Source organism: Drosophila miranda (assembly GCF_003369915.1).
Source record: "Drosophila miranda strain MSH22 chromosome Y unlocalized genomic scaffold, D.miranda_PacBio2.1 Contig_Y1_pilon, whole genome shotgun sequence".
Classification (NCBI taxonomy): domain Eukaryota; kingdom Metazoa; phylum Arthropoda; class Insecta; order Diptera; family Drosophilidae; genus Drosophila; species Drosophila miranda.
The window spans coordinates 14,033,308-14,105,396 of NW_022881603.1; the positions used below are offsets into that span (position 1 = coordinate 14,033,308).

General features: G+C 47.5%; 3 protein-coding genes and 2 pseudogenes across 3 annotated transcripts; 3 read left to right on the top strand and 2 right to left on the bottom strand.

The window, feature by feature from the left end:
- Positions 1-23,225: 23,225 nt before the first annotated feature.
- On the top strand, positions 23,226-39,432 carry LOC117190560. Its single transcript, XM_033395615.1, has 2 exons — positions 23,226-23,783; positions 39,276-39,432. Exon 1 carries the CDS (start codon positions 23,343-23,345, stop codon positions 23,676-23,678), a length of 336 nt encoding a protein of 111 aa, XP_033251506.1. The 5' UTR covers positions 23,226-23,342; the 3' UTR covers positions 23,679-23,783; positions 39,276-39,432.
- Positions 33,755-35,821, top strand: LOC117191438. Its single transcript, XM_033396305.1, has 4 exons — positions 33,755-33,769; positions 34,012-34,504; positions 34,567-35,436; positions 35,500-35,821. Exons 1-4 carry the CDS (start codon positions 33,755-33,757, stop codon positions 35,727-35,729), a joined length of 1,608 nt encoding a protein of 535 aa, XP_033252196.1. The 3' UTR covers positions 35,730-35,821.
- On the bottom strand, positions 35,760-36,762 carry LOC117191439 (annotated as a pseudogene).
- A 9,990-nt stretch (positions 39,433-49,422) lies between the features above and the next one.
- On the top strand, positions 49,423-51,419 carry LOC117190826. Its single transcript, XM_033395864.1, has 3 exons — positions 49,423-50,102; positions 50,165-51,034; positions 51,098-51,419. The coding sequence occupies exons 1-3, from the start codon at positions 49,643-49,645 to the stop codon at positions 51,325-51,327; spliced, it is 1,560 nt and encodes a 519-aa protein (XP_033251755.1). The 5' UTR covers positions 49,423-49,642; the 3' UTR covers positions 51,328-51,419.
- Positions 51,358-52,380, bottom strand: LOC117190827 (annotated as a pseudogene).
- Positions 52,381-72,089: the final 19,709 nt, after the last annotated feature.

Here is a 72,089-nt window from a genome sequence, read left to right on the forward strand (position 1 = left end):
CGACAAGGGAACCTTTCAATAATAGATTTCTATAACGAGGTTAACAAGAAAATGACCTTGTTAATAAATAAGACAATAATGACTCACGGAAAGGACAGTGAAATCACGAAAGAATCAAATAAGAAAACTAGAGACAATGCCTTACGCATTTTTGTCACTGGCCTAAACGGCGGCATTGCAGAAATCCTATTTTCATTGAATCCCCCAGATTTACCGAATGCCTTGGCAAAGGTACAGGAATTGCAATCAAATAACATTCGGGCCCAATTTGCCTACCAATTCAGTGGCCCCAGAAATTCAGGGAATAATAACTACAATACATTAAGATTCAACCAACGACAACCAAGGACTAATAGTTCACCATTCGACCAAAAAAAGGATCTTCAGAGGAATAACATGTCATGGGGACAACCCTATTTCTTGGGTAATAGACAACAAAATCAGGCCCGAGAACCAATGGATGTAGACGAATCGATACAAATCAAGAACCGACAGAACAGCAATCAATTCAGGGGAAATAATAATAATAGAAATTATAGGAGAAATAATAACAATTATAACCAAGCTCAGCATTTTAGGGCAAACGTAGTACCGAATAATCAGTCTAACGAAAATCAGGCGCAGAAACGAAAGCCAAACGAAATGTCGGAACAACCGGCTAATAAAGCAATGCGGATAAATAACATTGAGGAGGACCATTTTTTATATCAGCCCCCGAAGTAGGTCTGCCCTACTTTAAAAGAGTGGATAAAAAAATAAACAGAGAATTAAAAGTTTTGATAGATACGGGAGCAACTTCCTGTTATATAAAAAAGGGAATTTACGAAAATAAAAAAGAATTATCAATTTATAAGAAAGTTACTACAGTGAATGGGTTTTCAATAATTAAATATTTCCATAATATTACTATTTTGAACACAAAACAAGTGTTTTATGAAATAGATGGAATGAGGCAGATTTACTAATAGGATTTAACCTATTAAAGAAAATCGGAGTTGTTATTGATACAGGAAAGGGGACTTTAAGTTATAAAGACAATGAGGAGAAACTAATATATGACGAGGTCCTTTCTTTAAACAAATTAACCTTTATAGAAGGAAAAACCATCCTTCCGTTGAAGGAATATATAAAAAAAAAATATTTTGAAGAAGAAAAAGAAATGAAAAGTGATTCAGTAAAAGTAGAAGGAAGTTTATATAGCTTGGGATCAAATAATCCTGAGCACGCCGACGAAGAATTATCCGTCAATAGTTTGGGATTCAAATATCCTGAACCCGCCGTCGTTGAATTATCCGACATCCAAAGTTTTAATAGTTTGGGATTAAAATATCCTGAGCACGCCGTCGTTGAATTATCCGACACTAAAAGTTCGAATAGTTTGGGATTAAAGAATCCTGAACACGCCGTCGTTGAATTATCCGACAATGAACAATTTAAAAGTTTGGGATGCAAAAATCCTGAACGCGCCGTCGTAGAAATATCCGACATTCAAAATTATGCAAATTTTGAATTGAAAAAAATGAAATTGTATAACACAATAACCTACAAAGAAGTCAATTTAGAAAATCTCAGAGAGAAAATGGTATCTATCATCGAAGAAGACCATGCCAATATAAATTTACAGTTACCGTTCAGAACGGATATAAAAGGAGAGATTAACACTGAACATGATAGACCGGTATATGGCAAGCAGTATCCATACGCTTCTTCGGTTAACGATTTCGTTAATAACGAAATAAGTAAAATGTTAGATGAAGGTATAATCAGACCTAGTAAAAGCCCATATAATTCACCGGTAATAGTAGTACCAAAGAAGGGAGTAAATGAGGACGGAACTCCTAAACATAGATTAGTAATAGACTTTAAGAAACTTAATGAAAACACCATACCGGATAGATACCCTATGCAAGATCCTTCAGTAATCCTTGCCAATTTAGGTAAGGCAAAGTATTTCTCGGCCATTGATTTAGAGTCAGGTTTCTATCAGATTTTAATGAGGGAATCAGATATTGAAAAAACATCTTTTTCCATAAATAACGGCAAATATGAATTTCTAAGAATGCCTATGGGATTGACGAACGCTCCCAGAATTTTCCAAAGGGCAATGGACGATATACTAAGAGAACAAGTTGGGAAAACTTGTCACGTCTATATGGACGATATAATAATATTTTCAAAAACTATAGAACAACATTATAAAGATTTAATTCATATAATACAGATATTGCAAAACGCTAACATGAAAATTTCCCTAGAAAAGTCTAAATTCTTTCAATTGGAAACCAAGTTTCTGGGATACATTGTTTCCCAAAATATCATTAAAACAGATCCAGACAAAATCTCCACAATACAAAACTATCCAATTCCTAAAAATATCAGAGAGCTACGTAGCTTCTTAGGACTAACAGGGTATTACAGAAAATTTGTCCGAAATTATGCTACAATTGCCAAACCATTAACAAAATATCTGAGTGGAGTAAATGGGAAAGTTTCACGAAGGGCATCCAAGAAAACATGAATACAGCTGGATGAACCAGCAATGGGAGCATTTAATAATTTAAAGGACAGTTTAATAGCACATATTGAATTAGTACAACCAGATTACAATAAAAAATTCACATTAACCACAGATGCATCGGACATAGCAATAGGTGCAGTTTTGTCGCAAGATGGGAATCCCATAACATTTATTTCTAAAACTTTAAGTAAAACCGAGCAATTATATGCTACTAATAAAAAGGAATTATTAGCTATTGTATGGGCATTAAAAAATTTGCGAAATTATTTATACGGAGTGAGTGGAATTGAAATACATACAGATCACCAACCTTTGTCCTTTGCAATGTCGCAAAAAAATCCAAACGTTGAAATGAAACGTTGGTATTACTTCATAGAAAGTTTCACACCAAAAATCATTTATAAGCCAGGCTCAACTAACGTAGTAGCGGACGCTTTATCTCGGATTAAAATAAATCATATGACAGATAGTGATGTCGACCAGACAGAATCAGAATCAGACATAAATACTCAGCATTCAGCAGAGAGTAGTTTTGAAAACGTCATTCAAGAGACTAGCAAGCCTCTAAACCAATTTAAACAGCAGCTACTATTAGCGCAAGGGAGATTCACAGTTCATGAGTTAGTAAGAGTCTATGAAAATACCCGACATATTATTGAATTTGGTACGGTAGACAATCTGCTAATCATTTTAAAAGAATTTATTCAGCCTCACTTAACCACAGGAATACACTGCACTTTAGAAGATTTATACCTTATCCAAAATAAGCTAAAGGAAAACTTCATAAATAAATTTCTCTTCACGAGAAAGTTCCTCCAAGATGTAGTAAATTCAGAAGATAAAGCTATAATTATAGAATAACACATTGCAGAGCCCATAGAGGACTAGACGAAAATTACAAACAAATAACTAAGCTGTATTATTGGCCAAACCTGCACAAAAAATTAAAAGAATATATAAAAAATTGTGAGATCTGTAACAAAAACAAATATCACAGACACCCTGTAAAAATTCCAATTGGGGAAGCTCCCATTCCAGCAAAAGAAGGAGATCAATTACACTTAGACATATACTATGCCCAAAACCTAACATTCATAACTTGTATAGATTCTTATTCCAAATACTTGGTGGTCAAGGAATTTCAAAGTAAATTAAACATTGAAAATAAGGTAATGGAAATTTTACAACACTTTCCGTTAGCAACATCTTTAATGACTGACAACGAACAAGCTTTACTTCAGCACAATTTAGATCATTCATACAAAGAAGTAACTTAACTATTTATTATGCTGATCCCAGACACAGCACCTCAAATGGTCAGGTAGAAAGGGTACATTCCACACTAACAGAAATAGCGCGGTGCATCAAGGATGAACTAAATCTAACAGATTATTCAGAAATAATAATACGGGCGGCACTGAAATATAACCTGACGATACATTCAACGACCAATCAAATGCCATATGACATATTGTATAACAAAATAGAACACAAGCATAATCCAATATTACTTAAGGAAGCTCAGACCAAAATGCTTAAGCTACATAACAAAGATAGAAGAGAAAAAGATTATAAAATAGGAGAAGTAGTTTATGAAAAGAAATTCGGGGAAAGAAATAAACTTCAATCCCGATACAAAAAGCAGGTAGTTAAGGAAAATCGACCGAATAAAAATATAATCAACAATAGAAACAGAATTATACATAAAGATAACATCAAATATTAAATGTTTTTTTTCCAGAAAATGTATGCGAATATACTAATACTGACTTTTGTTATATTGACGACTTCGGAAGTAATTGACTATACGCATAGTGACTATCTATTGCTCAAAGACGACAGAGACGTTTACACTTATGAAACATACGCTGAACTTTTCCATATTACTAATTTGAGTTTTTATAGAGAGATAATTGATAAAGAATCCAAATATGTCAGCAAATCAATTAATTCAGACGATGAGTGGGAAATATCAATGGACTTAAGTCTATTAAAATTAATGATTTCAGAATTAGTTCCAAAACGGAATGAAAGGGGAATAAATGAATTAGGTACCATTTGGAAATGGATAGCAGGCAGCCCTGATCATGACGACTTTTTGAAAATACAAAATAAAGTAAATGAATTAACTGAAAATAATAATAAACAATTTGTAATAAATTCCAAATTTTTCAAAGAAATTGAATTGCTATCAAATTCATTAAAAAATGTCATCTTCAATGAAGAAACGATACTGAGAAAGCATCGTTTAAAATTAATAACTTTTGACCTACTAAATTTAGTTGATACCATAACCCTCTTAAAAGTAAACATTTTCAATACAAAAATTTTAAATAAAAACGAAATAGAGGACATTTATAAGCATGAAAAACATCCTGTTGAACTGTCTGATCTACTGGACATTGCAACGGTTAAAATAATTCGAAATGCTGATTTAATAATCATTTACATAAAATATCCTCAAATTAAAGATATTTGCAAGTTTTACCATGCAAGAGCCATCTCACAAAATGATGGAATGTTAGTTATAAGTGAAAAAGTTTGTGAATGTAAGGAGAAATACTATTTAATGAATAATTTTAAAAGTGAAACTTTTAACAATTACGCACAAATAAATTTAAAGAAGACCTGTTTCACCAATTTACTTAATGGCTTTAAAGCCAACTGCACTAAAAAAAGGGAAAAAAACAAAGAAATAGACATCATTCAGGATGGTGCCATATTGGTTTCAGGCAAAAATATCGTAGACAATACTACTTTGTTAGGATCGTATCTCCTTATATTCAACAACACAATTGTAATAAATAGTATAACCCACATAAATGATAAGGGTAAAATTCTAAGATATATATCGCATCATAGATATAGCGATTTTGAATTAGTTGATTATATACAATCGAATGATAAGCAATTTTCTTTTGATAATGTTAATATTTTAAATCCCCTTATAACATTAGGTAATACGGCCTTACCATTAACAACATTATTCTTAATCATTTTGATTTTGATAATGTTATTTTACTTCGGCTATAAATTAACCAAATTTGTACTTATTAAATCAATAAGAATACCGTCAGAAGAAATAGTGGAAAGCAACATTCAAATACTGTCAGAAGAAATTAGAGCTCTATCAGAACTTCAAAATGTATCGGGACGAAACATTTAAGAATGGGGGAGTTAACGTACCCAATTCTATTGAGCTCTTATACGAGTTGTAAACAATCTTTGGCTTTCCAAAACGAAAACAATTTCAATCTTGGGCCTCCGCCTAATTGATTTCTAAGATGTACAATCTCAAGGGCTCCCGCCGCAATCCCAATCTTTGACACTCGCCTAAATGGAAAACCAATGTTTGCCCACACCCGGCTTCTCATAAACAATCTCACTCCCGGCTTTCTGCAGATCCTGCACTTTAGGCATTTTACAGTTCTCTCTTTGGATGACGAAATCCAATACTCGGGATGGCGAAATCAATTGAAATGTTTATAGAAAAACTATTCCCGAAAGGGATCAACGATGCAAAGATCAGAAAGTTCAAGTCAGTCTTGATCCAGAAGCGACACCGCAAAGTCGAGCTAAAAATTAAGATCGCGCAAACCCTTTGCCCGGAATCCTTTGTGACCCTCTACTTAAATCTATATCAGTGAAGTTAGAAGTAAAATAAAAACTTTTTAAAAACACAATCCGCTACCGCAGTTATTTAATTCGCATGCACCCCAAGCAAATGCGTCAGAACGTGTGAATCGTTCGGTCATTGCCGCGATAAAGGCCTATATAAAACCAGACCAATCCAATTGGGATGATCTGATCTGATCCAGATTCAGCAATCTGATAGATATGGTCATTATCTATGATTCTGCGTTTTTAGTTTTCTCGAATGTGCAATATTGTGGATGCAACAGATTTTCGTCCTTTGTGTGGGCGGAAGGGGATGGGGCGAAATTTTGAGATACACGTTTTATAGTAAGATCTAACAGGAGTGCGGATACCAAATTTGGTTACTCTAGCCTTAATAGTCTCTGAGATTTTTGAATATCCCCAGATTTTCGTCCTTTGCGGGACGGAAGGGGGGGTGGCGAAATTTTGAAACAAACTCGTCTCGGTCCGATATATTAGGAGTGTGGATACCAAATTTGGTTGCTCTAGCTTTTGTAGTCTCTGAGATCTAGGCGCTAATGTTTTACTCTAAGCGAAGCCGCCTATGCTACGTGTGTGTTAGAGAGAGACAGGGCGAGAAAAAATGAAATTGTTTTCTTGATGCTGGCTATAATAATGATACGATCCAATTCAGATTGGATATTGTCATTAAAGATATGGTCATTCTCTACAATTCTACGTTTTTGGTTTTCTCATATCTTTAAAATTGTGAATGCCACAGATTTTTGTCCTTTGTGGGGGCGGAAGTGGGCGGGGCGAAGTTTTGAAATATTTTTGTAGCAGTGACATATCACAGAAGTCTGGATCCAAAACATCGTTGCTCTAGCTCTTATAGTCGTTGAGCACTAGGCGCTGAAGGGGACGGACAGACGGACAGATGGACGGACGGACAGACAGACAGGGCTCAATCGACTCGGCTATTGATGCTGATCAAGAATATATATACTTTATGGGGTCGGAAACGATTCCTTCTGGGCGTTACACACATCCACTTTTACCACAAATCTAATATACCCCAATACTCATTTTGAGTATCGGGTATAACAAAAAACTTGGCTGCTCGTGCACCGTTGATCAGTGCACGCAGACAGATGGTATCGAAAGCCACCAATACGGAGTAACGAGTTCAAAAACAAACTCGCTACCACTTCAACCGGCCATGTCACAAATACCAGACTTACCAACCAGGACAGAGATAGAGAATGGTAGCCAACGCTCCCTACGAATGAAGTTGCGTAGATGTGCGTATAATGTAGCACGAAAGCAAGAACGAAAAGTTTTGTTATCCGCCGTAGTTGGGAATGCGCAGGACATAAGACCGTATGCAGAGGTCCAACTATTGGGGAGAACAGTCACTGGTCTTTTGGATACAGGAGCAACAATCAGTTGTATAGGAGGGGAGTTAGCGTTGAAAGTTAGTCATGCGACCGTCAAAACCGTTAATGCATCTGTGCGAACTGCTGATGGAGCTGCGCAGAAAATTGTAGGCAAGATCTCCACTCCCGTGCTGTTTCGAAATGAAACTAAACCCATAATATTGTATTTAGTACCATCACTCCCTCAAGAATTATACCTTGGCATGGACTTTTGGGCTGCATTTAAATTGTTACCTCCAGGTGTAGTAACCCAGAATGCCAAGCCCGAAGTTGCTGCCTTAGCCAAGGATGACCATATGCATATAAGCCTAACGGATTCGCCACAGGCCATATTGTCAGAGGCTATCCAAAAGTTCCCGTCATTCGCCAAAGAAGGTCTAGGTCGAACCAGCTGGATAAGTCACGATATCGATATAGGGGATGCAAAGCCAATTAAACAGCGGCACTATTCGGTATCTCCTGCCTTCGAAAAGGTCATGTTTGAGGAAGTAGATAGAATGATAGCGCTTGGCGTCATTGAAGAGTCCGATAGTCCATGGTCGTCACCAGTCGTTATCGTTAGGAAACCTGGAAAGGTGAGAATTTGTCTCGATAGCCGTAAGGTCAACGAAGTCACAGTAAAGAGCGCATATCCCATGCCTTTGATCGATGGAATATTAAGCCGACTACCAAAAGCTGAATATATTTCCAGCATCGACCTGAAGGATGCCTATTGGCAGATCCCATTGACTTCAGACGCTCGCGAAAAGACCGCGTTCACCGTCCCGGGGAGACCCCTGTATCAATACACAGTGATGCCATTTGGACTAACCAACGCTCCACAAACCATGTGTAAATTAATGGATAAAGTTATACCCTCTCAGTTACGACATGAAGTGTTCGTCTATCTAGATGATTTGCTCGTTGTATCTTCTACTTTCGAAATCCATGTGCGTGTGTTATCCGAGTTAGCATCTCGGTTAAAACAAGCTGGGTTAACAATTAATGTCGAAAAAAGTCAATTTTGTTTGAAGGAAGTAAGATACCTTGGCCATGTCATTGGGGATGGAACTATTAAAACCGATCCAGAAAAAGCTTCAGCCATTCGGGAATTCCCAACACCTCGTTCAGTCATACAGGTACGAAGGTTTTTAGGAGTAACTGGCTGGTATCATAAATTCATTCGAAATTATGCCGGTCTGGCCGCTCCATTGTCGGACACGTTGAAACAGAAACGTAAGTTTGAATGGACGAATGAGGCCCAACTTTCATTTGAAGACCTGAAAAGTAAACTTTGCAGTGCTCCCGTTTTGCATAGTCCAAATTTTCGGATTCCATTCGCTATTCACTGCGATGCGAGTCATACTGGCGTGGGCGGAGTACTTATGCAAAAAGGTGTAGAAGGTAACGAGGTTCCGATCGCATATATGTCTAGAAAGCTAAATCAATGCCAACGAAATTACTCGGTTACTCGGGCATGAATTTGTCATTATTACCGATCATGCTTCGTTAAAATGGCTTATGAGTCAATCGGATTTGAGCTCTAGACTCGCCAGATGGTCGTTAAAATTACAAGGTTTTGACTTCCAAATTCATCACCGAAAAGGAGACAACAACAAAGTGCCAGACGCCCTGTCCCGAGCCTATACTGAAGACCTGTCCGAGCTGCAAATGGACAGTCTGCTAGATCTCAGTTTACCACAGTTTCACTCAGTTGAGTATGAGGATCTAAAAACCAAAATAACCGCCAACCAGACGAAAATGCCTGATGTCAAAGTAATTGATGGTTTCATTTATCGTCGTGCTGAACATGCAGTAGGAGAAAAGTATCCGATGACCTCTGCTAGAAGTTATGGGTACCATCCGCCCTAACGTCCGTTGTGCTGAGGCAAGCACACGAACATCCTCTCTCCTCACACGGTGGTATCCACAAAACGCTGGAGCGAATACGGCGATACTACTATTGGCCGAATTTGGTCACCGATGTGAAGGCATATGTTAATCAGTGCGAGGTATGCAAATGTTCGAAACATCCAAGGTATTGTTTACGACCTCCCATGGGAAAAACGCAGGGAACTAACAGAACATAGAAATCTTTATAGTCCTGGATCAATTCGCCAAATTCCCATTTCTCAAACCCGTAAAGAAGTTTACAGCGGATTCGATCATCCGATTTATCGAGGAAGAGTTGTTTCACTGCTTCGGCGTATCCGAGACGGTAGTATCGGATAATGGAGTTCAGTTTAAATCACAGGTATTCCAGAGCTTGCTGCAAGACTACGATGTCAAACATATGTTTACAGCTGTGCATGCACCCCAAGCAAATGCGTCAGAACGTGTGAATCGTTCGGTCATTGCCGCGATAAAGGTTATATAAAACCAGACCAATCCAATTGGGATGAAAAGTTGAGCCATATTGCCTGTGCACTACGTTCGAGCACACATACCGCCATTAATTCAACCCCGTACAGAATAGCGTTTGGTCAACATATGGTTACCAATGGCTCTAGCTATCAGCTATTAAGACAGTTAGAAATGCTGGAGGATCGAACAGTACAGTTTTCGCGAGACGATTCGTTCAATATCACTCGGCAAAAAGCTATGCACTCAGCTCAACAGCAGCATAGTCGCAACGAAAAAGTATATAATTTGCGTAGTCGAGACGTCTCGTTTGTCGTTGGTCAGGAAGTGTATAAAAGAAACTTCCAGCAAAGTAACTTTAGCAGAGGCTTTAATGCCAAGCTGGCACCTACTTTCGTGAAAGCCCGGGTGAGAAAAAGACTTGGTAATAGTTACTACGAACTCGAGGACCTACATGGACGAAGCCTAGGAATATTCCATGCTAAAGATATAAAACAATGAGGTTTCAGGCGTGGATCACTCTTTTCAGTGTATCACTGCCAAGTGTGATCTTGGTAGGGGGGTGTTGTAGTGGCGCCTGTCCAACCAAAAATATCGGATAACCGTCCCACGGTTTCCCCTTCCCTTAGACATGCACCATGCACCTTTTGGGCAGTTACGCGCAAGAAAAAATGACATAAGTTAACAGCGGCTACTGTCAAGGTGTGGTGAGAAAAGGGGAATGAGAGAACCAAGGGCTCAAGCGGCAGGAGAGTGGCTTGGGGATGTTCTTTCCAATTTTACTCGCGATCCCAGACGGAAGTCTGAGGAAAATACTCAAGTAGTGCAGTGAAAGGAAAAATTCTAACCTCGACCGTAAATACCGCGTGTCCATCGTGGCTAAGATCTAGTCAAAAGATCAGCCGACCATTCCTACGTTTATTAAGCGAAGGCCAACAGAAAATTAAAGATCGTTTTTTTCTTAAAAACCTAACCATAGGTTTGGCCGTACGTAATACCGTACGAAACGCCGGTCGTAGTGCCGTAAGCCGTACTCACTACAGTCTCGTCACTTTACCACACATATAAATACCCAGCGTCCCCAGCGATCGACTACAGTATGGGTTAGCCGTCTTCGACCCCAAATCTTCTTTCGGCGTGGCGTCTGCATACATGTGAGCATCACTGTATTTACCGCAACGTGTACCGGCGTGGGTCCACACACATACAAGCCCTTCTCGGCCTACCCCAGTGAAAAACGTTCGATGGGTTTTTATCTACGCGTGCAGTGACATACATATGTACATATGTGTGAAATTGACTATTCCAGCTTCAGTGACTTTCGTCATTGCTACGTCGCTTACGCCGCCCGCATACGAACAGTAACGCTAAAGGAGAAGACATTTACCGGTGCCGAAATACTGTTTGCGTTGCTAATGAAGTCATTCGGTGTCTCGATCATGATGGCTATGCCCATGCATTTCTTCATATTAGAATAATTCTTTGGAACCCCACTATTGTACTGACCCTAGGATTAACATTAAAAGTTAATTTCGTGTGATTCGGTTTGTTTGGTTTATCATAAAGAAATGTGCAGCTAGAAGGAAAGGAACTATTCTATGCCTCGACCGTAAACTTCCCAGCCGTACTGTAACGCTGACCAATCCAAGTGTTCACGTGTTTGTTTTGTTCTGCTCTTTCGCAAGCCATGTAACTTTCTGCAATTCCGAAGCTATCGACAACCGAACTTATGATTGGTTTGCTGTGCACTTTAAAGATCCATCCATCCGCCCCTTGTTTTTGCATTTAAACTGAAAACCATTCGAATATATTTATATTTGTGTAACGTAATTACCTTTATTCCTGAATATACTCTTTATAATTAGTTGACCCTAGTCTAATAAGATCTTTCATCATGATATTTTTATACCCGATACTCAAAATGAGTATTGGGGTATATTAGATTTGTGGTAAAAGTGGATGTGTGTAACGTCCAGAAGGAATCGGTTCCGACCCCATAAAGTATATATATTCTTGATCAGCATCAATAGCCGAGTCGATTGAGCCCTGTCTGTCTGTCCGTCCGTCCGTCTGTCCGTCTGTCCGTCCCCTTCAGCGCCTAGTGCTCAAAGACTAGAAGAGCTAGAGCAACGATGTTTTGGATCCAGACTTCTGTGATATGTCACTGCTACAAAAATATTTCAAAACTTCGCCCCGCACACTTCCGCCCCCACAAAGGACGAAAATCTGTGGCATCCACAATTTTAAAGATATGAGAAAACCAAAAACGTAGAATTGTAGAGAATGACGATATCTTTAAGACTGCGGAATCTGAATTGGATCGTATCATTATTATAGCCAGCATCAAGAAAACAATTTCATTTTTTCTCGCCCTGTCTCTCTCTAACACACACGTAGCATAGGCGGCTTTGCTTAGAGTAAAACATTAGCGCCTAGATCTCAGAGACTACAAAAGCTAGAGCAACCAAATTTGGTATCCACACTCCTAATATATCGGACCGAGACGAGTTTGTTTCAAAATAACCAAATTTGGTATCCGCACTCCTGTTAGATCTTACTATAAAACGTGAATCTCAAAATTTCGCCCCACCCCCTTCCGCCCACACAAAGGACGAAAATCTGTTGCATCCACAATATTGCACATTCGAGAAAACTAAAAACGCAGAATCATAGATAATGACCATATCTATTAGATTGCTGAATCTGAATCAGATCAGATCATTTTTATAGCCAATAGGAACAAATCAATTTGCAGTGGCAACGCAGCGCCCGACGTCACGCTCAGACTGATTTTCTGTCTCTCTCGCACGCACTCTTTGTCGTGTCGTTTAATATTAGCGGCGTCTGCCGGAGGAGAGCCATACTGACTTAGTATCGGGTATAACCGTAGAGTTGCGGTGTCCGCAGCAACTCACAACGTTCCCCCTCGTTATATATAATTAATCTTAATTGCAGCTTATTTGAACATATTATCCTTATTACTTTAGTAGCCTTTATACCTATAGTTAAATATCCGCAACTCGATTTTAAGTTTTTTAAAAAAGACTTTTATTTTACAACTTAAATATCTTTATGTCACAAGATTTAAATGAATTTTTCTCGCCCTGTCTCTCTCTAACACACACGTAGCATAGGCGGCTTTGCTTAGAGTAAAACATTAGCGCCTAGATCTCAGAGACTACAAAAGCTAGAGCAACCAAATTTGGTATCCACACTCCTAATATATCGGACCGAGACGAGTTTGTTTCAAAATTTCGCCACACCCCCTTCCGCCCCCGCAAAGGACGAAAATCTGGGGATATTCAAAAATCTCAGAGACTATTAAGGCTAGAGTAACCAAATTTGGTATCCGCACTCCTGTTAGATCTTACTATAAAACGTGTATCTCAAAATTTCGCCCCATTCCCTTCCGCCCACACAAAGTACGAAAATCTGTTGCATCCACAATATTGCACATTCGAGAAAACTAAAAACGCAGAATCATAGATAATGACCATATCTATCAGATATTATATTATATATTATAGCCAATAGGAACAAATCAATTTGCAGTGACAACGCAGCGCCCGACGTCACGCTCAGACTGATTTTCTGTCTCTCTCGCACGCACTCTTTGTCGTGTCGTTTAATATTAGCGGCGTCTGCCGGAGGAGAGCCATACTGACTTAGTATCGGGTATAACCGTAGAGTTGCGGTGTCCGCAGCAACTCACAACGTTCCCCCTCGTTTAGTTATGTTGTTGTTGACATAAACATTCTGGACAAAATCTAACATTGTGTTTGATATTGTAAATTCATTTAATTGGATCGAACAGTTGTAGATTTTTATAATGGTATTTCCTTCCGCTTTGATTTCTTGGTTTACACAATTCTGGTTTAGCGTTGTTATTGGAAGATTGCGTGTGATTAGTATATTGGGTTCAATAAAGTTTATTTGAAAGTTTTGAAAAGTTTTGGAATATGGACATTTAGTGGGAATTTGCATTAAAATTCCTTTTATACAATTGTCATTGGTTTTCAATCTAGTTTCTTTAACAAATACTTCTTCATTTTTTATGTAGTACTTGTCGTATGTCATATCTGTTAACATGTTATTTAATTCGTCTGGATACGGAACGATTTTATAGATTGGTGTTTTTGAAATGTCTTTGGGAATGTTGGAAATTATTAGAATTTCGTTGGTATCGGATTTTAGCCATGTGGAGGTTTTTATATTTAGTATTTTCTCAGAATTTATTTGTTCCAGGTAGTCTTGTTTTAATAATTTTGGATTAAATATACCGAGCCTAGTTAATTGCATACCTAGTTCTATATCTTCGATATATTCTGTGAAATGTTGTAGATTGAATATCAAAATTTCTATTTGTTGATTCCTGTCTTTTTCTTCATTTAGTTTGTTTATAACGTTTATTCCGCTATTAACTGCATCTATTACCAAATTTAGTTCATTCATTTGAATGCTATGGCGACTTTATCTTCCTGATCTAGTGTTCCAAAGAGATATTTGTAGGCTGTTCCTACTATATTGATTAGGCCTCTTTTATTTCTTTTGGTTATTTTTAGCCCGTTCATTTCTCTTTGCAATTTGTCTACTAGATATTTTATTTGGATTATGTCCTGGAATTTAGTGGCTTGCATTAATAAATTTTGGTATAGTTCTTCGGTTTTAGTTACATTAACAGTTAATAATGGTATTCGTAATTGATAGGTATGTTAATCGATCCTGTTTTGAATATCATATATCTGTTTTGGGATTTTATAGGATTTATTTCTATGTTTTGGCCCTGTGCCATTACGATGGTAATTATGAGGAAGATGAGGATTTTAATTGTGTTGAAGTTCGCCGATTCCATTAACTTCCTCGGTTTCTCTGGAATTATTATATTTGCTTCTATTAGATTTCTTCTTTTTCTTGAATTTTGATTTATAATGAGTTATTTTCCTACCCCTATTCTTTTCTTCATAATGTTTTTCGTCTACCTGTCTAATTTCGCCCGTCCTTTTGAAAGGATTTGTTACCTTTGACTTAACTAGAGGTGATAGTTTATAGCGGGTATCTACTTCATACTCTATGCGGTTTTTATTTAATTGAGTGATTTTATTCACTTTATTTAGTTGGGTGTCATAATCAGGTGAGCCTGCATAAATGAATATATCAGCTGGTGTCCTATTTGTGGTATTATGTTTGGTTTTATGATTATAAGTATAAAGAATTAATTCAAACTTCGTGAATCTATCTTCTGGGTTATCCTCGCTAGATATTATTCTAAATTTTTCATTTACTGTTTTATGAAATCTTTCTACGTCAGATATTCCATTTTTGCTGGAAGTGATCTCTATTTTGACGTTTTCCGCATTCAGCCATGCTTGCAATGCTGTGCACATAAAAGCTGAATCTTTATCGGCTTTGATTTCAATTGGTTTGCCCATCTCGTTAAAAACTTTCATGATGGCTCTTTTTGCTTCTAACCAGTCACGACTTTTTACTTCTACAAGAGTGGCAAACTTCGAGTATACGTCAATACATGATAGGAACTGTTGGTTACCAACCATATAGAAATCTATGACGTATTTCTCTCTGATGTTCAGTATTTCCGGTGTAGTTTCGAATGCCAACTTCGTATTTCTATGCTCTGTTTTGGCAATATTACAAGTAGGACATTCGTTTATGATGTTTTGGATTAGTTTTTGATAATCCGGGTAATAGTATTTTCCTCTAAACTAATTGACGGTTTTCTCTATCCCTGGATGGAGTAAGCCTTTATGATTCTTTAATATGGTTTCTTTAAATTCAGCGTAATTCTGAATATCTAGGAGTTTCGTGCTTGATTTAATAGCTTTGGTTATATTGTTAGAATTAATGATTTCTAAATAGGCTTTTTGGAATGGAGGAAAATCTATTTCGTTATGGAAATATAATGCGCTCTTTTTGGTGCATAGATATTCCTTTATTATATCCTTCGATAAGGTGTTAGTCATTTCCTTATATGTGATCTTGATGATTAGCTTGTGAAAATAACGAATTGTTTCTACCTTATCTTCATTGCCTTTTATTAGCTCAATTTGCCGATTGTAATAGTTAATTGGTCTTTCCGTGATAGCAATGTGATTTAGATTGTCTTCCTGTGCGCTATGTACAGTTGCACCAACGCTATTGGAAGCTTCTCCAAGAAGATTTTCATTAATCTTTACCCTTGATAAGGCATCAGCTACATGATTTTCTTTGCCTGGTAAATATTTCATTTTAAAATCAAACTCATTCAGTTTTATTTTCCACCTTTGTAATTTCATATTTGGCTCCTTGAGGTTGTTCAACCAAATCAAGGGTTTATGATCGCTTTGTATCTCGAATGTTCTACCGAACAGGTATGAACGGAAATACTTGGTTGCCCATACGATCGCTAATAATTCCTTTTCGATGGCTGAATAGTTTATTTCATGTTCATTTAGGGTTCTACTAGCGTAGCAGATCGGTTTGTGTTCTTGTGACAAAACCGCTCCCAATGCTATGTTACTAGCGTCGGTTGTTACCGTGAACATTTTGTCAAAGTCTGGGAACGCAAGGATAGGATCTGAGGTGATGAGTACTTTTAGTCTCTCAAATGCCTCGACGTACTTTTCTTCCTTGGGTTCTATGACAGCTCCTTTCTTTAGTTTGTGTGTCATGGGTTTTGCTATGTTTGCAAAATTAGGAATGAATTTCCTGTAGAACCCGCACAGACCTAAGAATGACTTTATTTGTTTAGTCGTTTCTGGTATTGGAAATTTGACAATGGCAGAGATTTTGCCTGGATTTGGTACTATTCCTTCAGTAGTGACTACATGACCTAGGAATTCAGTTTCCTTTTTCATGAATTCACATTTATCCATTTGTAGCTTGTCTCTCAACTTTCCAAATACTCTCTTTAGTGACAACAAGTGTTCTTCCAATGAAGTGGAAAATATAATGATGTCATCTAAGTATACAAAGCAATCTTTGAAGATTAACTCTTCTAGCAGATTGTTCATACATCTTTGGAAGGTAGCTGGGGCAGTGGTTAGCCCAAAGGGCATACGAGTGAACTCGTAATGTCCATGCTTAGTGGAGAACGCAGTTTTGGGGATTGAGCTAGGTTCCATGGGTATTTGATGGAAACCTTTTGCTAAATCGATTGTCGTAAAATACTGACATTTACCTAGTTTGTCTAGGATTTCATCCATTCGTGGAGTTGGGAATTTGTCCTTAACTGTTATTTCATTTAGACTTCTATAGTCTACTACCATTCGATATTTTTGCTTTCCTGAAGCATCTATCTTCTTCGGAATCATAGATATGGGCGAGCTGTAAGGAGAATTCGACTTTCGAATTATTCCCTGCCTGATCATATCTTTGATTTGCTGGTTTACCTCCTGATCATGTATCTGGGCATATTTGTATGGTCGTCTGTAGACCGGGTCTTCATGTTGAGTTTTGATTTCGTGCTTGATTGTACTTGTGAAAGTCAAATTGTTACCTTCTCTGTACTGCACATCCTTAAACTCATATAAGACCTTCTTTAACTCTTCCCTCTCTTCGTCGTTTAAGTGTTCCAATCTTAATTGATTACCTTCCCTTAATTCACTGTCTAGAGCGGAAGCGAAGTATTGATCTCCTTCTGGAGATGGGTCAAGGCACTTAGGTGCGATCTTCTCTTCTTTTGTCGAGGGATCAGTGCACTTCTGTGCGGTCTTGCCGGCTTCAATAGCTTCTCCACTCTGAATGATTGGGTACGACCTAGCTCCTAGTGTTACAGTGTCATTTCTGTAATCGATGACGGCTTTACTTGCCATCAAGTATTCTCTTCCTAATAAAATATCATAATTTTCGGAAAAGTTATTTATGTAGAAGTTTTGTTCGGACGGACATGTTTTTTTCGCATTCCTCATTATACTCTTAGTTAAACGGACAGGTCCATTGATGGTATGGACCGTAAGGTTATCGTCTTTTATCTCGGAATCTGTATAATTTTCTTTCATGATGTTGATCGATGATCCCGAGTCAGCGATACACCTTAATATTCTTTTATTAATGGTAATTATTAGGGTCCTCCTCGGTTTCTTCCGAGGCGGCTTGATGAAAATTTACGTCCATCTTCGTTTGGTCACTCTGGCTCTCCCTCCCTCTTTTAGTAGGTTGGTTGGGTCCACTCCCACTAGCTTGGTTTTGAGATATTTGCTGATTGAATGGATTCTGAGCCCTACCTTGATTCAAGGAATTTTTGAACTCATTGTATAATCCAGGATTTTGGGAATTTTGATTTTGATTTGTTCGATTAGTCTGACCTGTTCCAGATGAACTCTGAGTTTGATTGTGATAGTAGTATTATAATTTGGATAATAGTTTACAACATTCTTTCGATTTGATTGAGACGATTTCGATTGATCTTTATTTGACCTGAATCTGTTGTACTAGCTTCGTACAATCCTTCTTCTTGTGCTGCCTTCTTAAGATTAGACAATGTGGTAATATCTTTTCTTGCTAAGGTCATGAACATTCTGTCAGGAAGTTTTCGAGTAATGACATCTTTAATTGTGTTGTTCAAAGCGTTTTTATAAATGACATTATTTTCTGGTATGTTTTCTAAGTTTAGCTTATTGTTTATTAATAATGCTTTTATCTCTAATTCTTCTATAAACTTACGAAGACTGCCGTTGAATCTGGTGGTGTATAGTTGTCGTAAGAGTTCTTCATATGGTGTGTGATTTTTGAACTCGTTGATCAGCGCCGTCTTCAGTTCGAGCCACGTGTTGGGTTGTATCATTTGCGATATGCGTTGTGCCTCTCCTGACAGTTGGATCTCGGTCGCTCCAAATAGGATCCTTTGTTGGCGAAGATCTTCAGTTGGATATAATCCGCATACATATTCGATTCGTTTGATAAATGAGCTTAGCTGTCCAGATGAACCGTCATAGGCAGGTATTTGTCTGATCGACAGCAGTGCCTGGTTCAAGTGGATTTCGCTCAATGATAGTGGTGGTAACGCCATGTTGTTGGTGTTGATTGGGTTTTGTTTTGTTTTCAGTAGTTTTTAACTTTATTTTGGTTCACTTGTAATTTTTTTGATTTTGTATTTAGTGTTTCACTGTTCTTGGTGGATCACTATCTCCGCTTACTTCAGTTCACTTAATTTTAGTTTTGCAAATCGTATGTGCTCGTAACACATAGGTTCTTTGGCGGATTTCACAATTTTATTAACGATTCCGGGATTACGTGATCACAGTAATTAGAAATTACACAAGCTGACCATTACCGAAATATAGCAGTTAATTTTAAACGAAATCCTACCGACTGCGCCAGTTAAATATCTGCAACTCGATTTTAAGTTTTTTAAAAAAGACTTTTATTTTACAACTTAAATATCTTTATGTCACAAGATTTAAATGAATTCCCCGACTTGACTTTGGGTCTGCTTGTCTCAAACGGAACTGATCTCTCTGCTGCTGGCTAGTTTCCATGGGAGTTCCAAACTCCCGACTCTGGCTTCGGGCGTTGCTTTCCTCGGCTGCATCTTCGTGTCGGTGGCGTACGTGCCTGGATCGATATTTGGGGATGGTTCGGCTTTGATGAAAGGCATCCACTGCTGGCGATCGGTGTTGCATTACATGTCGGAGCTAGGAATGTGATTCTCCTTGGTTTTATGTCTAGCTTTGATTGGTCCTCATGAGTGGCGTGATTCTAAAGAATCGATTTCTCGAGAGTGGCGTGATTCTAATGTTGATGAAACAATGTGGTCCATTGTTTATATTATGGGGGGCCCTAGCTTGGAGTATGGGAAGAAACAGTTATTGATTCTTGAGTGGGGTCCTGTTACTTGTGTGGATGGGGTGGATGAATTGTACATAAACATAATGTGTATGGGATGTGGGGAATTATGGATATGTCACTATATATATCTACCCTCTTAGCGGCCATGAGAGCTTGTAGGAAAGTTTAATGAATAAACTGTTTGTAATGAATTCCCGTTAATTATTGCCGTTATTAAGGATCATGTGGCGCCGAGATGACGTAACCTAGCAGAAGTAGAGCGTTTATTTTAGGGATCGTTACCCATTACTCAGCCTATTTGGGCTGGTGCGATCAAGGAAGGGTGGGCATACCGAGTTGCAATGACACCGCAAGCAACTCCCGCTCGAATTCGTTCCGCTGACTCATCTCCCTACACTGTCATTTCTCTGTAAATTTCTTCCGTCTGAACCTTGAACCGCACGCGAAACTTATTTTTATTGTCTTTGCTCCTAATGCTCGAGCTCGTGACGCGATCTCTCCCTACCCCACCCCCACTCTACCCGACTAACCATGAGACCGGCAGCAACGCGTGCATGGATCTCGATCATACCCTCCATCTGCTCGTCTACCGTTTAAGATCCTAGCCTCCTGCTTCGTTATCTGTTACAACTCCCCGGCGCCCTCTACGACGAAGTCACGAACGGGACAGGGAGTACGCCAGAGACGGCCACCAGCAAAGCGACGAGGCTGAAAGAAGTATTCGCCATCGTCCGGAACAACATCCAGAGAGCCAGTCAAGAACAAGGGAGACATTACAACCTCCGCCGGCGACTATGGCGCCCCGCCGTCGGATCACTGGTACTACTACGCCAACACCACCTCTCAAATGCCGCCGAAGGCTTTGCGGCAAAGCTAGCCCCGAAGTTCGACGGCCCCTACCGGGTCAAGAGTTTTCCATCGCCAAACATCGCCAAATTACAGCACTGCGAAACACCAAACCGCAAATATCAACGACCTGAGAGAGTCCCACGATCACGAGTCCGAAGAACACACTGACCTAGTCGAGAATGCTGACATCGACGAAGAAAGCAACGAGACCTCAACCCGACGCCCCATCCACGGCACCGCTGAGTCAACAAAACCCGGGCCACCCGGCCAAAAGACAGCACCGGCATAAAAACGAGGCCGATGGCATAATACCGCCGAGAATGCAAGCGCAGCGAACCGCGCGACCACCAATTAATCGAACAGCGCTGACGCCAGCGAAAGAAGTAACGTAGCGCTCACGACCACGCGCCCCACAAACCCACTGACGAAGCGAAGAGAACGCGGGAACCCCAACGCAGACCCGCCGACGGGGCAAGAAACGAGATGGTAGCAAAGCGGCAGGCGATCCCAAAACGCACCCCCGGTGCAACACGGAAGCGAAAAAGAAGAGCGTGCTCCGCGAGTACAGCTCCAAAGAGCGGTTAAATAGCCGCGGCGCTGGCCCACATCGATCAGTGCACTCTCACCAAGAGAAGACGAAGCCATCCGAGCCAGCGACCCTCAGTCAAAGACTCACCCAACCAAACGCCACATCCGAGTATCGCCCCACGACGAAGAGACGCCCAAGTCATGAATACCCTCCTAGCACTCCTCACACTCACGGTTTCCGCCCAAGCATCGGTCAAACTGAACGACTATTCCACGGCGAGTTATATCCCGATCATCGACGGCGACGTCGCCATCTGGGACAGGCCCGGATACTTGAGCCACACCACGAACGTCACGTCCTACGAAGATTACGCCGACCGAACCCAACGGGCCATCGAAGAGTTCAAGGTGAACACTATGTCTCAGGTGATACGCGCCGACCTAGAGCGCATCAGGGACCTGGTCGCCACCCTGCGGATCCACCATCGGGAAGCCCGAAGAATCAACGTACTCGGAACCGCGCTGAAAGTGGTAGCCGGGACCCCCGACTTCGACGACTTGGAGCAGATGAAATTCAAGCAGACCCAACTGGTAGCCGCCAGCAACAGGCAGATCGAGATTAACACGAAGATTCAGGCCCGCCTAAACGAGATGACCGGACTGATGAACCACATTGTGAAATCGGACGACGCAGAGGACAGCCTGCTGGCGGAGAGCATGGTAGCCAGAAACCGAATCGTGATCACCGACTTAGAGAACACTCATCCTGGGGCTGACACTAGCCAAAATCAAGATGGTGAGCCCGACCCTCCTCGCCGGCACCGACATCCGAGAGCGGAACGAGCACTTCGCCAACATAAGCCTGGTGGAACTCCTGGATGTCTCCAACGTCACCGCCTTCCAGGACGCCGACCTACTACGGTTTCTGATAGGGTGCCCCCAGCCCAAGCTCATCTGCAAGAAGTTGCTCATATTCCCGGTCCACCACGGGAACAAAATCTTGGATTTCAGCGACGAAGGAGCAGTGGCCGAGTGCGGGACCCGGGTGCTCAACATCGGCAGCTGCGAACCCAGCGTCGCCGCAACGTTTTGCACTGAACGACGAATAACTACCTGCGCGCAACAACTAGTAGCGGGATCCACTGCACACTGCGCCACGCTACCCGGACACCTGGACCCAGTAACAACAATCGACCACGGCACGATCATCGTAAACGACGCCAACATGACCGTCATCGACGACGCAGGAGCCACACACGACATCTCGGGACGTACCTCATGTCGTACTCCAGCCGAGTCGCACTGAACGGCACCTGGTACATCAACCACCTGGGCGAGTCCAAAAGGAAAGCAGTAGTATCAGCTATGGCCCGAGTCAACGTGACGGACCACCACGAGAAGTTCAGCTTACCGTTCTTACGAGAACTAAGCCTGAAGAATCTCAACCACATCGACAACCTGCGCGACTTACTGACAGTGAAGAGTACGTCATCGTACATACTCACACTCGTCACCGTCGTACCCCTCTGCGTCATCATCGGAATGTTATACCGCCGCCGCAACGTAAAGGCGCCGGAACAGAACGCCGACGAGGCAACTCTCGAACACCGTCCCCAGACCGCAAACAACGATCAACGAAGTCTAAGAGACGACCCGGCGCCAAGCCCAGTAGACGACCCCGGCCACGAACGACGGAAACACGAACCCACGGAAGCATAAAAAGAAAAGAAAACGCACCCGTCAGCGGGAGGGCCCGGGAACACTGTCGAAACAGCCCGAGGATCCAATTGCACCCCAGAACCGCTGACGAGGACCCTTATCGAGGTACAAGGCTGAAAGGGAAAAGCAACACTGCCGATCCGACAAAAGCCATCTCCGCAACATCAGCGTAAACCCTCGTTAAATAGCGCCACCTCCGATTCTAAGGAATCGCCACCTCCACCAGAAGAAACCAGCCAACGCCATGAACGCCGCACCTGAAGACCACGTCGGAACCAACGAAGTCATCGACCTCACGGGGGACACCGACTCGGAGAGGTCCGACGTCGACACGGACACGGAGAGCGGAACGTCGTCCGGCAACAGCACGGACGACGGAGAAGAGTACACCACGGACTCGGAGGAGGAGACCCCGAGACCCGGAGATACGACCCCCGCCGCCATACTCCCGCCACTGCCCGCCGGGCAGCATCACCTTGCAAGGAGGGCCGTCGGAGCTGCCCTCGTACTAGCAAGCACGGAGAGGCACCCCGCCACGCGTCCCTCGGATCACGACCCCTTCGTTTTCCCCCATGGGCGATAGATTCAACGACTACGCTAGGCACCGCGACGCGACCCCCGATCTCCGCGGGTCCCTCAACACCGACGAAGAGGACAGTCTCAACGAGGACACCAGCCGCCACGGGACCACTACCCCCAACGAGGACCCCAACGCCGACGAACCCATGGAAATTGACGACTACGCGGAGACCGATGCCTCTAATCCAGGAGGTACGGTGGCGACTAGAGCCGCGGGGTCGGACCCTATTCGACAGTTGGTGGTTCGAACAAAGGTACAGGATCCACCGCCGCGCACCCGACGCACGAGTCTTCGTAACTCTCGTCGGGGAAGAAAGGGGAGGGTGTAACGAACCTAAAAGGTTTCGATACAATCCGTCCCCCGACCTATAATGAGCGCATCGCAACCACCGATCAATACGCGCCAACTCTAGAACGATGACCAAAGACATCAGGTCACGCGAACTTTCCCCACTCCAAACCAAGCCATCGACCGAGTGCGGCCTTCCGGGTTCATCGACGGAGGAAAGTCGGCGCCGCCAAAATCTGCGATGATCACCAAGAACGGCAAATTGCGCCCCGACGCGGAAGTGCATTTGTCAAACCCGCCGACCCAGCAATACGGGCCTATAAAAAGACGGCGACGAGAACCAAAGAGCAACTTACGCAGAGACCCGGTCCGGAGTACAGACGCGGTACCCGGAACTCACAAGAAGACATCGGCGACCAATTAAAATAAGTTCATTTAAACCGCTAAGAATTACAATAAAGTGTCGAATTATCAAAGTAAAACCCCCCGATTGCGTAAGTTCACCCCAATTAGCCGAGGCACCGACGGTCTACGCAGCCGTTTCGTATACACGACGAGCGACGCCGATCCTAGCCCCGATCCACCTCTCTACGACAGGCCGCCCCCTGACGCCGCCCTTAAGGTTCCATCACATTTCTACAAATTTCTTGCGGATTGACCCCTGGACGGGACTGAGCTTACCTCAGCCTAAACTAGGTTCATCACAAGTGGCGCCCGAGCAGGGACCCAAGGGAACGTCAGCGAGGGTTTGTGGAATAAAACCCCACGGCCACTAGAAAAGAACACAAGAAAACGACCCGAAGAAAACCCCGACCTCGCACAATACCAACGGCAAGAGTTGCGCAACGAGCAGACGAAAGCGCGACACAGCGACAGAGAAACGGGAACAGTGCCGTCACCCCGAGAAGAAACTCGAAGCGTCAGCCGCGAAGCTCGACACAGTTCCCTAGTGAAGGAAAAGCGCTAGCCCAGGGAAACAGCCAACTCGAGTAACAATCGAAGCGATGGAATCCCATACAGCGGAACAGCCCAGTGGGTATTACCCTGGAGAATTCGTCGCCAACTTAGGGGTGAGTACCGGCTGGATACACAAACGCCGCCGAGAGGAGCTGGAGTCCTTCGCGGAGGAATTCGGATTCAGCCGCGAGGGTAACGTGGAAGATTTGCGGAGAAATTTCGCCGAACTAGTCGCCGGGCCCCTCGAACACGATGCCTGGGTCAGGTTGGCAGAGCTCGAGCGGCAGTACGCCAGATCGCCAGGACGAGCCAGATCGCCCCAGCCCGACATCTCAGCACTAACAGAGAAGCGAAAGACGGACCCCAAACTCAGCCTACAAGTTCCAGGAGTCATGGAGGGCAAAGCCAGCACCTCACCGACATCGATAACCGTCGAAGATCTACCGAAGCCCCCGCCCCCGGAGAAGAATCTTGCCAACAGCAGGAGGAAATGGCCCCACAGACGGTCATTACTACAGTCACGCCGCACAGATGGCGGAACGGATCCGAAAGTGGGGAATCCAGTTCGACGGGCAGGACGACCCACTGTCGTTCGTCGAACTAATGGAAGAGCGTGCCCTCTCGTACGGGGTAGACATGAACTACGTGCCGCGAGCCATGGCAGAGCTCCTCACCGACCGAGCCAACCGTTGGTTCCGCACCAGCCGACTCCAGAGCGCCTCTTGGGCCGATTTCCGCCAGGAATTCCTATCCTTTTTCCTGCCTCCCCGGTACTTCGAGCAATTGGAAGACCAGATCAGGGACCGCAAACAAGCGGTGGGCGAACCGTTCAAGGACTTCGTCATCGAGCTCCGGTTGCTCATGCACCACGCCGGGTACGACGAAGCCAAGGAACTTAGCCGGATCTATGACAACACCCTCCCGGCGTACCAGCTGTACGTGCGAAGGCAAGAACTGAGAAGTCTGACGCAATTAACAATGTTGGCCACAGAGTTCGAGAGTATCCAGGAACGAAACGTACCAGCGACCTGCGACCAGCGAAAACCTCACTGGAACACCTCGGAACCCGCAAGGAAGCCGCACCAGGCCGGCGCTCCAGCACAGGAAACGGCACATAGAATGATCACCACCCCCATCGCCAACCCACGCGCAGCCTGTAGACGCTGCGGAGAAGCTGGACATGTTTCTCGCGACTGCATCAACCCATCGATCCTCTTCTGTTGGGAATGTGGCAGGCGCGGAACGCGCACCGTGGGCTGTTGCCACCGGCACCAGTCGGGAAACGACTCGCGTCCCCAGCTGACACGGGAACAGCCGGGCACGACGCTTCCTCAGACAACCAACTAAGAAACCCGCTACAAGTACACGACGGCCGGATAATGGCGAGAGTGACCATCGGAGGACGGCGCGCGGAAGCCACGGTCGACACCGGGGCGTCCCGAAGCTTCATCAACGCCGACCTCGCCCGCAAACTCGGCTGCGACAACGACCTGCGAGCCGCACGCGTCCCGATACGCCTAGCCGACGGCTCAACTCGCGAGATAACTCAGATCTTGCTAGCGCACGTCAAACTAGACGAACAAGAGGTACAGATGCCACTCCTGGTACTACCCAATATGGTACAGACAGCCACCATAGGGATGGATTTCCTGTGCGCCATTGAAACCACAATACAAAGTGGCGGCACACGCCTCCATCTCCAAGGCTCCCAACGCCCCATCCCAAACACGCCGATTATCACCGCCAGCCAAGTACACGCCACCGGACCCACGAACTCGAGACCTCCGCCGCCAACGAATTCCCCGCCACGACACGAGACAAGAGCACAAGGAACAAGGAACACAGAACCCACTGCCACGACGAAGCACACTAGCCCCAGGCCCACTCCGAGAAAACCAAAACTAAGCAAAGCCACGAAGAAAGCGAGCCGGTCTCCCGAGGGCACCGACGCGGTTCCACCAACGAAGGGAAAAGAACCCAGGACGCCCCTCCAGAAGACAACCCGGCCCCAGCAACGACAGCCGCCACGCAGCAGCCAGGTACAACGTCGCGCAAGCACCCCCCAGGACACACACGAGCCCCCTGCTCATGATCGAGGCACCCGCCATCGTCGCCAGCATAAGCGAATACACTCGCGAAGTCGAACCACCAAGCGCCTTCGACACAACAATCCTCCCCGAGAACCCCGACCACACTTGCGACCCAGGAATCGACGACCCACCCGAGGACGATTCGGAACGGAGCCCCCACAGCGCGCCAATCGTCCTGGTCCGCAAAAAGGACGGGAGATGGCGCATGTGTGTAGATTATCGGCAGCTAAACGAGCGTTCCATCCCGGACGCGTACCCGCTACCCAGGATCAACTACATACTAGAGCGACTCCGAAATGCCCACTTCATCACGACCCTGGACCTGAAAAACGGGTATTGGCAAATACCAATGGCCCGCGACAGCCGGGAAGCCACGGCATTCACGATACCCGGCCGAGGATTATACCAATGGAAAGTAATGCCTTTCGGTTTACACTCCGCGGGAGCCACGTTTCAACGGACCCTCGACGCCGTTATCGGCGCAGACATGGAACCATTCGCGTTCGCATGTCTCGACGACATCGTCATCGTCGGGAAAAGCTTCCAGGAACACCTGAACAACGTGAAAGAAGTTTTCGCACGACTGCGGAAGGCAAACCTACGGGTCAACACGGAGAAGTGTGCCTTCTTTCAACGCCGGATAAAATACCTGGGACGGACCCCGACAAAATCGCAGCCGTAAAGGATCTGAGGCCGCCGACCAACCTGAAGGAGCTACGACAGTGCGTAGGCATGGCCGGGTGGTACCGCAGATTTGTCCCAAACTTTGCCACCGTAGTCCAACCAATGTCACTGCTGCTGAAGAAAGGGAAAGCATGGACATGGGGCCAAGAACAACAAGACGCCTTCGACGAGCTGAAAACACTGCTCACCACCGCACCGGTACTCGCCTGCCCAGACTTTAACGTCAAAATTTCCCTGCAGACGGACGCAAGCAACCTTGGGGTAGGCGCGGTCCTCACCCAAGAGATCGAAGGGAAAGAGCGGGTCATTGCATACGTCAGTCGACGCCTCAACAAGGCAGAAGAAAACTACTCGGCCACCGACAAGGAATGCCTCGCCGTCATCTGGGCGATCCGAAAATTGCGATGCTATCTCGAAGGCTACCGATTCGACGTCATAACCGATCATCTCGCACTAAAGTGGCTGAATACCCTCGAGAGCCCTTACGGTAGAGTAGCAAGATGGGCGCTCGAACTACAGCAATACCAATACGACGTGCACTATCGGGCCGGCAACCAGAACGTAGTCGCAGACGCACTGTCAAGACAACCACTGGAGACCCTCTCCCGCATTGAGGAAGACGACATACCATGCACCTGGCGTAAACAAAGGATCCAACAAGACCAAGACGAATCCCAGAAGTACCCAGACTACACGTACGAAAATGAGCAGCTATACCGCTATCTAGGACACGGAGCCGACGACGACGACCACATACCGTGGAAACTATGCGTGCCCAAAAACGGCCGGACGAGAGTACTCCGCGAATGCCACGACGAACCAACGGCAGGACACCTTGGCGCCCGGAAAACAATCCTGAGGACAACACAACGATACTACTGGCCAGGACTACACCGAGACGTGCGACGGTACGTGCAGGGCTGCGTAAGCTGTCAGAAGTTCAAAGCCACGCAGCGCAAGGCCGTGGGCAGGATGCTCACACGTAAAGCCGAAGAACCCTTCGCCACCCTGTGTGCCGACTTCGTCGGACCATTACCACGGTCCAAGCACGGGAACACCATCTTACTGGTATTCTTCGAAACTTTCTCCAAGTGGAGAACGAGCCTTCAGAGAACGAATGCTGAGCAGCTTCGGCGTGCCGAAACTATTCGTCTGCGACAACGGGACCCAGTTCACCAGCCGATCGTTCAGAACATTCATGCGAAGCGCAGGAGTGGAGCTGCAACACACAGCCCCGTATTGCCCCCAAGAAAACCCGACGGAGAGAGCCAATCGGACTGTGAAAACGATGATCGCCCAGTTCTTCGACGACCACCAGAATACATGGGACGAGCTCCTACCCGAGATGACATTGGCGATCAACTCCAGCGTCTCCGAGACGACCGGATTCAGCCCCGCCTTCCTCCTGCAGGGAAGAGAGCCCCGACTCCCCGGCGCCCTCTACGACGAAGTCACGCCCGGGACAGGGAGTACGCCAGAGACGGCCACCAGCAAAGCGACGCGGCTGAAAGAAGTATTCGCCATCGTCCGGAACAACATCCAGAGAGCCAGTCAAGAACAAGGGAGACATTACAACCTCCGCCGGCGACTATGGCACCCCGCCGTCGGATCACTGGTACTACTACGCCAACACCACCTCTCAAATGCCGCCGCGGGCTTTGCGGCAAAGCAGGCCCCGAAGTTCGACGGCCCCTACCGGGTCAAGAGTTACAAATTACAAGACTGCGAAAGCCGGAAACACAAAACCGCAAATATCAACGACCTGAGAGAGTTCCACGATCACGAGTCCGAAGAACACACTGACCTAGTCGAGAATGCTGACATCGACGAAGAAAGCCACGAGACCTCAACCCGACGCCCCAACCACGGCACCGCTGAGTCAACAAAACCCGGGCCACCCGGCCAAAAGACAGCACCGGCATAAAAACGAGGCCGATGGCATAATACCGCCGAGAATGCAAGCGCAGCGAACCGCGCGACCACCAATTAATCGAACAGCGCTGACGCCAGCGAAAGAAGTAACGTAACGCTCACGACCATGCGCCCCACAAACCCACTGACGAAGCGAAGAGAACGCGGAAACCCCAACGCAGACCCGCCGACGGGGCAAGAAACGAGATGGTAGCAAAGCGGCAGGCGATCCCAAAACGCACCCCCGGTGCAACACGGAAGCGAAAAAGAAGAGCGTGCTCCGCGAGTACAGCTCCAAAGAGCGGTTAAATAGCCGCGGCGCTGGCCCACATCGATCAGTGCACTCTCACCAAGAGAAGACGAAGCCATCCGAGCCAGCGACCCTCAGTCAAAGACTCACCCAACCAAACGCCACATCCGAGTATCGCCCCACGACGAAGAGACGCCCAAGTCATGAATACCCTCCTAGCACTCCTCACACTCACGGTTTCCGCCCAAGCATCGGTCAAACTGAACGACTATTCCACGGCGAGTTATATCCCGATCATCGACGGCGACGTCGTCATCTGGGACAGGCCCGGATACTTGAGCCATGATATCTTTCACCTGAAATTGTCATTATTTTCGGTAATATATTAAAATACCCCTTGGCCAACAAAGTGTTAATCGTTCCCCGTCAAGGATTGGAACCATATTACTTGATTTGAATATTCGATTTGATATAGCTAAATAGGACTCTCAGCGCTGAGCACATTTTCGAATGATGAGCTAATTTCCTACAAGATTTATTAATTTAAAGTACCTATTTTTAAAATAAGGTGTTCGGAGCAGAACCCAGCCGATTAGCTGCTTGCCAAATAGCACCTATTTTGTTTGTTACTTATGTCTATGTCACTCATTTGTTTGTTAAAGCTTTGCGCTTGCTTGCCCTGCTAAACGCTCTCTGCCAGCTCGCTCTTCGCTATCTCCGCTTTGCGTCTGCCTCCCGTCGTCGGCCGATCGAAGCTGCGCTTAGCGATCGGAGCGGCAATGTAAAGGGCAGGCAAGCCACACTTGCAATTTGGATGTTACGCATTAAAGAACATATCGTAATTTTATTTCTGCGCCGAGTTTTATTTAATTCGAAATAATTAGTCGGCCGATTGGGGATAAAAAACATTATCTCCACATAAAATTTGGTGACCCCGACGTGATCTCTGAGTTGCAGTGTCAATTAATAATCATTCGCGATCGACATTCGTTAGCCCTAGCAAATTTTCGGCGGTTAAGCACAATTCGGTGCTAAAACACACTTACATACACCTACATACACGCATTGCTGGCTATTAATTTCTCTGTCGCGACAATTCGGTCAGTGCAGTGCGGTAGGAAGTGCAGCGAACTCACTAATACACACAAGCGGAGTACAAAGCGGAATCGGACAGCTCGCACAGCCGCACAGCTAAAGGCATTAGCTGTAATCCCTTTGCTTTCGGCTCCCACGTTTATACGTATACAGGGTGTCTTTTTCGGTCGTGCTGAGTGACTCTTTTAAAACCTCAACATGGCAGCACCGGAGCCTACCAATGTCGCGTACGCAGCAATGCCGAGTGATGTAGATTTCTACAAGCACAAGGCCGAGTCCATCGCGCGCCAACTAAAGGCCATGGATCGCTTTCTCACCAAGGAAGAGCTTGCCGAGTTAGATGAGGCAGAACTTCAAGCTCGCTTAGAGCAAATCGAGCGAATGAATGCGGATTTCGATGCCGCTCAAACGAGCCTTGAAAGGCTGGATTTCCTGCAGTTAGCCCATGATGCCCGACTGGACTTTTCGAATGTTTATGTGAAGGTTAGGTCCAGGCTGTCGCGGGAGTTGATGGCTGCTCGCACGGTAAATGTTGCCAATTCAACGGCTCGGCATACTCTCGAGGGGAATTCGTCGTTGTTCGCCTATAATAGTATAGGCCGTTCTCGAATGCCCGAGTTGCAGCTTCCGCGATTCGGGGGGAACTACATGGATTGGCCAGAATTCCACTCGATGTTCGCGACAATGGTGCACAAAGACCATCGTATACCAATCATCGAAAAATTCCAATATCTTCGTGCTGCGCTGGATACGATTCGTTCCTTGGAACTTTCTGAGGAGAATTACGACAAGGCGTTGAATTTGCTAATGTTGCGATTCGATAATAAACTGTTACATTTTCAGGCTATTTTCGGGCTGCAAGGGGTGGAGAAGGGCTCAGCTATCGGCTTGCGCGCGCTTAGCGACAAAATCAATTCGCACTTGCGTGCACTTCAGACCTTGGCGACCCCGCAGGAGATTTCGGATGGGTTGCTGATCTTCATCATAGGCACGAAACTGGACCACAAAACAAAGGAGAAATGGGAAGAGAACTTGCCGACGTCAGGATTGCCTCGGTGGTCAAGCATGGCCTCATTCTTGGAAGCAAGATGTCGGATGCTGGAAAATTTGGGATCGGCTATGGTAACAATTCCTAGCCAGCAGGTGGGAGAAGACAAACCTGTCACCCTTATCACCTCCAGTAACGACCATCCTAACCCCATATGTAACCATTTCAATTCCTCCGAGCATTACATATCTAGATGTCAGGAATTCCTGAATCTCTCTGCGTTTGAACGATACAAAGAAGCAAAGAAGAGCCGCTTGTGTTTGAACTGCCTCAACAAAGGCCATGAATTGCAGAGGTGCAGGTCAGGACTTTGCAGGCATTGCCAGGCCAAACATCACACGCTACTCCACATTCCATCGGGAACTGGTGCTTCATCTTCCTCTTCACCGGCCGAGCAATCTATCCAGCAAGAGGCCGCGACTGTGCTTCTAGCAAGCGGGTGTTCTAGCCCTCCCCCCTCGATCCAGAAATCTCAGCCTAGCCAGAACGTGTTGCTACCTACTGCCCTCGTCCATGTAACAGATCGTTATGGAGCACTTATCCCATGTCGTGCCATTTTGGATTCTGCATCACAGGCAAACTTTGTAACATCTAGACTTGCTGGTCAGTTTCAGTTGGATCATCGCTCGTCTTATGTTCACATCTCTGGAGTGGGAGATTCCATTCTACCTTCGAGCAAGTCTGTACATATAGTTGTACAATCCCAGGACGCAAGCTATCGAGCTTCCTTCGCTGCAATTGTCACCAACTCAATTACGGAAATGCAGCCTAACTTTGGCGTAGACGCAAAGGATTGGCCAATGCCGAATAATCTAAAACTAGCTGATCCTAATTTCTCCAAGCCCCAACGTATCGATCTGTTGATAGGTTCTGGTTTGTTCTTCGATTTAATGTGCGTCGGACAGATTCGACTATCAGCCCAATTGCCAACATTGCAGGAGACTAAACTTGGTTGGATAGTATCAGGAAGCATTGATAGCTCGGAGAATAAGCGTGCAGCTTTAGCCGCTTTTGAAAATTCCTCGTGCATCTCTATTGACGATTTTCGACCCACAACGCTGGAGTACCAAAACTTAGAGCAGCAATGCAGGAAGCAGCTGCTCGAGTGCCAGGTGCAAGTGGAAAAACTGCGATCGGAGAATCAGGAACTGCAGCTCGAACTTTTCCATATATTAAAAACCTACATATCCACGCTAAATGAAATTCAACTTTCAACAATTTCTACATTGCCAAATTTCCTGCCATTCTATGCAATTACAGAGGTTCCCGATGATCAAGACGTAATCACGACAAGCCGCCTTCGTAAAGAAGCGCCGATTGCTGCGTTCGACGATCATCCCACCGTAGCAGCCAGCTGCGCCCAAGCAAGCATCTTCAAGAGGGCCGTTGGAAAAATAGCGGTTCTGCCCCTTCAGGATGGATCTGTTGAAAGCCTTTGCCTTCCAACGGGGGGTGAATGTTCGGAGCAGAACCCAGCCGATTAGCTGCTTGCCAAATAGCACCTATTTTGTTTGTTACTTATGTCTATGTCACTCATTTGTTTGTTAAAGCTTTGCGCTTGCTTGCCCTGCTAAACGCTCTCTGCCATCTCGCTCTTCGCTATCTCCGCTTTGCGTCTGCCTACCGACGTCGGCCGAGCGAAGCTGCGCTTAGCGATCGGAGCGGCAATGTAAAGGGCAGGCAAGCCACACTTGCAATTTGGATGTCACGCATTAAAGAACATATCGTAATTTTATTTCTGCGCCGAGTTTTATTTAATTCGAAATAATTAGTCGGCCGATTGGGGATAAAAAACATTATCTCCACATAAGGTTTAAGGAAAGAGGTAAGTGTGTAACGTAGTGTGTATGGGATTTTACGTCTTTGCTGGCATCAAAAATCCGCATAGAGTATGGCCATTGGATCCACGGATGACAAGCATTTCCTAAATTCTATAATACCCTCTGCCCTAGGGTATGCGCAATGGCCATTTTGTGAAAAAGAGAACAAGGATAAAATATCAGGCTGAATACTGAAATATACCGTCTCATTTTCAAAAATACGGTATTATATAGTTTTCGTCAATCAAAGAAGGCGACGAAATGAAAAACTTTCAAGTGCTGAATTAGTTTATTTTATCATATTCAGTATATAGTTGTGTCGTGTCGAGTGTGTCTCGGGAAATAAGAGCTAAGAAAATTATTGATATTTATTGAATTTTTTCGAATGACTAGTGTTGGAAAATCTTTTTAAAATATTAGCGGCTTTGTTTTTGGTACAGCGTCGGTTCTGGCGTTCGCAAATTGTTTTTCATTGTTAGTGGCGTTTCTCTTTGACAAATCAAATTTACTTTGAGTAGCCAATTGGGCAAATTATTAACCAGACGAAATATATGGAGGTGCACAGCTCCAAGATGGAAGCCAATTTGGACAAGACTGTAGAAGATACGGAGATGAAACGGGCCGTCGTCCAGGCTCTGCACCACTCGACACTAATAAATTCCGAGCCAAACTCGCCATTGAAACCATTCGACTACTGCTTGTTGAACAAGCACAACGCTTTGAGCTCAACTCCCTCAAAGAAAATCATGGCAGCAGAGTCGCTGGCAATGCCTGTCGAAATGGATAATGCGGAGAACAAGGAGAACTCACTGCCCGATGAGAATCCAGGCGGTAATAATTCAACAATTTCCAGCTCCTTGGAACTGACGGGTACCACCGTGAAATTCAATACTTTGAAGACTGAAGACTCCACCACGGATGAAGTCTCAATGCAGGAGGTTGCTAAGCCGAATATCCTCAACACCGTTTACCCTTTAAGTGCAAATGTGGTGCTAGAGAACATTACCGAAGGTGAGTCTTGTCCCTATCGCCAGTATTCCCGCAATTCTGTGTTAAACCGATCCGGTTTTCAGTGTCCAATGAGGATTCGTCGGTTCTCGCTTGTTCTCCAGAAGTTAAAGATGTAAAAGAGACTCCCCCAGTCGCTGATGTTGTCAACGAAGTCTCCGAGCTGCTTTCCAAGGCTCTAAAGATATCCAGCGCCAGCGTTTCGACCTCGAAACCATTAACTTTCGAACCCACCAAAAAGCGAGTATCGTTACTTCCTAAAGCTTCTGGGACCTTGCCGCATCCACGACGCTCAATGTTGCCGACAGGCGCTGTCGAGACGCGCACCTACTCCTTCAAACAACGCATGTCCGTTGTAGTGAAAACTACGCTGAACAGTCCATCCCGCAAGATGGTCGCAGGCGGCGGGCTATCAGTAAGCCGCCGGAGCGTTTTGCCTATACCCAAGACCAAATCTGGCATTTCGCGCATGTCCATATCCACCACAGGGAACAGTTGTCCCAAAAATGTCATACCAGCCGCTTCGAAGGCCCCAACTCAGCCCGCATCTGATGCAGTCTTCAATTGCAAGTCTTGCGGAGCCACTTTCCGTGTGAAGAGCCTGCACGATATGCATGTTCGCATGCACGACATGGTAGAGAATGGACCCAAGACCCTAAAGAGACTAAACGGCAATCCGAGTGCCACTGGCGGGAGCAAGAATCGTTGCCCGTTCTGCGACAAGAACTTCGCCCTGGAGCGTACTCTGCACATTCATCTGATGCAGAACTGTGACAAAATACCACTAGCCGAAAAGCGCAAGCTGGAGTTCACAGAACTTAATCATGTGAAGAAGGCGCAGCTACCTAAAATAGCTACTGTAGGTGGCGGTGGTCCACCAGTTTTGAATGCACACAAGGCACCACGTCTTCAAATTACAACACCAATTGGAAAGGGTAAGCTTTAAGTTATCTAAAGACAGGATGGAACTGTTCTAACGCTATTATCTACCATTCTAGCTGCCCCTAATGGAGCCAAGGCCATGGGACCGCCGTCCGTGAAAAAGGCGCCAAAGAACGTTGCCCATGCTGGTGTTTACCGTACGCCCACAAAGACTGTGCCATGCAACATCTGCAAGCAGCCGTTCAAGAGTATACTGGAGTACACCAACCACTGCATGACGATGCACTCGAAGAGTCAGACCATGAAGGTCGCCGCTAAAGATGAAGCACCGAGTGCTAAGGATTAAATCAAACATTTTGTCTTTACTCTAGCTTAGTCTTAGTTCCAGTGTAATTTAATCTCCAACAACCGACGAACAAAAATACACTTACATAATCACTTGGACTTCTTTTCGGGTGGGGGTTTCATGTCCACACCCTCTGTCTTTATATCCAGCGGCCCCGTGGCATTGTTCATATCGGTTGCATTGATACCGCCGGGTGTCATTTCATCCCCCGCTGCCAAGGGCTGCTGCTGGAGATTCTGTAGCATGGGAGGGATGGGCGGTGGAAACTTGCGTAACAATACGGCCAGCAGCATGTCCACACGTTGCTTCTGGAACAGAGTGCCGCTATTTTCATCCTTCACAGCGCTGGCATCTTTTTTGTCCGACTTGGACTTGTCGGACACTGCAGAAAATTTTCGACTTAAACAGAAAACAGAGAATTTGCAAACAAGTATTGATGCTTACAAACTTTGTTGGAGGAAAAATCCCAAGTGTATCCTTTGCTTTGGGTGATACCGGACATAGCTGCTGGCCTCCTCGAAGGCAGACTGAAGATTGACGACTGTGTTGAGCTGAAATCAAATGGGCTTAGCTTAGCTCAAGAGTACATTAATGGAGTACATACTATGCGTGCATTGATGACGTTTGCCAAATCGGGCGCCTTGTAAACAGTGCCTCCAATTATGTAGTAGTCGGCAATGGGTGTCGCTTCCGAGGGATTGTGACGATGCTGTTTGCGTATCACATACAGAATGGGTTCGGCCACATGCAGTAAGATGTACTCCAGTCCAATCATGTTGCTGCAAATAAAGTTATCATTAGCCAAGTGGATTAGTGGATGAAGAGCGAACCTACTGCAGATGCTCGGGTCCCAGCCGCTGCATCCGTATCGTCTCGTTGTTGCACAAATGGTCGTAGAACGGATTGGATTTGCGGCAGAAGTAGTCCATGACAGTCTGGGGGCTCAGCGTGGCCATCATCTTGGTGTCCAGGATAGCCGCAGATGGTTCTCTGGCGCATTGGCATTGGCTTGGGCCATTTGTCGGTTCGCCATGGCTGCCAAACTGCACGTGCTCCTGCTCCCGATCATCGACGGCGACGTCGTCATCTGGGACAGGCCCGGATACTTGAGCCACACCACGAACGTCACGTCCTACGAAGATTACGCCCACCGAACCCAACGGGCCATCGAAGAGTTCAAGGTGAACAGGATGTCTCAGGTGATACGCGCCGACCTAGAGCGCATCAGGGACCTGGTCGCCACCCTGCGGATCCACCATCGGGAAGCCCGAAGAATCAACGTACTCGGAACCGCGCTGAAAGTGGTAGCCGGGACCCCCGACTTCGACGACTTGGAGCAGATGAAATTCAAGCAGACCCAACTGGTAGACGCCAGCAACAGGCAGATCGAGATTAACACGAAGATTCAGGCCCGCCTAAACGAGATGACCGGACTGATGAACCACATTGTGAAATCGGACGACGCAGAGGACAGCCTGCTGGCGGAGAGCATGGTAGCCAGAAACCGAATCGTGATCACCGACTTAGAGAACACTCATCCTGGGGCTGACACTAGCCAAATCAAGATGGTGAGCCCGACCCTCCTCGCCGGCACCGACATCCGAGAGCTGAACGAGCACTTCGCCAACATAAGCCTGGTGGAACTCCTGGATGTCTCCAACGTCACCGCCTTCCAGGACGCCGACCTACTACGGTTTCTGATAGGGTGCCCCCAGCCCAAGCTCATCTGCAAGAAGTTGCTCATATTCCCGGTCCAACACGGGAACAAAATCTTGGATTTCAGCGACGAAGGAGCAGTGGCCGAGTGCGGGACCCGGGTGCTCAACATCGGCAGCTGCGAACCCAGCGTCGCCGCAACGTTTTGCAAGGATCGACGAACTGCGCGCAACAACTAGTAGCGGGATCCACTGCACACTGCGCCACGCTACCCGGACACCTGGACCCAGTAACAACAGTCGACCACGGCACGATCATCGTAAACGACGCCAACGTGACCGTCATCGACGACGCAGAAGCCACACACGACATCTCGGGGACGTACCTCATGTCGTACTCCAGCCGAGTCGCACTGAACGGCACCTGGTACATCAACCACCTGGGCGAGTCCAAAAGGAAAGCAGTAGTATCAGCTATGGCCCGAGTCAACGTGACGGACCACCACGAGAAGTTCAGCTTACCGTTCTTACGAGAACTAAGCCTGAAGAATCTCAACCACATCGACAACCTGCGCGACTTACTGACAGTGAAGAGTACTTCATCGTACATACTCACACTCGTCACCGTCGTACCCCTCTGCGTCATCATCGGAATGTTATACCGCCGCCGCAACGTAAAGGCGCCGGAACAGAACGCCGACGCAGCACAGAGCAAAGAAAACGGCCAACAACCGCCGATCGCGCCGTACCGCGCTCCCCAAGTCACGACGACGTCAGCCAAACCAGGGGCCAGACTCTATTAACCTCCCCCCCCCCCCCCCCCCCCCCCCGACGAGGCAACTCGCGAACACCGTCCCCAGACCGCAAACAACGATCAACGAAGTCTAAGAGACGACCCGGCGCCAAGCCCAGTAGACGACCCCGGCCACGAACGACGGAAACACGAACCCACGGAAGCATAAAAAGAAAAGAAAACGCACCCGTCAGCGGGAGGGCCCGGGAACACTGTCGAAACAGCCCGAGGATCCAATTGCACCCCAGAACCGCTGACGAGGACCCTTATCGAGGTACAAGGCTGAAAGGGAAAAGCAACACTGCCGATCCGACAAAAGCCATCTCCGCAACATCAGCGTAAACCCTCGTTAAATAGCGCCACCTCCGATTCTAAGGAATCGCCACCTCCACCAGAAGAAACCAGCCAACGCCATGAACGCCGCACCTGAAGACCACGTCGGAACCAACGAAGTCATCGACCTCACGGGGGACACCGACTCGGAGAGGTCCGACGTCGACACGGACACGGAGAGCGGAACGTCGTCCGGCAACAGCACGGACGACGGAGAAGAGTACACCACGGACTCGGAGGAGGAGACCCCCGAGACCCGGAGATACGACCCCCCGCCGCCATACTCCCGCCACTGCCCGCCGGGCAGCATCACCTTGCAAGGAGGGCCGTCGGAGCTGCCCTCGTACTAGCAAGCACGGAGAGGCACCCCGCCACGCGTCCCTCGGATCACGACCCCTTCGTTTTCCCCCATGGGCGATAGATTCAACGACTACGCTAGGCACCGCGACGCGACCCCCGATCTCCGCGGGTCCCTCAACACCGACGAAGAGGACAGTCTCAACGAGGACACCAGCCGCCACGGGACCACTACCCCCAACGAGGACCCCAACGCCGACGAACCCATGGAAATTGACGACTACGCGGAGACCGATGCCTCTAATCCAGGAGGAACGGTGGCGACTAGAGCCGCGGGGTCGGACCCTATTCGACAGGTGGTGGTTCGAACAAAGGTACAGGATCCACCGCCGCGCACCCGACGCACGAGTCTTAGTAACTCTCGTCGGGGAAGAAAGGGGAGGGTGTAACGAACCTAAAAGGTTTCAGGTCACGCGAACTTTCCCCACTCCAAACCAAGCCATCGACCGAGTGCGGCCTTCCGGGTTCATCGACGGAGGAAAGTCGGCGCCGCCAAAATCTGCGACGATCACCAAGAACGGCAAATTGCGCCCCGACGCGGAAGTGCATTTGTCAAACCCGCCGACCCAGCAATACGGGCCTATAAAAAGACGGCGACGAGAACCAAAGAGCAACTTACGCAGAGACCCGGTCCGGAGTACAGACGCGGTACCCAGAACTCACAAGAAGACATCGGCGACCAATTAAAATAAGTTCATTTAAGCCGCTAAGAATTACAATAAAGTGTCGAATTATCAAAGTAAAAACCCCCGATTGCGTAAGTTCACCCCAATTAGCCGAGGCACCGACGGTCTACGCAGCCGTTTCGTATACACGACGAGCGACGCCGATCCTAGCCCCGATCCACCTCTCTACGACAGGCCGCCCCCTGACGCCGCCCTTAAGGTTCCATCACATTTCTACAAATTTCTTGCGGATTGACTCCTGGACGGGACTGAGCTTACCTCACCCTGAAATAGGTTCATCACAAGTGGCGCCCGAGCAGGGACCCAAGGGAACGTCAGCGAGGGTTTGTGGAATAAAACCCCACGGCCACTAGAAAAGAACACAAGAAAACGGCCCGAAGAAAACCCCGACCTCGCACAATACCAACGGCAAGAGTTGCGCAACGAGCAGACGAAAGCGCGACACAGCGACAGAGAAACGGGAACAGTGCCGTCACCCCGAGAAGAAACTCGAAGCGTCAGCCGCGAAGCTCGACACAGTTCCCTAGTGAAGGAAAAGCGCTAGCCCAGGGAAACAGCCAACTCGAGTAACAATCGAAGCGATGGAATCCCATACAGCGGAACAGCCCAGTGGGTATTACCCTGGAGAATTCGTCGCCAACTTAGGGGTGAGTACCGGCTGGATACACAAACGCCGCCGAGAGGAGCTGGAGTCCTTCGCGGAGGAATTCGGATTCAGCCGCGAGGGTAACGTGGAAGATTTGCGGAGAAATTTCGCCGAACTAGTCGCCGGGCCCCTCGAACACGATGCCTGGGTCAGGTTGGCAGAGCTCGAGCGGCAGTACGCCAGATCGCCAGGACGAGCCAGATCGCCCCAGCCCGACATCTCAGCACTAACAGAAGCGAAAGACGGACCCCAAACTCAGCCTACAAGTTCCAGGAGTCATGGAGGGCAAAGCCAGCACCTCACCGACATCGATAACCGTCGAAGATCTACCGAAGCCCCCGCCCCCGGAGAAGAATCTTGCCAACAGCAGGAGGAAATGGCCCCACAGACGGTCATTACTACAGTCACGCCGCACAGATGGCGGAACGGATCCGAAAGTGGGGAATCCAGTTCGACGGGCAGGACGACCCACTGTCGTTCGTCGAACTAATGGAAGAGCGTGCCCTCTCGTACGGGGTAGACATGAACTACGTGCCGCGAGCCATGGCAGAGCTCCTCACCGACCGAGCCAACCGTTGGTTCCGCACCAGCCGACTCCAGAGCGCCTCTTGGGCCGATTTCCGCCAGGAATTCCTATCCTTTTTCCAGCCTCCCCGGTACTTCGAGCAATTGGAAGACCAGATCAGGGACCGCAAACAAGCGGTGGGCGAACCGTTCAAGGACTTCGTCATCGAGCTCCGGTTGCTCATGCACCACGCCGGGTACGACGAAGCCAAGGAACTTAGCCGGATCTATGACAACACCCTCCCGGCGTACGTGCGAAGGCAAGAACTGAGAAGTCTGACGCAATTAACAATGTTGGCCACAGAGTTCGGGAGTATCCAGGAACGAAACGTACCAGCGACCTGCGACCAGCGAAAACCTCACTGGAACACCACGGAACCCGCAAGGAAGCCGCACCAGGCCGGCGCTCCAGCACAGGAAACGGCACATAGAATGATCACCACCCCCATCGCCAACCCACGCGCAGCCTGTAGACGCTGCGGAGAAGCTGGACATGTTTCTCGCGACTGCATCAACCCATCGATCCTCTTCTGTTGGGAATGTGGCAGGCGCGGAACGCGCACCGTGAGCTGTTGCCACCGGCACCAGTCGGGAAACGACTCGCGTCCCCAGCTGACACGGGAACAGACGGGCACGACGCTTCCTCAGACAACCAACTAAGAAACCCGCTACAAGTACACGACGGCCGGATAATGGCGAGAGCGACCATCGGAGGACGGCGCGCGGAAGCCACGGTCGACACCGGGGCGTCCCGAAGCTTCATCAACGCCGACCTCGCCCGCAAACTCGGCTGCGACAACGACCTGCGAGCCGCCCGCGTCCCGATACGCCTAGCCGACGGCTCAACTCGCGAGATAACTCAGATCTTGCTAGCGCACGTCAAACTAGACGAACAAGAGGTACAGATGCCACTCCTGGTACTACCCAATATGGTACAGACAGCCACCATAGGGATGGATTTCCTGTGCGCCATTGAAACCACAATACAAAGTGGCGGCACACGCCTCCATCTCCAAGGCTCCCAACGCCCCATCCCAAACACGCCGATTATCACCGCCAGCCAAGTACACGCCACCGGACCCATGAACTCGAGACCTCCGCCGCCAACGCATTCCCCGCCACGACACGAGACAAGAGCACAAGGAACAAGGAACACAGAACCCACTGCCACGACGAAGCACACTAGCCCCAGGCCCACTCCGAGAAAACCAAAACTAAGCAAAGCCACGAAGAAAGCGAGCCGGTCTCCCGAGGGCACCGACGCGGTTCCACCAACGAAGGGAAAAGAACCCAGGACGCCCCTCCAGAAGACAACCCACCGACCGACCCGCTACTCCCGCGTCCTCTCAGGCAGGAACCGGGAAAGGCGATCACTGCCACGCGAGGCACCCATCGGAACCCCGACGCACCTGGAGCCGACGCACCATTGATCGTCCCCGACATCATGGAACGTCTCCCGGGCAACACCTCGTACGGCGCCGACATGCGGCCCAGCACCACGCCTGGAGCCATGTCGGTGAACCTCACCGCCCAAACTAGCCGTCGGTCAAACGCTACGATCGCCATCGAGACCCGCACGTTCGTACATCACGCTGAGTACAACGTCGCGCAAGCACCCCCCAGGACACACACGAGCCCCCTGCTCATGATCGAGGCACCCGCCATCGTCGCCAGCATAAGCGAATACACTCGCGAAGTCGAACCACCAAGCGCCTTCGACACAACAATCCTCCCCGAGAACCCCGACCACACTTGCGACCCAGGAATTGACGACCCACCCGAGGACGATTCGGAACGGAGCCCCCACAGAGCGCCAATCGTCCTGGTCCGCAAAAAGGACGGGAGATGGCGCATGTGTGTAGATTTTCGGCAGCTAAACGAGCGTTCCATCCCGGACGCGTACCCGCTACCCAGGATCAACTACATACTCCGAAATGCCCACTTCATCACGACCCTGGACCTGAAAAACGGGTATTGGCAAATCCCAATGGCCCGCGACAGCCGGGAAGCCACGGCATTCACGATACCCGGCCGAGGATTATACCAATGGAAAGTAATGCCTTTCGGTTTACACTCCGCGGGAGCCACGTTTCAACGGACCCTCGACGCCGTTATCGGCGCAGACATGGAACCATTCGCGTTCGCATGTCTCGACGACATCGTCATCGTCGGGAAAAGCTTCCAGGAACACCTGAACAACGTGAAAGAAGTTTTCGCACGACTGCGGAAGGCAAACCTACGGGTCAACACGGAGAAGTGTGCCTTCTTTCAACGCCGGATAAAATACCTGGGACGGACCCCGACAAAATCGCAGCCGTAAAGGATCTGAGGCCGCCGACCAACCTGAAGGAGCTACGACAGTGCGTAGGCATGGCCGGGTGGTACCGCAGATTTGTCCCAAACTTTGCCACCGTAGTCCAACCAATGTCACTGCTGCTGAAGAAAGGGAAAGCATGGACATGGGGCCAAGAACAACAAGACGCCTTCGACGAGCTGAAAACACTGCTCACCACCGCACCGGTACTCGCCTGCCCAGACTTTAACGTCAAAATTTCCCTGCAGACGGACGCAAGCAACCTTGGGGTAGGCGCGGTCCTCACCCAAGAGATCGAAGGGAAAGAGCGGGTCATTGCATACGTCAGTCGACGCCTCAACAAGGCAGAAGAAAACTACTCGGCCACCGACAAGGAATGCCTCGCCGTCATCTGGGCGATCCGAAAATTGCGATGCTATCTCGAAGGCTACCGATTCGACGTCATAACCGATCATCTCGCACTAAAGTGGCTGAATACCCTCGAGAGCCCTTACGGTAGAGTAGCAAGATGGGCGCTCGAACTACAGCAATACCAATACGACGTGCACTATCGGGCCGGCAACCAGAACGTAGTCGCAGACGCACTGTCAAGACAACCACTGGAGACCCTCTCCCGCATTGAGGAAGACGACATACCATGCACCTGGCGTAAACAAAGGATCCAACAAGACCAAGACGAATCCCAGAAGTACCCAGACTACACGTACGAAAATGGGCAGCTATACCGCTATCTAGGACACGGAGCCGACGACGACGACCACATACCGTGGAAACTATGCGTGCCCAAAAACGGCCGGACGAGAGTACTCCGCGAATGCCACGACGAACCAACGGCAGGACACCTTGGCGCCCGGAAAACAATCCTGAGGACAACACAACGATACTACTGGCCAGGACTACACCGAGACGTGCGACGGTACGTGCAGGGCTGCGTAAGCTGTCAGAAGTTCAAAGCCACGCAGCGCAAGGCCGTGGGCAGGATGCTCACACGTAAAGCCGAAGAACCCTTCGCCACCCTGTGTGCCGACTTCGTCGGACCATTACCACGGTCCAAGCACGGGAACACCATCTTACTGGTATTCTTCGACACTTTCTCCAAGTGGGTCGAACTGGTACCCCTCAAAAAAGCGACAACAGCGAACCTCGAACGAGCCTTCAGAGAACGAATGCTGAGCAGCTTCGGCGTGCCGAAACTATTCGTCTGCGACAACGGGACCCAGCTCACCAGCCGATCGTTCAGAACATTCATGCGAAGCGCAGGAGTGGAGCTTCAACACACAGCCCCGTATTGCCCCAAGAAAACCCGACGGAGAGAGCCAATCGGACTGTGAAAACGATGATCGCCCAGTTCGTCGACGACCACCAGAATACATGGGACGAGCTCCTACCCGAGATGACATTGGCGATCAACTCCAGCGTCTCCGAGACGACCGGATTCAGCCCCGCCTTCCTCCTGCAGGGAAGAGAGCCCCGACTCCCCGGCGCCCTCTACGACGAAGTCACGCCCGGGAAAGGGAGTACGCCAGAGACGGCCACCAGCAAAGCGACGCGGCTGAAAGAAGTATTCGCCATCGTCCGGAACAACATCCAGAGAGCCAGTCAAGAACAAGGGAGACATTACAACCTCCGCCGGCGACTATGGCACCCCGCCGTCGGATCACTGGTACTACTACGCCAACACCACCTCTCAAATGCCGCCGAGGGCTTTGCGGCAAAGCAGGCCCCGAAGTTCGACGGCCCCTACCGGGGCAAGAGTTTTCCATCGCCAAACATCGACAAATTCCAAGACTGCGAAAGCCGGAAACACAAAACCGCAAATATCAACGACCTGAGAGAGTTTCACGATCACGAGTCCGACGAACACACTGACCTAGTCGAGAATGCTGACATCGACGAAGAAAGCCACGAGACCTCAACCCGACGCCCCAACCACGGCACCGCTGAGTCAACAAAACCCGGGCCACCCGGCCAAAAGACAGCACCGGCATAAAAACGAGGCCGATGGCATAATACCGCCGAGAATGCAAGCGCAGCGAACCGCGCGACCACCAATTAATCGAACAGCGCTGACGCCAGCGAAAGAAGTAACGTAACGCTCACGACCATGCGCCCCACAAACCCACTGACGAAGCGAAGAGAACGCGGAAACCCCAACGCAGACCCGCCGACGGGGCAAGAAACGAGATGGTAGCAAAGCGGCAGGCGATCCCAAAACGCACCCCCGGTGCAACACGGAAGCGAAAAAGAAGAGCGTGCTCCGCGAGTACAGCTCCAAAGAGCGGTTAAAAACGACTATTCCACGGCGAGTTATATCCCGACCATCGACGGCGACGTCGTCATCTGGGACAGGCCCGGATACTTGAGCCATGATATCTTTCACCTGAAATTGTCATTATTTTCGGTAATATATTAAAATACCCCTTGGCCAACAAAGTGTTAATCGTTCCCCGTCAAGGATTGGAACCATATTACTTGATTTGAATATTCGATTTGATATAGCTAAATAGGACTCTCAGCGCTGAGCACATTTTCGAATGATGAGCTAATTTCCTACAAGATTTATTAATTTAAAGTACCTATTTTTAAAATAAGGTGTTCGGAGCAGAACCCAGCCGATTAGCTGCTTGCCAAATAGCACCTATTTTGTTTGTTACTTATGTCTATGTCACTCATTTGTTTGTTAAAGCTTTGCGCTTGCTTGCCCTGCTAAACGCTCTCTGCCAGCTCGCTCTTCGCTATCTCCGCTTTGCGTCTGCCTCCCGCCGTCGGCCGAGCGAAGCTGCGCTTAGCGATCGGAGCGGCAATGTAAAGGGCAGGCAAGCCACACTTGCAATTTGGATGTCACGCATTAAAGAACATATCGTAATTTTATTTCTGCGCCGAGTTTTATTTAATTCGAAATAATTAGTCGGCCGATTGGGGATAAAAAACATTATCTCCACATAAAATTTGGTGACCCCGACGTGATCTCTGAGTTGCAGTGTCAATTAATAATCATTCGCGATCGACATTCGTTAGCCCTAGCAAATTTTCGGCGGTTAAGCACAATTCGGTGCTAAAACACACTTACATACACCTACATACACGCATTGCTGGCTATTAATTTCTCTGTCGCGACAATTCGGTCAGTGCAGTGCGGTAGGCAGTGCAGCGAACTCACTAATACACACAAGCGGAGTACAAAGCGGAATCGGACAGCTCGCACAGCCGCACAGCTAAAGGCATTAGCTGTAATCCCTTTGCTTTCGGCTCCCACGTTTATACGTATACAGGGTGTCTTTTTCGGTCGTGCTGAGTGACTCTTTTAAAACCTCAACATGGCAGCACCTGAGCCTACCAATGTCGCGAACGCAGCAATGCCGAGTGATGTAGATTTCTACAAGCACAAGGCCGAGTCCATCGCGCGCCAACTAAAGGCCATGGATCGCTTTCTCACCAAGGAAGAGCTTGCCGAGTTAGATGAGGCAGAACTTCAAGCTCGCTTAGAGCAAATCGAGCGAATGAATGCGGATTTCGATGCCGCTCAAACGAGCCTTGAAAGGCTGGATTTCCTGCAGTTAGCCCATGATGCCCGACTGGACTTTTCGAATGTTTATGTGAAGGTTAGGTCCAGGCTGTCGCGGGAGTTGATGGCTGCTCGCACGGTAAATGTTGCCAATTCAACGGCTCGGCATACTCTCGAGGGGAATTCGTCGTTGTTCGCCTATAATAGTATAGGCCGTTCTCGAATGCCCGAGTTGCAGCTTCCGCGATTCGGGGGGAACTACATGGATTGGCCAGAATTCCACTCGATGTTCGCGACAATGGTGCACAAAGACCATCGTATACCAATCATCGAAAAATTCCAATATCTTCGTGGATGTCTAGATGGTGCTGCGCTGGATACGATTCGTTCCTTGGAACTTTCTGAGGAGAATTACGACAAGGCGTTGAATTTGCTAATGTTGCGATTCGATAATAAACTGTTACATTTTCAGGCACACGTCAAGGCTATTTTCGGGCTGCAAGGGGTGGAGAAGGGCTCAGCTATCGGCTTGCGCGCGCTCAGCGACAAAATCAATTCGCACTTGCGTGCACTTCAGACCTTGGCGACCCCGCAGGAGATTTCGGATGGGTTGCTGATCTTCATCATAGGCACGAAACTGGACCACAAAACAAAGGAGAAATGGGAAGAGAACTTGCCGACGTCAGGATTGCCTCGGTGGTCAAGCATGGCCTCATTCTTGGAAGCAAGATGTCGGATGCTGGAAAATTTGGGATCGGCTATGGTAACAATTCCTAGCCAGCAGGTGGGAGAAGACAAACCTGTCACCCTTATCACCTCCAGTAACGACCATCCTAACCCCATATGTAACCATTGCAATTCCTCCGAGCATTACCATACTAGATGTCAGGAATTCCTGAATCTCTCTGCGTTTGAACGATACAAAGAAGCAAAGAAGAGCCGCTTGTGTTTGAACTGCCTCAACAAAGGCCATGAATTGCAGAGGTGCAGGTCAGGACTTTGCAGGCATTGCCAGGCCAAACATCACACGCTACTCCACATTCCATCGGGAACTGGTGCTTCATCTTCCTCTTCACCGGCCGAGCAATCTATCCAGCAAGAGGCCGCGACTGTGCTTCTAGCAAGCGGGTGTTCTAGCCCTCCCCCCTCGATCCAGAAATCTCAGCCTAGCCAGAACGTGTTGCTACCTACTGCCCTCGTCCATGTAACAGATCGTTATGGAGCACTTATCCCATGTCGTGCCATTTTGGATTCTGCATCACAGGCAAACTTTGTAACATCTAGACTTGCTGATCAGTTGCAGTTGGATCATCGCTCGTCTTATGTTCACATCTCTGGAATGGGAGATTCCATTCTACCTTCGAGCAAGTCTGTACATATAGTTGTACAATCCCAGGACGCAAGCTATCGAGCTTCCTTCGCTGCAATTGTCACCAACTCAATTACGGAAATGCAGCCTAACTTCGGCGTAGACGCAAAGGATTGGCCAATGCCGAATAATCTAAAACTAGCTGATCCTAATTTCTCCAAGCCCCAACGTATCGATCTGTTGATAGGTTCTGGTTTGTTCTTCGATTTAATGTGCGTCGGACAGATTCGACTATCAGCCCAATTGCCAACATTGCAGGAGACTAAACTTGGTTGGATAGTATCAGGAAGCATTGATAGCTCGGAGAATAAGCGTGCAGCTTTAGCCGCTTTTGAAAATTCCTCGTGCATCTCTATTGACGATTTTCGACCCACAACGCTGGAGTACCAAAACTTAGAGCAGCAATGCAGGAAGCAGCTGCTCGAGTGCCAGGTGCAAGTGGAAAAACTGCGATCGGAGAATCAGGAACTGCAGCTCGAACTTTTCCATATATTAAAAACCTACATATCCACGCTAAATGAAATTCAACTTTCAACAATTTCTACATTGCCAAATTTCCTGCCATTCTATGCAATTACAGAGGTTCCCGATGATCAAGACGTAATCACGACAAGCCGCCTTCGTAAAGAAGCGCCGATTGCTGCGTTCGACGATCATCCCACCGTAGCAGCCAGCTGCGCCCTGTCAAGCATCTTCAAGAGGGCCGTTGGAAAAATAGCGGTTCTGCCCCTTCAGGATGGATCTGTTGAAAGCCTTTGCCTTCCAACGGGGGGTGAATGTTCGGAGCAGAACCCAGCCGATTAGCTGCTTGCCAAATAGCACCTATTTTGTTTGTTACTTATGTCTATGTCACTCATTTGTTTGTTAAAGCTTTGCGCTTGCTTGCCCTGCTAAACGCTCTCTGCCAGCTCGCTCTTCGCTATCTCCGCTTTGCGTCTGCCTACCGACGTCGGCCGAGCGAAGCTGCGCTTAGCGATCGGAGCGGCAATGTAAAGGGCAGGCAAGCCACACTTGCAATTTGGATGTCACGCATTAAAGAACATATCGTAATTTTATTTCTGCGCCGAGTTTTATTTAATTCGAAATAATTAGTCGGCCGATTGGGGATAAAAAACATTATCTCCACATAAGGTTTAAGGAAAGAGGTAAGTGTGTAACGTAGTGTGTATGGGATTTTACGTCTTTGCTGGCATCAAAAATCCGCATTGAGTATGGCCATTGGATCCACGGATGACAAGCATTTCCTAAATTCTATAATACCCTCTGCCCTAGGGTATGCGCAATGGCCATTTTGTGAAAAAGAGAACAAGGATAAAATATACGGCTGACTACTGAAATATACCGTCTCATTTTCAAAAATACGGTATTATATAGTTTTCGTCAATCAAAGAAGGCGACGAAATGAAAAACTTTCAAGTGCTGAATTAATTTATTTCATCATATTCAGTATATAGTTGTGTCGTGTCGAGTGTGTCTCTGGAAATAAGAGCTAAGAAAATTATTGATATTTATTGAATTTTTTCGAATGACTAGTGTTGGAAAATCTTTTTAAAATATTAGCGGCTTTGTTTTTGGTACAGCGTCGGTTCTGGCGTTCGCAAATTGTTTTTCATTGTTAGTGGCGTTTCTCTTTGACAAATCAAATTTACTTTGAGTAGCCAATTGGGCAAATTATTAACCAGACGAAATATATGGAGGTGCACAGCTCCAAGATGGAAGCCAATTTGGACAAGACTGTAGAAGATACGGAGATGAAACGGGCCGTCGTCCAGGCTCTGCACCACTCGGCACTCATTAATTCCGAGCCAAACTCGCCATTGAAACCATTCGACTACTGCTTGTTGAACAAGCACAACGCTTTGAGCTCAACGCCCTCAAAGAAAATCATGGCAGCAGAGTCGCTGGCAATGCCTGTCGAAATGGATAATGCGGAGAACAAGGAGAACTCACTGCCCGATGAGAATCCAGGCGGTAATAATTCAACAATTTCCAGCTCCTTGGAACTGACGGGTACCACCGTGAAATTCAATACTTTGAAGACTGAAGACTCCACCACGGATGAAGTCTCAATGCAGGAGGTTGCTAAGCCGAATATCCTCAACACCGTTTACCCTTTAAGTGCAAATGTGGTGCTAGAGAACATTACCGAAGGTGAGTCTTGTCCCTATCGCCAGTATTCCCGCAATTCTGTGTTAAACCGATCCGGTTTTCAGTGTCCAATGAGGATTCGTCGGTTCTCGCTTGTTCTCCAGAAGTTAAAGATGTAAAAGAGACTCCCCCAGTCGCTGATGTTGTCAACGAAGTCTCCGAGCTGCTTTCCAAGGCTCTAAAGATATCCAGCGCCAGCGTTTCGACCTCGAAACCATTAACTTTCGAACCCACCAAAAAGCGAGTATCGTTACTTCCTAAAGCTTCTGGGACCTTGCCGCATCCACGACGCTCAATGTTGCCGACAGGCGCTGTCGAGACGCGCACCTACTCCTTCAAACAACGCATGTCCGTTGTAGTGAAAACTACGCTGAACAGTCCATCCCGCAAGATGGTCGCAGGCGGCGGGCTATCAGTAAGCCGCCGGAGCGTTTTGCCTATACCCAAGACCAAATCTGGCATTTCGCGCATGTCCATATCCACCACAGGGAACAGTTGTCCCAAAAATGTCATACCAGCCGCTTCGAAGGCCCCAACTCAGCCCGCATCTGATGCAGTCTTCAATTGCAAGTCTTGCGGAGCCACTTTCCGTGTGAAGAGCCTGCACGATATGCATGTTCGCATGCACGACATGGTAGAGAATGGACCCAAGACCCTAAAGAGACTAAACGGCAATCCGAGTGCCACTGGCGGGAGCAAGAATCGTTGCCCGTTCTGCGACAAGAACTTCGCCCTGGAGCGTACTCTGCACATTCATCTAATGCAGAACTGTGACAAAATACCACCAGCCGAAAAGCGCAAGCTGGAGTTCACAGAACTTAATCATGTGAAGAAGGCGCAGCTACCTAAAATAGCTACTGTAGGTGGCGGTGGTCCACCAGTTTTGAATGCACACAAGGCACCACGTCTTCAAATTACAACACCAATTGGAAAGGGTAAGCTTTAAGTTATCTAAAGACAGGATGGAACTGTTCTAACGCTTTTATCTACCATTCTAGCTGCCCCTAATGGAGCCAAGGCCATGGGACCGCCGTCCGTGAAAAAGGCGCCAAAGAACGTTGCCCATGCTGGTGTTTACCGTACGCCCACAAAGACTGTGCCATGCAACATCTGCAAGCAGCCGTTCAAGAGTATACTGGAGTACACCAACCACTGCATGACGATGCACTCGAAGAGTCAGACCATGAAAGTCGCCGCTAAAGATGAAGCACCGAGTGCTAAGGATTAAATCAAACATTTTGTCTTTACTCTAGCTTAGTCTTAGTTCCAGTGTAATTTAATCTCCAACAACCGACGAACAAAAATACACTTACATAATCACTTGGACTTCTTTTCGGGTGGGGGTTTCATGTCCACACCCTCTGTCTTTATATCCAGCGGCCCCGTGGCATTGTTCATATCGGTTGCATTGATACCGCCGGGTGTCATTTCATCCCCCGCTGCCAAGGGCTGCTGCTGGAGATTCTGTAGCATGGGAGGGATGGGCGGTGGAAACTTGCGTAACAATTCGGCCAGCAGCATGTCCACACGTTGCTTCTGGAACAGAGTGCCGCTATTTTCATCCTTCACAGCGCTGGCATCTTTTTTGTCCTACTTGGACTTGTCGGACACTGCAGAAAATTTTCGACTTAAACAGAAAACAGAGAATTTGCAAACAAGTATTGATGCTTACAAACTTTGTTGGAGGAAAAATCCCAAGTGTATCCTTTGCTGGGGTGATACCGGACATAGCTGCTGGCCTCCTCGAAGGCAGACTGAAGATTGACGACTGTGTTGAGCTGAAATCAAATGGGCTTAGCTTAGCTCAAGAGTACATTAATGGAGTACATACTATGCGTGCATTGATGACGTTTGCCAAATCGGGCGCCTTGTAAACAGTGCCTCCAATTATGTAGTAGTCGGCAATGGGTGTCGCTTCCGAGGGATTGTGACGATGCTGTTTGCGTATCACATACAGAATGGGTTCGGCCACATGCAGTAAGATGTACTCCAGTCCAATCATGTTGCTGCAAATAAAGTTATCATTAGCCAAGTGGATTAGTGGATGAAGAGCGAACCTACTGCAGATGCTCGGGTCCCAGCCGCTGCATCCGTATCGTCTCGTTGTTGCACAAATGGTCGTAGAACGGATTGGATTTGCGGCAGAAGTAGTCCATGACAGTCTGGGGGCTCAGCGTGGCCATCATCTGGGTGTCCAGGATAGCCGCAGATGGTTCTCTGGCGCATTGGCATTGGCTTGGGCCATTTGTCGGTTCGCCATGGCTGCCAAACTGCACGTGCTCCTGCTCCCGATCATCGACGGCGACGTTGTCATCTGGGACAGGCCCGGATACTTGAGCCACACCACGAACGTCACGTCCTACGAAGATTACGCCCACCGAACCCAACGGGCCATCGAAGAGTTCAAGGTGAACAGGATGTCTCAGGTGATACGCGCCGACCTAGAGCGCATCAGGGACCTGGTCGCCACCCTGCGGATCCACCATCGGGAAGCCCGAAGAATCAACGTACTCGGAACCGCGCTGAAAGTGGTAGCCGGGACCCCGACTTCGACGACTTGGAGCAGATGAAATTCAAGCAGACCCAACTGGTAGACGCCAGCAACAGGCAGATCGAGATTAACACGAAGATTCAGGCCCGCCTAAACGAGATGACCGGACTGATGAACCACATTGTGAAATCGGACGACGCAGAGGACAGCCTGCTGGCGGGGAGCATGGTAGCCAGAAACCGAATCGTGATCACCGACTTAGAGAACACTCATCCTGGGGCTGACACTAGCCAAAATCAAGATGGTGAGCCCGACCCTCCTCGCCGGCACCGACATCCGAGAGCTGAACGAGCACTTCGCCAACATAAGCCTGGTGGAACTCCTGGATGTCTCCAACGTCACCGCCTTCCAGGACGCCGACCTACTACGGTTTCTGATAGGGTGCCCCCAGCCCAAGCTCATCTGCAAGAAGTTGCTCATATTCCCGGTCCAACACGGGAACAAAATCTTGGATTTCAGCGACGAAGGAGCAGTGGCCGAGTGCGGGACCCGGGTGCTCAACATCGGCAGCTGCGAACCCAGCGTCGCCGCAACGTTTTGCAAGGAGCGACGAATAACTACCTGCGCGCAACAACTAGTAGCGGGATCCACTGCACACTGCGCCACGCTACCCGGACACCTGGACCCAGTAACAACAGTCGACCACGGCACGATCATCGTAAACGACGCCAACGTGACCGTCATCGACGAGTCGCACTGAACGGCACCTGGTACATCAACCACCTGGGCGAGTCCAAAAGGAAAGCAGTAGTATCAGCTATGGCCCGAGTCAACGTGACGGACCACCACGAGAAGTTCAGCTTACCGTTCTTACGAGAACTAAGCCTGAAGAATCTCAACCACATCGACAACCTGCGCGACTTACTGACAGTGAAGAGTACTTCATCGTACATACTCACACTCGTCACCGTCGTACCCCTCTGCGTCATCATCGGAATGTTATACCGCCGCCGCAACGTAAAGGCGCCGGAACAGAACGCCGACGCAGCACAGAGCAAAGAAAACGGCCAACAACCGCCGATCGCGCCGTACCGCGCTCCCCAAGTCACGACGACGTCAGCCAAACCAGGGGCCAGACTCTATTAACCTCCCCCCCCCCGACGAGGCAACTCGCGAACACCGTCCCCAGACCGCAAACAACGATCAACGAAGTCTAAGAGACGACCCGGCGCCAAGCCCAGTAGACGACCCCGGCCACGAACGACGGAAACACGAACCCACGGAAGCATAAAAAGAAAAGAAAACGCACCCGTCAGCGGGAGGGCCCGGGAACACTGTCGAAACAGCCCGAGGATCCAATTGCACCCCAGAACCGCTGACGAGGACCCTTACCGAGGTACAAGGCTGAAAGGGAAAAGCAACACTGCCGATCCGACAAAAGCCATCTCCGCAACATCAGCGTAAACCCTCGTTAAATAGCGCCACCTCCGATTCTAAGGAATCGCCACCTCCACCAGAAGAAACCAGCCAACGCCATGAACGCCGCACCTGAAGACCACGTCGGAACCAACGAAGTCATCGACCTCACGGGGGACACCGACTCGGAGAGGTCCGACGTCGACACGGACACGGAGAGCGGAACGTCGTCCGGCAACAGCACGGACGACGGAGAAGAGTACACCACGGACTCGGAGGAGGAGACCCCCGAGACCCGGAGATACGACCCCCCGCCGCCATACTCCCGCCACTGCCCGCCGGGCAGCATCACCTTGCAAGGAGGGCCGTCGGAGCTGCCCTCGTACTAGCAAGCACGGAGAGGCACCCCGCCACGCGTCCCTCGGATCACGACCCCTTCGTTTTCCCCCATGGGCGATAGATTCAACGACTACGCTAGGCACCGCGACGCGACCCCCGATCTCCGCGGGTCCCTCAACACCGACGAAGAGGACAGTCTCAACGAGGACACCAGCCGCCACGGACCACTACCCCCAACGAGGACCCCAACGCCGACGAACCCATGGAAATTGACGACTACGCGGAGACCGATGCCTCTAATCCAGGAGGTACGGTGGCGACTAGAGCCGCGGGGGCGGACCCTATTCGACAGTTGGTGGTTCGAACAAAGGTACAGGAGCCACCGCCGCGCACCCGACGCACGAGTCTTCGTAACTCTCGTCGGGGAAGAAAGGGGAGGGTGTAACGAACCTAAAAGGTTTCGATACAATCCGTCCCCCGACCTATAATGAGCGCATCGCACCGCACCCCACAACCAACGCCCCCCTCCGCAAGCAACCACCGATCAATACGCGCCAACTCTAGAACGATGACCAAAGACATCAGGTCACGCGAACTTTCCCCACTCCAAACCAAGCCATCGACCGAGTGCGGCCTTCCGGGTTCATCGACGGAGGAAAGTCGGCGCCGCCAAAATCTGCGACGATCACCAAGAACGGCAAATTGCGCCCCGACGCGGAAGTGCATTTGTCAAACCCGCCGACCCAGCAATACGGGCCTATAAAAAGACGGCGACGAGAACCAAAGAGCAACTTACGCAGAGACCCGGTCCGGAGTACAGACGCGGTACCCGGAACTCACAAGAAGACATCGGCGACCAATTAAAATAAGTTCATTTAAACCGCTAAGAATTACAATAAAGTGTCGAATTATCAAAGTAAAAACCCCCGATTGCGTAAGTTCACCCCAATTAGCCGAGGCACCGACGGTCTACGCAGCCGTTTCGTATACACGACGAGCGACGCCGATCCTAGCCCCGATCCACCTCTCTACGACAGGCCGCCTCCTGACGCCGCCCTTAAGGTTCCATCACATTTCTGCAAATTTCTTGTGGATTGACCCCTGGACGGGACTGAGCTTACCTCAGCCTGAAATAGGTTCATCACAAGAGTGTACATAGTGGGAAAGAACGTCTAGCAGAATGGCAAACAAAAAGTAACTGTAAAATTTAGCGCTATGTCAACACATTCCAACAGGCAGAGCGGAACCCAGGGACACTGCCTCACTCTCTCTCCGCTCCCTCCCACCACTTCAATGGAAAAAGCAACCATGTGCAAGTCCCGGACCCGAGGACAATGCAACTTAAGTGTTCAGCCACCTAGCAAGGAGTGATTAAAAAATGTGAGGCCTCTGTTCCGCCTTTAGACATTCCTTACAAAGGACACACTACTGGAAAAAGAATTAAATAAACACTTCTTTGTATAGTTCTATAACGACATGGATGTTGTAGAATCGCTTTCTGTGCGACCCTTGATCAAATTGCCACCTTTTAAAAAACACCCTGGCAGAAAGGGACATATGCACATATGATTGCGAGCAGCCAAAGGAAGACCTTAATAAGTAGCCTCAACATATATGTAGTTCTTCCAATCAAAGCTTCCCCCTTTGAGCAGCAGACAGAAGACATTCGTCCACTCTCCCCACCCGGCGCACATCCGTGCAGCAGAGAACTTTCTCTTGTAAGCTGGTGGCAGCCGCATACAAATTATTTTGGCCAAAAGTTTAACTCAACTGCAAAGAATTTTAAAAAGTTTCACGGCATCGCATCTCTGCCTCTCCATTAGGCAGAAATTGTCTTGGGAAGGCAGGGAGCTGATAAATTAAGACGCTGCCGGAGCCGCAAATCATTGAATTGAACCGCAGTGCGACAGGGACCGAGACTGGGACTGGCGGGACGGAGACAGCCCCAGGCTCAGCTGCTGCTTCAATTCAATCTGCCATCGATTTGTCCCCAAAGGCGACACATGTGGCAAAGCATGGCTCCTCCCTGCTCCCAGCTACCAGCTCCCTACTCCACTACGTTTATCTTTTGCCTTATTTGTGCACCCTTACAAAGAGTACAAAGGGTATTATTATTTTCACATCTCAGACTTAATAAATCATATATGTAAGCTGGTTTAGGAACTGGTAGGAGCTCATCGAAATATGTATCTCAATCAGAACGGAAGATGGACCTGGAAGGGTATCTAAGGCCTCGGCCCCAACAATATCTCTTCGTTTTTGTTTGTAATAAAATTTCTGGGTACTTTCTTGTTGCGGCTAGGCTGCTTCTTGTCCTGAATTTTAATAAACTTTTGACTGGAGGCAGCGTAGGGACTGGGACTAGGGCTAAAGTGTTTTTTTTTTTTTTGGCGACAACCCACACGATCTTGGTTGAGTGAAAAGTTGTCAACTTAAGCATTTTTATCAATAAGAACAATACTTTTCCCAGGGATTTGGTGGAGGAGGAGCTGCTGGCGCTGTCGAGACGCTCCAGCAGCAGCAGCCATATTTTATGCAACAGCAACAGAAAACTGCAACTGAGATGGCAGCTGAGGAGCAGCCAAGGAGCAGCAGACCCCCAAACCACCAATCCCAGTGTGATTGTGAGGTGTCATGCCCTATCTGTCTGTCTGTTTTCTGGTTCTCAAGTTGCATAATTTTGTTTTCCTTTCAGAGCAGGGGCCCGTGCCCCACGTTGGCTCCGACTCAAGTCCTGGCCCATTCGTAAGCACCTTCTTGGCTGCATTCATACTTTTTCACACCCTTTAGGATTCCTTCGAGCATGGCATGTGTGTGCACTGAAAGAAAGCCGTGACTTTAACAAAACATATGGACATCTAGGAAAAAGTTGTGCGTTACTTTAATCGGATGATAGATTATAGATATCCAAGGATCGATGGATCACCAAGGGTATCAAGAGTCAGCCTTCCATTGGGGCTTTTCTGCAAGTGTGGGTGTGTCTGCTCGTGAAAGCAGTTCAAGAGGCTGCTCGACAGGAGCTGCCAACTGCCAGCTCGGAGTTGCTCCTGTTACCATTTGCCCTGATGAATGGGGGATACGGTATACCTACTACGGCTTCTGTTCCTCATTTCATGTGGCGAGCATTCTGACATCTCTTCATCTGCATCTGAATCTTAAACTGACTTCTGCACATACACATGCTTTTTTAAAGCAATTTAAATTAACAGCAATGGCGACATCCTCCCGCAGTAGAATGGGCCTGGAGAGTCCCTGTGTGCGGACTGGATGGGATGTTGTGTGTGTTGTGTGAGTGTGTTTGCTCATGCCTCGCGGGATTTGGTGGCTTGGAAGGGGGAACAGGAGACTGCGAACCCAGGGACGACATGCAATTGGAATGCAATTTGTTATGGGAAGTTAAGTCTCCACTTGTCAGTTAAGTTTACGATTGGCTGTTTGCCCGTTGTCGTCCTCGCAGGTTGCCATCCAGTTATGTGTGTTTGCCCCTGGATCGTGGCACTTGGCTTTTGTACTCCCTACTCTCTCCTCCACGCTGCCTGTCTGCACCCTATACTCCCCACAGGACAGTTAAAAAATAATTAAAGTATTTAAATATTTAAATTAATTTGTGTTGACCAAAATGCCTTTTGTAATTGGTCTGAACCCGTTGTCCGTCGTAGCCGCAGAGCGAATGAGTGAGTGATGTTTGGTGTAAGCTGTCTCAGCTCCTTCCCCCACCCCCATATGTTTCCCTTCCCCCTTTGATAATTCCCAACTCGGAAAACAATTCGAAACTAACACCACCAAAAACAACAACAAGCGGGAATCATCCAAACGCAGAGCACGCAACTTTTTACTGCTGGCGCCAGTTCCGGCACCCACTCCGCCTTCAGTTGGGACTTTATAGCCGTTTACTTTGACATATCGCAGCGGACTTAGCCGGGCCCGTCCCGTCTAATGGAGCTGAAGCCGCTCCAGCAGAGGCGGCACTCGTGCTCCTACTCGTACAGCACGGAGACGCCTCAAATTATGCTACACATAAGCGGCAGAGTCCCGAGAAAACAATTTCATTCTTTCTCGCTCTGTCTCTCTCTAACACACAGGTTTCATGGTCGGTTTTGCCAATTGCAAAATATGAGTTCAAGGATCTCAGAACCTATAAGAGTCAGAGCAACCAAATTTGGTAGCCACATTCCTGTGATATCGGACCTTGACCGTTTCGTGTCCAAATTTCGCCACACACCCTTCCGCCCCCGCAAAGGACGAAAATCTGAGGCATCCACAAATCTCAGAGACTATTAAGGCTAGAGTAACCAAATTTGGTATCCGCACTTCTGTTAGATCTCACTATAAAACGTATATCTCAGAATTTCGCCCCACCCCTTCCGCCACCACAAAGGACGAAAATCTGTTGCATCCACAATATTGCACATTCGAGAAAAATAAAAACGCAGAATCATAGATAATGACCATATATATCAGATTGCTGAATCTGGATCAGATCGGATCATTTTTTTAGCCAAAAGCAAGAAATCAATTTGCAGTGGCTACGCAGCGCCCGACGTCACGCTCAGACTGATTTTCTGTCTCTCTCGCACGCACTCTTTGTCGTGTCGTTTAATATTAGCGGCGTCTGCCGGAGGAGAGCCATACTGACTTAGTATCGGGTATTACTGTAGAGTTGCTGTCTCCGCAGCAACTCACAACGTTCCCCCTCGTTTGTCTTCAAATGCAAACCAATTTTCAGACTGTGGACCAGGATATACGGATACGCGACTGAGATTCATATTTATCGGTTTGCCCGACAGCTCTGATGACCTACACTTTGAAGGGTATAAAGATGGTCAAGCAATTAGTATTAGGATTTTAATTGAACTTGTTCAGCAATTATATTTTTAAGAGTTAATTTGTTCGATAAATCATCAGTTCATTTTCGAATTGAGCGATCAGTAAGCAGTACAAGTTATTTACTCAGGTTTGAAGCTCACTGATAGGCCGCGTTCATCTTTCAGTAGCGCATTTGGCAAACGCTCGCGCATAAAAAGTCATTTGAAAGAGTGCCTCTCGCTCGACTCCCATGGCCAGCAAAAACAACAGTTGAGGGTGCTCCCAGCAGCGGCTCCTCCCTCCGTACAGAGAAGCGCGTTCAAGTGCATATTAGCTGCTGGGACTATGCATGGGCACAGCTGGTTCTTCATCAGGCGAGATGCTCTGGCCTCCGGGCTCTGCCAGCCAGTCAACAATAAGCGCGATAACTTAAGCGTTCATTTCTGTACGGCGTGGAACAGGTAACGGAGGCATGACATCCACAAGCAGGGCAGGTAATGAATGCGTTCCTCCGTCGAGTATACCTGACAGCTAATTAACTGGCAAATGGATCTCAGCAGCGGAACAGGAGCCAGCAAACACTGTGTACGATTTAAATTAAAATACAAAATCGTATGATTAGACCTAGACAAATAGCTAGCCATAAAAAGGTTAAGATTTCCCAGCATTTGTGTACATACACTGTTAAGATATTTACAGCACTATCATTAAACACAATCTGGATGACCTGCATGTGGTCAAATCTCACACCATCTGCTTGATAACCATTGTGACCGTCATAAATCTGACCCTTGGAATATTCCACTGTTGGATTTGTAGTAATTGCTTAGTCCTAAATATATATAACACATTTCCCTAGCAATATTATACTCAGAACTAATTAAACATACCTAATATCCTAAGTAAACAATTATACTCATAGAACTTGTATATAAACCTCGCATTTTACCAAATAAAATCAGTACGAAAGAAAACTCTGACGTATTCACATCTCCGAAGCCCAATTTGTTCAAGTACCGATTGCGGCGACCATTTGTTACTGGTACATGAACCGGTAGCATACAAATTTACATTTTCAGCATACGATTGTCATATTGACAATCACTAGAATCAAGTGAATGACTTTTGGACACTTAACCGTTCATCTGGATTGTTGTTCCCGATTTGGAACTTGGATTTAGTTGGAAAATCCTACATAATTGGTCAACTTGGCGACCAATTTACACACATACAACATACAACACTCAGAGTTGTGATTTCAAACCTTCGGTGAAGGAAAACTTAATTGGTGTTATTTGGATCTAACTCAACCATCATAGACAACTTGGCGACTAAGGTTGAATTGGAAACAAGAATTCCAGTGTCATAAATATTTATTGAGATACTTTGACCATCTTCGTGGTTGTGAGTAGAGGCACAACCAGTCATAGTGACAAATAAATTACCTCCATCGGGTCAAAGTATTAAAATAAATGAAATAAAATGGCATCATCAAGCAGGCAGCTTGCCACAGGCGAAGAGATTCAGAGCCTGGTACGAAATTATAAAAAGGATTCTGCTGAAAGAAAGCAGAAACCAGAATATTTTAAATCCCGCATTGAAACCATAATGAATCTCTGGGATATGTTTTCAAAAGAGGAAACTAATATTCAAAAAATAGTTCAAGGCTCAGAATTTGAGCATAATTATTTCGCCAATGACTATTTTAAACAAATAAGAGATTTAGTCATAAAATACAAAGGCGAATTAACCAAACAACTATCTTCAATCGAAATGGAGATAGACGCAGGATCGATAACGTCTTTGGAGGATGAGCATGAAATAGGGCCCATGATTCGAGAACAAAAGGTGCTGCTTGAAAGTCTAGAGCGCATCATGAACAGAATGACGAATGAGACGCGAAAGGACTTCAAACCAATAATCATAAAATATTGGGATGAGATAAGAACAATCCACATTCAAATTCACAAAAAATGCACAGACCCTGTAAAAATGGGGAATAACAATAAAAATTACATAACAGCTGAAGACGCAGTGTTATCAGTCCAAATAATGACTGAATCAGACTCTGTTCAGCAAGTCATCGCTGCTCCTCATGTTAATAACGCATTACCATTTCCAAAGGTTGCCATTCCAAAATTTGATGGAGATTACCTTAAATGGCAACAATTCCATGACATTTTTAAGAAAATGATTCATGAATTATCAGTACCTGTCATACAAAAGATGTGGTATTTGAAGACCAATGTAACGGGAGATGCAGAGAATTTAATACGCCACCTTTCGATAACAGAAGGAAACTACATTACAGCATGGAATATGTTACAAGATCGTTTTAGTAACAAAAGAGTGCTAAGTAATGCATTGATTCAACGAATATTGGATAAACCTAGCACAACCAACGATGCTAAATCAATTAAAATGTTGCATGATAATGTAAAGGAAACATTAGCAGCATTAAACAACATTGAGATAGAAACAGACAAATGGGACACGATTCTTCTTTGTCTGTTGACGAAAAAATTAGATCGTCAAACTCTTACTATGTATGAGCAATCCATACAAAATACAAAGGAACTACAGCCGTTGAGCGAGTTCATGCAGTTCCTCGAGCAAAGATTCCTAACTCTGGAAGCTATTGGATGGGAAAGGACAAAGAAGCCCATCACATGCGCATCAGCAGGAGCAGAAAATCAATATTACTGTTATTTCTGCGAGAAACCTAACCACGCCATCGGCTGGCGAAAATCCTCTAGCTGAACCCTCCACGAGGGTGCCGGCTGGGCAATGGACACTGCATAACCCCGGACAAGGGTAATGCACTGTCGCTTGCTCTGTCCGGGGTAATGCAGTGTCTAGCTAAGGCTATGGTCCGGCGTCTTCCCGATTCAAAGTCGGGGAACCGAACCAGGGCCATGGCTAGAGGTGCCTGGCGGTCAGGCCTAAAACGCTAGGGGTGGTCCCCCCGAAAAATATTAGCCAGTATGGACCCTCGGGCCAACTATGGAGTCGAAGAAGGAGCAAGCACGGGTTGGGATGTCAACCCAAACGTCGGTGGAAAGCGTGACTGCTACCACCGGCGGGCACGGGGAGGAGCAGTCCTCTCTGCGTGTCGCCAGCGGTCACACCTCAGACTTGGCGGGAGCAGGCCAGGTCAGTTGTAAAGCTACTGCCACAACAACAACAACAAAAACAACTCACTCCGTAGCCTGCAAGTTGAGCCGCACAGATGCCGTAGTCGATACAGACACGGATCTGGAGAGCGTGCTCTCTCTAAGCAGGACGGATGAAGAGAGCCTTCTCCGCTCGCCGGAACCAGGCACCAGCTCCCTGCGTAGGGAAGGGCCGAAGCGTTCCAAGGAGGGGATGAAGGCCAAAGCGCAATACAAAGCGGCCCTCAACATCAAAAGCCGGCTGCAAGGTGAAGCAGACATCTCCCAGGAGGAGAAGGTCAAGCTAGCCTGGGCCGAGCAGAGAGTAGAGGAGGGTCGGCTACATTATGCTCAGATGCCACAGATGAGGGCGTCGAATGGCGAATATGCCAATAAGGTGGAGGAGATGATGGCCACCAAGAGGCAACGCTCCACTGAGAGTGCCATTAAGGACACTCCAGCGAGCAAGCGGCAACGCGGCCCCAAGAGTGCAGCCCCTCCACCGAAAGCGGCCAAGAAGCCAACGAAGCCGAAAGCGAAGGTCAGCGATGTGACCAAACGACACCTGATCGTGGCACTCATCGACCGCAGCGAGGAAAACGGCGAGATGTCAGCGGCACAGTGGAAGCTGGTGCACGCGCGTCTCGTCGACGCACTTTTTGCACAGATGGAGGAAGACCCCGCGGCCCCAATGCCCACGTTCGATGGTGCTGGGTGGCTAAATGGGGTTAAGATCCTGAAGTGCAATGATGATCCAACCCTAAGGTGGCTGACGCGTACGGTCTGCCAACTGGAGGCGATGTGGGAGGGGGCCAAGCTGGAGGCTGTGGACCGGGAGCTTATCCCGTCCAAGCCTTAGGCGAAGGTACTCTTCCCCATCACAATCCAGGGGACCGAGCGCTGAAGCTCCTTCAGCGGCAAAACGCGGACGTGCCAACGGCCGATTGGAGGATCCTACACATTGGTAGCCCACTACCCAACGAGGGGGGCCAATGTGTGATCCTCCAAATAAACAAGGAAGCAGAGGATCTGCTATACCCCAAGTTCGGGAAGATGGCGTGGGGCATGGGTAGCGTCTACCTGCGCCTCAAAAAGTGCCACCCTGAGGACAAGGACGCGCGTACCCTGCAGGCAGGCGAGGTGGAAAAGGACTTAGGTCTCGAGTCCATCGTGGAGGCCGCCCAGGGTCTTGCGCTTGAAGACGAAGAAGAGGAAGACGGTGACCTGACGCTGGTAGTCAACCCGTCAGGTGCAAGTGAGCCAGCCACCCATGCTGAGTGTGCTGCAGCTCAACTTGCATAAAAGCAAGGTAGCGTCGGCGGAGCTCCTCATCGCCATGGAGCAAGGGCTCGCCGACATAGCTCTAGTCCAGGAGCCCTGGATTGCGACAGGCAATTCAGTGGCCGGACTAAAGTCCTCAAATCATAACCTGTTCTACTCAACATCGGTAAGCAGGAACAGAACCGTCGTACTCGTACGAAAGGGAATCCATGCTTACCTTATGTCTCATTACAGCACGGATGACCTGACGGTTGTGATGCTGGAAAGTGAGGAAAAGCGCCTTCTGGTGGCTTCCTGCTACATGGCTCACGACAGACCCGCACCACCCGACGAACTCAGGAGCCTGGTGACAGAAGCCGGCACCAAAAACTATCAACTCGTCATCGGAATGGACGCCAATGCCCACCACAATGTGTGGGGAAGCACCGACATCAATGACAGAGGTGAGTCACTCTTAGACTTTATACTAGCAACTAATCTATATATAGCAAACGTTGGGGAGGAGCACACCTTCGTAGGTCCGACCTCATCCAACGTGCTAGACCTAACACTTGCAACGGGAAACAGTACTACGGTATCTAGCTGGAGGGTCCTCGAAAGACTATCCTTCTCAGACCATAAGTACATTCAGTTCAAGTGCGAATTCAAACAGCCTTCGAAGACAACAGTCTATAGAAACCCCCGGAACACAAACTGGGCAAAGTTTAAAAAGACAGTTACTTCGAAGCTCGCGAATCCGGGCTCAGTGAAATCCGCGGAGGATATAGAGAAGTCCCTAAAGACCCTATCCAAGGAGTTACTGAACGCCTACCGTGCATCGTGCAAACCCTCGAGAACGAAGAGGAGGTCCAAGCCACTCTGGTGGAACCGAGATCTCTCTCTCCAAAGGAACAACCTCAAGGAATTCTTCAAGATCGCCAAACAAGCGAACGAAGAGATTGTCAATGAGGAATATAAAATCCTACTTAGGAGCTACAAGAAGGAAATACGTAAGGCACAAAGGAACTCGTGGAGAAACTTCTGCTCCTACATCGAGAAAGTGACCGAAACCGCTAGGCTTCGGAAGCTGCTTTCAAAGCAGCCCACAGTACAGAGCCAACTAAAACTAGACAACGAACAGTGGACAGAGGGCAGTAAAGAAGCCCTAACAGCACTAATGGAGGCGCACTTCCCTGGATGCACCGAGGTCACTGACGCCAAGGAGCATCAGAAATTAGCAACCGAGGAACAGCACCCTCCAATAGGTCTGTTAACCACTAAGAGAATCCACTGGGCCATAGACTCCTGGACGGGATATTCCCAGCCATGATGCAGTTGACCAAAGAGGTTATTACCCCATGGCTCCTCGCAATACACTCAGCATGCCTAAGTACGGGCTATATCCCCATCCAATGGAGAACCTCGAGAGTTGTCTTCCTCCCTAAGGCAGGAAAGTGCAGCCATGTGAGTCCCAAGGATTACAGACCGATAAGCCTTACCTCCTTTATACTAAAAACACTAGAAAAGCTGTTGGATTTGCACATCAGGAATGAGGTAGAGGGACTGATGTCAACAAAATAACACGCCTACACTAAAGGGAAATCAGTGGAGACGGCACTACCTACACTCGCTAGTAGCCACCATGGAGAGCGCCCTTCACAACAAAAAGTATGCTTTCGGAGCATTTGTGGACATCTCAGGAGCATTCAACAACGTGGCCACAACCGCAATAACAAGTCGCCTAGAAGCGAATAACATACACCCTGCAATCAACGTCTGGATCAAAATCCTCCTAAGTTGTAGACGGGTGCAATCGGAGTGGGGCACTGCTTCCATGGTAAAGGGGGCACACAGAGGCACACCTCAGGGTGGAGTCCTGTCGCCACTACTGTGGAATCTGGTGGTCGACGACCTCATCAAGAGATTTGAAAGGAAGGCCCCAAAGATAACAGCTTATGCAAACGACATAAGCATACTTATTACGGGTGTATGTCCATCGACCCTCAGCTCCTTAATGGAACGTACACTCAGGGAGATACGTGAGTGGGCGGAAGAGGTAGGACTCAGTTTCAACGCGGACAAGACGGACCTCATCCTCTTTACCAAGAGGTACAAGGTACCGATATGGACCCCCCCGAAAATTGACCAAACTAGGCTGACTCCAAAATCACAGGTGAAATACCTAGGCACAGTACTGGACAGCAAGCTGGCATGGAAGCCCAATGTAGTGGAAAGGGTGAAGAAGGCTACCATTGCGCTTTATGCATCCAAGAAGATGCTCAGCAGCACATGGGGCCTGTCACCAGCTCTAATGCACTGGATATACATCTCGGTGGTGCGACCAACTCTGCTCTATGGAGCCTTAGTGTGGTGGCAGGCTACTGAAAAGAAAACATACCATAAGCTTATGGAAAAGACTCAGCGACAGGCTCTGCTCTGTATTACAGGGGCGCTGAGGGCAACCACAACAAAAGCACTCGAGACTGTACTTGGAATCGACCCCCTGGACATTCACGCTCGCCTGATTGCGGGAAAGGCAGCACAACGCCTCATAGCATCAGGAAATCTATCGCCACAAGGATACGGGCATAGTTCAATCGGCAGGGAAATGACCAGATCAACTGATTACATGACTCCCCAAACTTGCCTTGACGTCAAAACAACCACATCTTTGGGACCTGAAGACTGGAAAATTGGAAGGGACCAAACTGAGCACCTCAATATATACCCAGACGGCTCCAAGATGGACGGAGGAGTAGGAGCGGGCCTATACTGTACAGACCCTGAGATAAGGCTGTCGTATAAGCTACCGGACCAATGCAGCATATTCCAGGCAGAAGTTTTTGCCATCGGGAAAGCAGCGGAGGGCGCTCTCCTCACAGAACGAGCACACGATGCGGTCAACCTATTCGTCGACAGCCAAGCTGCGATAAGATCCATGTAGTCGTCCGCGGTCAGTTCCAGAAGTGTCTTGGCGAGCAGGGAGGCATTAGTCATCCTAAGCACGACAAAGACAGTGCGGATCTATTGGGTTCCCAGCCACCAGGGCATCGAAGGAAACGAAGCGGCGGACGTACTAGCTAAGGAAGGCGTCGGGCTGGAGAATAGGAGAACCGAGAACGTGCCTGTCTCCCTCAGAACGCTGCAAGGCGATCTAGAGAAGCAGGCTAGAGCACAGACTGATAGCAGGTGGAGGAGTACCACCACCTGCAGAACCTCGAAGATAATGTGCAAGGAGCGCAACGAGAAACTTAGCCACTACCTACTGCACCTACCACGAAAGGACTGTAGATTGCTAGTGGGAATACTAACAGGTCACTGTCTGGCTGCTGCACATGCAGCAAAGCTAGGCATCACCAACAGAGACAGTTGTAGGAAATGTGAGGAACCTGGGGCTATCGAAACCCTGGAACATCTCATCTGCAACTGTCCGGCTCTCTCAAGGGCAAGGAGGAGATACCTCCAAAAGGACGCCACAGGAACTGCTGGCCTATGCTAAAAACACCTCGATTCTCGGGGACTTTTAAAACCACATTAACGCTCCCGCGACGGTTCATACACCCCCCCATCCGGATAACTAAGGGCCATATTGGCCTATGCGTGGCCCCGCTGAGGGCCGTCCGGGTTAACCTAACCTAACCTAACCTAACCACGCCATCTATAAATGCACCCAGTTTTTAAAGAAAACTGCTGCGGATAGATTGAATTGGGTTCAAAAGAACCAACTATGCGTTAAATGTTTTAAACGCGACCATGCTGCAAGAAATTTTCCAAGAAGAGATTTTTTTAAATGCAGCAAAGGACATAACACTCTTCTTCATTTAGAAACCAAGTTGGAAGCCAAAACTGCAGCATCGGTAAACAGTATACAAAGCAATTATGTACTATTAGCCACTGCTCAGGTACTTATAAAAGGCAATAATGGACAAATTGGTAAATTTAGAGCTCTGCTTGATTCAGGCTCGCAAGTCAATGTGTTTTCGGAAAGAGCATTGAACATCTTAAATCTGAAGGTGCACAAATCGGAGCTTCAGATAAATGGAATTGGCGGCCGAACACAAACATCAAAGGCGAGAGTAAATGTTATGCTCAAATCACAGCATAATAGCTTCAATACACGATTAGAAGCAATTGTGTTACCACACATAGTGGCAGATCAGCCAGCGCAATCAATCGATACATCTCGTTGGAAATTTCCGAAGAACATCATTCTGGCAGATCCCAACTTTGACAAGACTGGAAGAATAGACATACTGTTGGGAGCAGAACATTACTTCGAAATCATGCAAGATAAGCATGTATCAATTGGAAGAGGATTGCCCAGGCTACAGGAAACGAGACTAGGCTGGATAGTGGCTGGCAAGCTAAGACAGGAGTCAAAGAGCCAAAGCACGTGTGCAGTTTTGACTAAGGAGGACAAGGTGGATCAGCAAATCTCCAAGTTTTGGGAATTGGACTCATTCCCGAGCAACACACCATGCTTATCTCCTCTAGAGAAGCGATGTGAGCAATATTTTGTTCAAAATATTCAAATGGCATGTGACAAGAAATTCATTGTCAGACTCCCATTTTTGGAAGATGCTTCGTCCTTAGGGGAGAGCCGTGATTGGCTACACGTCGACTTTGTTGCCTGGGAAAACGACTGTCACGAGATCCGGAAACCAAGGCAAGCTATGTGCAATTCATGAAAGAATATGAGGCACTTGGGCATATGAAGGAAATGCACACTAAGGAAATAGCACGATCACGCTATTTTATTCCACATCACTGTGTGATGAAACCTGACAGCTCTACAACAAAATTGTCTTTGATGCTTCTGCTGTTACGTCATCAGGCAAATCACTCAACGATTTGATGCATAAAGGTCCGACTGTGCAAAGTTCGATATTTTCAATATTGCTTCGATTCCGGATGCACAAATATGTATTTACGGCAGACATCGAAAAAATGTATCGTCAGATCTGGGTCAATCCTGAGGACCAGTACTATCAAACAATTGTATGGCGAAATGATCCATCAGAAGATCTGAGATATTACAGACTCAAAACTGTAACATATGGAACTAAGGCAGCTCCATATTTAGCCACAAAATGCCTACAATATCTTTCTCAAAAGGGCAAGCGAGAATACCCGGCAGGAGCTGCTGCACTAGAAAAGGATTTTTATGTTGATGATTGCTTAACAGGAGCAGATACCATACCAGAGGCCCTCCAGAAACAGAAGGAACTTAACCAACTCCTACAAAATTCTGGATTTAAGCTGAGAAAATGGTGCACAAACAACGTGCACATACTACAGAACATTCCGAAGGAAGACATGATTCCAAATGTACAACTGGAAGATACCACGTATGAAGACTGCAACGTGAAGACCCAGGGAATCACGTGGATGCCTAAATCGGACCATTTCTGTGGAAAAACGGAGATTGCCACCAAGGAAACAATATCCAGAAGAGATGTCGTATCCGAAATTTTTAGGATCTTCGATCCGCTTGGATTGTTTGCACCTGTTGTTATGAAAGCAAAAATCTTTATGCAGCATCTCACAAAGGAAGGTTTTGACTACAAAGAAGCGCTTCCAGTTCATCTCCAGGAGGAATGGAAAAGGTACAGGGAGGAGTTAAAATTATTAAACTCCATACAGGTACCACGTCATATATTCCACGGACAAATTCCGATATCGTCAGAGATACATACCTTTGTTGACGCATCGGAGAAAGCATTTGGAGCTGCAGTATATATCCGAGCAATACATAAGGATAAGCGGGCAACGATTCAATTGCTATGTGCCAAATCACATTTAGCGCCCATTAATGCAATAACATTACCCCGTTTTGAATTAAAAGCGGCGGTGTTAGGTGCTCAGTTGACAGCAAAACTAAAGGAAGAGTTATCAATGGAAGATGCATCAACCTTCTTTTGGTCTGATTCAAGGATCGTATTTTTTTTTATACCCGATACTCAAAATGAGTATTGGGGTATATTAGATTTGTGGTGAAAGTGGATGTGTGTAACGTCCAGAAGGAATCGTTTCCGACCCCATAAAGTATATATATTCTTGATCAGCATCAATAGCCGAGTCGATTGAGCCCTGTTTGTCTGTCCGTCCGTCCGTCTGTCCGTCTGTCCGTCCGTCCGTCTGTCCGTCTGTCCGTCCCCTTCAGCGCCTAGTGCTCAAAGACTATAGGAGCTAGAGCAACGATGTTTTGGATCCAGACTTCTGTGATATGTCACTGCTACAAAAATATTTCAAAACTTCGCCCTGCCCACTTCCGCCCCCACAAAAGACGAAAATCCGTGGCATCCACATTTTTAAAGATACGATAGAACCAAAAACGCAGAATCGTAGAGAATAACCATATCTTTTAGACTGCAGAATCTGAATTGGATCGTATTATTATTATAGCCAGCATCAAGAAAACAATTTCATTTTTTCTCGCCCTGTCTCTCTCTAACACACACGTAGCATAGCCGGCTTTGCTTAGAGTAAAACATTAGCGCCTAGATCTCAGAGACTATAAAAGCTAGAGCAACCAAATTTGGTATCCACACTCCTAATATATCGGACCGAGACGAGTTTGTTTCAAAATTTCGCCACACCCCCTTCCGCCCCCGCAAAGGACGAAAATCTGGGGATATTCAAAAATCTCAGAGACTATTAAGGCTAGAGTAACCAAATTTGGTATCCGCACTCCTGTTAGATCTTACTATAAAACGTGTATCTCAAAATTTCGCCCCACCCCCTTCCGCCCCCACAAAAGACGAAAATCTGTTACATCCACAATATTGCACATTCGAGAAAACTAAAAATCGCAGAATCATAGATAATGACCATATCTATCAGATTGCTGAATCTGGATCAGATCGGATCATTTTTGTAGCCAAAAGCAAGAAATCAATTTGCAGTGGCTACGCAGCGCCCGACTTCACGCTCAGACTGATTTTCTGTCTCTCTCGCACGCACTCTTTGTCGTGTCGTTCAATATTAGCGGCGTCTGCCGGAGCAGAGCCATACTGACTTAGTATCGGGTATAAATGTAGAGTTGCGGTGTCCGCAGCAACTCACAACGTTCCCCCTCGTTTTTTTTGGACGTTGACATGCAATGACTGCATCTTTCAAGAGGCGATGCAGTTACTGCACCGTCAAGTGGCCCGTGTGACACCAGCAGAAGGCTGTTACGCGCGGATCCCAGGCAAAACGCAGCCCTCCTCACGCCCAACCGACCGAGGGGCGCTGCCGCATGACGCGCGGTGCGTAGCGGAACCAAACGCGAACATGCAAGAAAGATAGCTATTAGACTAACATTCGAGGAAAATTAGTACTAAACTTACTAAGAAACTAAGCATGCAATCAAAATACAAATACCACTACAGTTACTAATTAATAGAAAGGTGTGTAAGGATTAATAATTTAATAAGAGGAAGAGAATTAGTGGTGGATATAATATGGTAGAGGGAATTATAATCCGAGCATAAGACCCTAAACGGTTCATGCAAGGAATAATTCGATCTACAAAGTGGAAGGAACAACGGTATAAAATTTCTAGTCAGTCTAATAGGAATCGTGAAGTTTATGCGGCTCAACAGATCAGGGCTGTCTATGTCACCCCTATCAAGTTGAGCATAAATATCACACCAAGCATTTTTCTACGGTTAACTAAGGATGGGAGGTTTACTAATAGTAGTCTACTAGAGTAAGATGGGAGTCTCACACCCGCATCCCAGCTAAGGCCCCGCAGAGCAAAGAGTAAAAAGTTTTTCTGTACTGATTCTATACGTTCCTGGTGTACTTTGTACTGAGGGCACCATACACAGGAGCCGTATTCTAAGATCGGACGAACAAGCGAGGTATAGAGAGTCTTTGTTATATAGGGGTCGTCAAATCCCTTTGACGCCCTCTTTATAAACCCAAGCACGCCCATGGCCTTATTTACTATTTACTATTATTAACTTTAACTTGGGGTCTAACATAACACCCAGATCATCCACCAGGGTAATTCTCTCAAGAGAACCACCAAATAGGGTGTAGGGAGCCAACAAAGGGCTAGAACGATGAAATGTCATAACTTTGCATTTCGAGGCATTAAGGTGTAACAAGTTTGCACAACACCATGACTGAAAGTTATTGAGATCGGATTGCAAGCGAGAATGAAATGAAATGTCCTTGTACTGGACACAGAGTTTAACATCATCCGCATACATAAGTACTCGAGAGTATGTTAATACTGAAGGCAAGTCATTAATAAAGAGTGTGAAGAGTAAGGGGCCTAGATGGCTGCCTTGTGGTACTCCCGAAGAAACCTTTACTGGTAAAGATAGGGAGTTTTTGAAGAGGACTCTTTGAGACCTAGAACAAAGATAGCTAGAAATCCATCTCAGGAGGTTGGGCGGAAACCCTAAAAGGTCAAGTTTATGCGCTAAAAGGGAATGGTTTACAGAGTCGAATGCTTTACTAAAGTCGGTGTAAATAACATCCGTCTGTAAGTTACATTGAAAGCCTTTAATAATGAAAGAGGTAAACTCTAAC

Excerpts from the sequence above, each read along its gene's own strand:
- LOC117190560 (XM_033395615.1), top strand. The coding sequence starts at position 23,343 with ATGGGCGATAGATTCAACGACTACGCTAGGCACCGCGACGCGACCCCC.
- LOC117190826 (XM_033395864.1), top strand. The coding sequence starts at position 49,643 with ATGGAGGTGCACAGCTCCAAGATGGAAGCCAATTTGGACAAGACTGTA. Across the intron at positions 50,103-50,164 it reads GCTAGAGAACATTACCGAAG|TGTCCAATGAGGATTCGTCG; the intron begins GTGAGTCTTGTC and ends TCCGGTTTTCAG. Across the intron at positions 51,035-51,097 it reads TACAACACCAATTGGAAAGG|CTGCCCCTAATGGAGCCAAG; the intron begins GTAAGCTTTAAG and ends CTACCATTCTAG.
- LOC117191438 (XM_033396305.1), top strand. Across the intron at positions 34,505-34,566 it reads GCTAGAGAACATTACCGAAG|TGTCCAATGAGGATTCGTCG; the intron begins GTGAGTCTTGTC and ends TCCGGTTTTCAG. Across the intron at positions 35,437-35,499 it reads TACAACACCAATTGGAAAGG|CTGCCCCTAATGGAGCCAAG; the intron begins GTAAGCTTTAAG and ends CTACCATTCTAG.